At 35.5% G+C, this 60,948-nt stretch overlaps 1 long non-coding RNA gene across 1 annotated transcript; it reads left to right on the forward strand.

Moving 5' to 3' along the window:
* Window positions 1-3,129: 3,129 nt before the first annotated feature.
* Window positions 3,130-39,381, forward strand: LOC147584305 (uncharacterized). Its single transcript, XR_015255327.1, has 3 exons — window positions 3,130-3,232; window positions 38,562-38,623; window positions 39,258-39,381. It is a non-coding gene; the product is annotated as an uncharacterized LOC147584305 (long non-coding RNA).
* The last annotated feature ends 21,567 nt before the right edge of the window (window positions 39,382-60,948 follow it).

A 60,948-nucleotide genomic window follows, 5' to 3' on the forward strand; every position in this document is an offset into this window, starting at 1 on the left:
ATAGGGATGATCGGGTTATTAGTGTCCTCAAATATAAACTCTAAGTTAACTGTGATTAACATGTCTAAGAAAATAGAAGGCAAGAATAATTTTGCCAGAGGACAGTAAATTATGAAAACAATCAATGGGAAATTCTCTTTCTAACCAATACAATAACTGAAATTAGGAAATCAACGTATGGTATTAACTAAATTGGACAGACAAGAAGAGAGGATTTATGGACTAGAAGATAGATTATTAGAAAATATTCAGGCTGAATTGCCTAGATAAAAGCCGGGCAAATGCAGAAGGGAAGAGATGAAAAGGAAATGAGGGCAAAAACAACATCAAAGAGTTAATGGCTCAGAATTTCCTTTTTAATGACAAAAGCACATCAATTTATATATTCAGAAAGCATTAAGGAACCATATCAGGATAAATGCGTGGAAAAGCACATCTACACATATTGTGGAAAAGTGATAAAAAACAAATAAAGAGGAAAAATATCACAGTCAGACAAAAAAAAAAGACAACTTTCAAAGGAGCAACAATAACATGGACAGCAGATCTCTCAGCAGAAACCGTTGGACCCAAAGGAGGAATAAAGCTAGATGCTTCCTGATAAATACTTTATAAAGCTACAGTAACTAACACTATGTAAACATGTAATAGTGAGTAAGTATACCAAGGAAACAGACTAGTTATAAAAGAAAGACCCATACACATATAATATCTTGAATTATGACAAAGGTATTCCTGTGCACTTGGGGAGAATAATCCTTCCAATAAATCACAGTCAGATATCCATATGGAAATTTGAAAGAATAAAAAAATTCCAGAGTAATTTCACATCAAAATGTGAAGCATGAAGCTAATAAAGCTTCTAGAGTAAAATGTGAGAGAATATCCTTATGAATTAGGATAGTAAAAAAATTTCTCTTAAAGACAGAAAATATAGAAAGTTGGCATATTGTACTATATTAATAACTTGGTTTATCAAACGACACTGCTATGAGTGAAAAGCAAGTCTCTGAGTTAGAGAAGATGATTGCAATATATGTACCCCCTGAAAAGGAACTTACATTCATAATTTAAGTCTAGAAGAAAAAAATAGACAAAAAAATTAATAAATCCTTCACACACACACACACACACATACACATGCAAACGTACACGAAAGGATATCTATATCTTTACTTCTATCTTTTTGTGACTTTGTTAGAGAAGTGCAAGTTAAAATTATGATGAAATACCATTGTCCACGCAAAAAGTGGCTGCTTTCTGTGAATGTTGTCCCTCCCATAACCTACCCCAAATTCATATGATGAAACCCTAGCCTTCAAATGTGATCTTAATAGGTAGGGACTTTGGGAGGTGACATGATCTTGGGAATGGAGATCTCATTAAATGGAATTTATACACTTATAAAAGACACCCCATGAAGCTCTCTAGCCAGTTCTACTAGGTAGAGACACTATGAGAAGAGTGCTGTCAGTGAAGTAGGAAAAGGGCCCTCACCATATCATCCTGGTGCCTGGTCTCAGTCTGCCCAGTCTCTAGAATTGTGAGCAGCAACATTTTGTTGTTTTTAGGTTACCTAGTCTGTGGTATTTTGTTCTAGTAGCCCAAATGGAGTAAGACAATAGCTAAAATGAAAAACAAACAAACAAAATTATTGCCTAAGATATAGAGAAACTGATTCTATTATACACTGTTTTAGGAAAGTTAGATTGGTATAATTACATTAGAAAATAGTTGTCACCATCAACCAAAGGTGAATGAGCTGATATCCTATTACCTAGCAATTCAACTTACAGCATATACCTAACAGAAATGCGCATATAGAAATGTTGGTAGTAGCGTTATTCATTATAGTCCTAAAGTTAATATAACCAAAATATCTATCAATGTTAGGATAACAGAAAGATTCATTCAGTGAATTGCCTTTCAACACTGACAATGAACATTGCGTTCTGCACATCACAGCATAGATGGAATCCCAAACATGATTATAAGTGTAAGAAGCCAGATATAAGAGAGTGAGTTTCCTATATCCTGTTTATATACATTTCAAAAAATTAATTGGCACAAGAAACCTATGGTTACTGAGCTCAGGATAGTAGTTACTTTTGATGAAGCATAGTGAGTAATAACAGGTACGAGGGGAGCTTCTGGTGATATTCTATCCTACCAAGTACCGGTTTCATCACTGTTAATTTTGTAAAAAAAAATCACTTATTACTTTTTTGCACTTATTATTTTTGCATAAATTTTACACATTAAATACATCGGCATAAAGTTTCCCTTTTTTATATTTAAAATTTTTAACTAAAAATAAAAATGCCATCCTGCGCCATAAGAAACTCTGATACTCGGCTTAGAGAGGTTTTTTTTTTTTAAGATTATTTATTTTGAGAGAGTGAGAACAAGCGCAGGGGATGGGCAGAGAGAGAGGGAGAGAGAGAGTTCCAAGCAGGCTCTGCACTGTCAGTACGGAGCCCCTACGTGGGGCTCCATCTCATGAAATGTGAGATCATGACCTGAGCTGAAATCGAGAGTTGGATGCCTAACTGACTGAGCCACCCAGGTGCCCTGAGAGGTATTTTTTAATTATATATTAATGAGCATTGTTGACAATAGACCATAACAACAATTTGGGAAAGCAAAGTCTATTTCAATGATTACCGTGAAATAAATATATTAAAGTTAATTTTGCCTGGAACCTTAAAATATTTTAAGAATAAAATTACTCTTTATTTTTCTTAAAATTAAAAAAAAAAGGTGAAATGCTGTTACTTGTAATGCAATGGCTAGGAAAGTTCTTACAGATAGACTCTAAGGGCAAATATAAATTAAAAATGAGAAGCTTGATTCTCCTTGCTGGAAATAAGGGAAGAGATGTCTCCCTTTTCTTTCTCCCTTTTCTTAGAGTACTTACTTAAGATAACTTGTAACTTCTTTTCCTGTGTCCTGGAAATGTATGTAGTTTCTCTTAAAAGCTAAATAAGACTTATTGTGTCTGTGTTGCAACTCAGGAATGCCTTTCTCAAGAGCCTGGGAACCATCTCATTGAAATGTAATCATTTCATGTCATGTCATGTCATGTCATGTCATGTCATGTCATGTCATTTCAGACGGCACCCCCTATCACCAGTTTCCATGGGAGGATGGAAGCCTAACTTCAGCAAGCCACCTGGCTCTAAGACTGCCTCCTGTCATAAATATGTGAGAAGTTTATTTTTACTTTTTTAAGGTAAGCGAATTAAACATGGGTGACTACCTCAGTGAATTTAGGATGAGCTCTGTGTGACAGTGTTGTCAAGTTCTCTTATTATCTTGAGAACATATATGCAATGAGTTCTATCTGGTTACATGGATAAAAGTGTCAGATTTGTCTCTGTCTTGGCAATCTCTTAGCAGATTGCCTGTGATGCACATCACATTCTGGTTTAATTCTAATTCAGTAACAAAATTGGTTTCTTTTATGCCTTTGTGGAGAAGTTTTCTGAGTTGGTAGAAGATTTTGTTTTTAATTATATTTTTCCACCAGTGCACATATATGATATAACTGCATATAGATGTGAATATACATCCAAATATATTAGAAAAAACATATGTATAAGAGTTGTTATACTCCAGCCTTTTTTTTAGCAGCCTGTATATCATACCCATTGTAATATCTTCTTTTCTACTCTATTCATTAAATATTATTTTAAAATTTTTATATTTATGAAATACTTTATTTAAATAAGGAATGAAAACAATTTTGAGTGCAAAAGGGTTCTTTATGAGAAAAATGTCCATACTGAAATTTTATTTGTTAATTTTAATTATGGAATATATGGCTTCAGAGTCATCATTGATGAAGGATTCATTATATAGGGAACAGAAATTTGTCACATAACAAATGAGAGAAAAGAGGTAGAGTATATTTTAATTAATTTTTAAAACAATAAAAAAGATTAATTCAAGAAAATTAAAGTTAATGTTGACATCTGAGAGGACAAAATGAGCCAAGTTGGTTTTAGGAGATACTAATGGTATGTGTTTTACTATTAAATCTATTCATGGCAAGTGACTTGGAGACCCAGACATTCCTGGACATCTTCTCAACATATTCATCTCTGATTACTAAAGAAGTGGAGAATAACTATGATTAATGATAATAAGTCCATTAAGCCTTCTGTCACTGTGCTACAGTAATACAGTTTTTGGCCAAAGCGCATTGTGGAGAAGGTAGATAGCTAAAATAATTTGTGAACAGTGCTAATGACCACAGTACTATTACTAAACTTCATCTTCCTAAAGAAGAAAATACAGCTGAGCCAAAAATTGTTGGACCTCTGATGGTTGGACCTTGAGAGTACAGAAGCCATTGAATGAAGCAGTTTTAAAAGCAGTCTTATTTTCACATATTAAAGTGTACCACCTAAATCTCATGTTAAATTTGAAACTCTCATTAAATTCAAAATGTTAGCCTCCCTCTTTCTCCACAACCCCACCTCCATGAATCCTGGCCAGTGCTCTCATACCTCATTGTTTTCTCGCTGAGAGCAGTAGGAAAGTGAACACATGATCTATTTCACTCAAGTCTTACAAGCTCCAGGACCTTACCCTCATCTATTGATTTTAGCTCCTCCAAGATGGAGCAGTGTGGAGAAATTTCAGCATCAAGATAAGGATCCATTAATTTAGCCTTTTTAAATTTGTATTTCTCTCTTGGTTGAGTCATATACTTTTTTTTTCAAATGCTGGCTCTTTTAAGTAGTATATAGATGATTCTTTCAAAGACAATTAATGGAGATTCCTCTGGACTTTTTAACCACTTTCTAACACATCCATTGTATTCTCCAACTGACCTTTGTCATATTCCTTTAGTTTTGATACAGTGGTGATCTCCCTCCTCCTGCTAATATCACCTTATCCAGAAGATAGTTTTGTTGAGTAACCCAAATTCAGTTGCCTTTCATGGAGCTGGAGTATGGAAATTCAACCCTTTGCCTACTACCTCAGAATGCAAATGGTCTTTTTTCTAATTTCCTTTCCACTTAGGGATATTCAAGTCAGCCTCTGCGTTCAGACTTTATCAGCCAGGTGCCAATCTCTATGATTCTCCCTCAAATATCAGAGGGTTCTTGGTAATTCTCCCAAGAATATCTCTGAGTCCTCTATTCCAGTACCTGTGTGGCCTATACATCTCTGTCATTCATTGAGCATTCAGGTAGACAGTGAGATATTTCTCCTCTTATAAACCATCAAAATCTCTATTACCACTTCTTTTGACTACCCTTTTAGTTGGCTTGAATTATAGGAGATGCAGTCTTCTTCTATCTTCATAATTAAGAGAGAGAGTAAAAAAACATTAGACTGGTTATGGGTTTCGAAATTCTTTTTCAAGAAGCTCCTCCCCTGTTGAATAACCAGTCTTCTCTCATATAGGCTCTTGAGGCTGATGATCACTGGACCAGTTAGCTACCTTTTAATGAGACCTTTGAGTATGTGACTAAGTTTCCTTTTAGAAAGTGGGGACATATACCATTAATCATCTCTGAATTTGAGCTTTTAATTGACATTCTTGGAGATAGGAAGAGTCTAATTTTACATTCCATTCCATTTGAAAGGAACATAGCAAAGACAAGATGTGTCAGTTACACTCAACACGTCCATATCCAGGGAGAAGAAGAGTCCATGAAAATGTCCTATCTTGCAACAGGAAGTAGGATATAGGAGAAGGTGGACTTTGATGCTACTGTGTCGCTTTCTTTTGCCTGTCTATGTGTGTATGTGCGTGAATGTTAGATAATCTCTTAAAATGCCGGTAACGTAAGCATCAAAACTCAATTTATTAATACATATAAATTATTTGCACTCAAACAACATTGATTCAGTTTTCAGGAGCTTCTCTATTTCTGAACAATGCTAGAAGTAAAATGAAAATTTTTCTAACACCACACTTCACATTAAGCTGTTGAGTTCAAGAAGAATGAGATCATTCTCATAAAACAAACACTAATTTTCTTTGCCACTTAAAGTAGTAATGATAAAGAATGTAATAACACTGATGTGGCCTGCCATCATAAAATGATTATCATTTTCAATTTTTTATGTGTCTTCTCATAGGATTGTCAGATCTCAGAAAATGGGCAATAGAGATATTATAAATCAAAATGGAAATTGTTTTCAGTTTTATGTAGAAGATAATCATGAGATTATAAATTCTGACCCCAGCCTTAACCAGTGACAACTCAGCCCTTTTGACCTCAGTTTCTTGGTCTACATATACTTCCTCTATTATGCTGTTTCAGAGAATTCAGACTGCATGTATGTCCATGATTTGAATACCGATGAATGCTATAGCAGTGAGAGATTTGAATATGTGAGACAGAATTTATTTTATCATACTATGTTTCACAAGTAGCTTTTACTTTCTCATGGGGTTATCATATACTTTATATATTTTTATAACCGTAGTGTGCTCTTTATTCCTAACTCACTAACTAAAGTTTCCAAATGTTTTATATACAGTAGACAAAAATGGGAATTTAGCCCAGCCTCTTTATTAAAGTATTTGTTTTCCCTGTCATCTTCAAAAAAATGTCATATATATATATATATATATATATATATATACACACACACACACACACACACACACACACATTCCCCTTTGCTACTAATATATAGTTGATAGATATAGATATATCAGTTGAGACTTCTATTTACTGAGGAGAAAGAATCAGTAGCTCTAATTAGCAATTTACTAAAGGAAAGGAGAGAATTGCTTGAATTTAATCTATGTGTGTGTATATATATATATATATATATATATATATATATATATATATATACATACATACATATATATATGATATTTATATGCTAATAGAATCTCATATAACTATCCAAATTCTTGATATGTATGAAATTCAGTAATAGTAAGTTGGATACATAACTTTAACTTTTTCTGAGGAATTCCTTACTTTTTCTACATTTTCATGTTTTAAAGAGCATGCACTTAAGTGCCTATTAGTATTTCTATTCTCCCCACTTGTTTTAGTACATTCATATTACATCTACTTTGTTAAATTTCATTTCACACTAAGTTTGAGTTTTTTATATAGGAATTTGGCTCATAACTATTATATTTCAATTTGGTTGTAGTAAACCCTAAATGTTAAAAAGAACAGCTGAGTCTTTATTTTATGGTTCCATGCTCCTAATTTGTGCTCTTAGAACTTGTGAGCTGCTTAGATTTCACAGGTCGTTAACAGCATCATGAGAGCCCCTGCCACTGGCTATATCAGAGAGACATTTAATTAGTCAGAGATACTGAGGCTTTACAAGTTTGTATTGCACACGTCTATGACTACTTGGAATAAATCTTTTTTTTCAATATATGAAATTTATTGTCAAATTGGTTTCCATACAACACCCAGTGCTCATCCCAAAAGGTGCCCTCCTCAATACCCATCACCCACCCTCCCCCCCTCTGACCCCCCATCAACCCTCAGTTTGTTCTCAGTTTTTAAGAATCACTTATGCTTTGGTTCTCTCCCTCTCTAACCTCTTTTTTTTTTTTTTTTCCTTCCCCTCCCCCATGGGTTTCTGTTAAGTTTCTCAGGATCCACATAAGACTGAAAACATATGGTATCTGTCTTTCTCTGTATGGCTTATTTCACTTAGCATCACAATCTCCAGTTCTATCCACGTTGCTACAAAGGGCCATATTTCGTTCTTTCTCATTGCCCTGTAGTACTCCATTGTGTATATAAACCACAATTTCTTTATCCATTCATCAGTTGATGGACATTTAGGCTTTTTCCATAATTTGGCTATTGTTGAGAGTGCTGCTATAAACATTGGGGTACAAGTGTCCCTATGCATCAGCACTCCTGTATCCCTTGGGTAAATTCCTAGCAGTGCTATTGCTGGGTCATAGCGTAGGACTATTTTTAATTTTCTCAGGAACCTCCACACTGTTTTCCAGAGTGGCTGCACCAATTTGCATTCCCACCAACAGTGCAAGAGGGTTCCCGTTTCTCCACATCCTCTCCAGCATCTATAGTCTCCTGATTTATTCATTTTGGCCACTCTGACTGGCATGAGGTGATATCTGATTGTGGTTTTGATTTGTATTTCCCTGATGAGGAGCGACGTTGAGCATCTCTTCATGTGCCTGTTAGCCATCTGGATGTCTTCTTTAGAGAAGTGTCTATTCATGTTTTCTGCCCATTTTTTCACCGGGTTATTTGTTTTTCGGGTGTGGAGTTTGGTGAGCTCTTTATAGATTTTGGATACTAGCCCTTTGTCCAATATGTCATTTGCAAATATCTTTTCCCATTCCGTTGGTTGCCTTTTAGTTTTGTTGGCTATTTCCTTTGCTGTGCAGAAGCTTTTTATCTTCATAAGGTCCCAGTAATTCCCTTTTGCTTTTAATTCCCTTGCCTTTGGGGATGTGTCGAGTAAGAAATTGCTACGGCTAAGGTCAGAGAGGTCTTTTCCTGATTTCTCCTCTAGGGTTTTGATGGTTTCCTGTCTCACATTCAGGTCCTTTATCCATTTTGAGTTTATTTTTGTGAATGGTGTGAGAAAGTGGTCTAGTTTCAACCTTCTGCATGTTGCTGTCCAGTTCTCCCAGCACCATTTGTTAAAGAGACTGTCTTTTTTCCATTGGATGTTCTTTCCTGCTTTGTCAAAGATGAGTTGGCCATACGTTTGTGGGTCTAGTTCTGGGGTTTCTATTCTATTCCATTGGTGTATGTGTCTGTTTTTGTGGCAGTACCATGCTGTCTTGATGATGACAGCTTTGTAGTAGAGGCTAAAGTCTGGGATTGTGATGCCTCCTGCTTTGGTCTTCTTCTTCAAAATTCCTTTGGCTATTCGGGGCCTTTTGTGGTTCCATATGAATTTTAGGATTGCTTGTTCTAGCTTCGAGAAGAATGCTAGTGCAATTTTGATTGGGATTGCATTGAATGTGTAGATAGCTTTGGGTAGTATTGACATTTTGACAATATTTATTCTTCCAATCCATGAGCAGGGAATGTCTTTCCATTTCTTTAAATCTTCTTCAATTACCTTCATAAGCTTTCTATAGTTTTCAGCATACAGATCTTTTACATCTTTGGTTAGATTTATTCCTAGGTATTTTATACTTCTTGGTGCAATTGTGAATGGGATCAGTTTCTTTATTTGTCTTTCTGTTGCTTCATTGTTAGTGTATAAGAATGCAACTGATTTCTGTACATTGATTTTGTATCCTGCAACTTTGCTGAATTCATGTATCAGTTCTAACAGACTTTTGGTGGAGTCTATCGGATTTTCATGTATAATATCATGTCATCGCAAAAAGCGAAAGCTTGACTTCATCTTTGCCAATTTTGACGTCTTTGATTTCCTTTTGTTGTCTGCTTGCTGATGCTAGAACTTCCAACACTATGTTAAACAACAGCGGTGAGAGTGGGCATCCCTGTCGTGTTCCTGATCTCAGGGAAAAAGCTCTCAGTTTTTCCCCATTGAGGATGATGTTAGCTGTGGGCTGTCCATAAATGGCTTTTATGATGTTTAAGTATGTTCCTTCTATCCCGACTTTCTCAAGGGTTTTTATTAAGAAAGGGTGCTGAATTTTGTCAAAGGCCTTTTCTGCATCGATTGACAGGATCATATGGTTTTTCTCTTTTTTTTTGTTAATGTGATGTACAACGTTGATTGATTTGCGAATGTTGAACCAGCCCTGCAGCCCAGGAATGAATCCCACTTGATCATGGTGAATAATTCTTTTTATATGCCGTTGAATTCGATTTGCTAGTATCTTATTGAGAATTTTTGCATCCATATTCATCAGGGATATTGGCCTGTAGTTCTCTTTTTTTACTAGGTTTCTGTCTGGTTTAGGAATCAAAGTAATACTGGCTTCATAGAATGAGTCTGGAAGTTTTCCTTCCCTTTCTATTTCTTGGAATAGCTTGAGAAGGATAGGTATTATCTCTGCTTTAAACGTCTGGTAGAACTCCCCTGGGAAGCCATCTGGTCCTGGACTCTTATTTGTTGGGAGATTTTTGTAACCGATTCAATTTCTTCGCTGGTGATGGGTCTGTTCAAGCTTTCTATTTCCTCCTGATTGAGTTTTGGAAGCGTGTGGGTGTTTAGGAATTTGTCCATTTGTTCCAGGTTGTCCAATTTGTTGGCATATAATTTTTCATAGTATTGCCTGATAATTGTTTGTATCTCTGAGGGATTGGTTGTAATCATTCCATTTTCATTCATGATTTTATCTATTTGGGTCATCTCCCTTTTCTTTTTGAGAAGCCTGGCTAGAGGTTTGTCAATTTTGTTTATTTTTTCAAAAAACCAACTCTTGGTTTCGTTGATCTGCTCTACAGTTTTTTTAGATTCTATATTGTTTATTTCTGCTCTGATCTTTATTATTTCTCTTCTTCTGCTGGGTTTAGGCTGCCTTTGCTGTTCTGCTTCTATTTCCTTTAGGTGTGCTGTTAGATTTTGTATTTGGGATTTTTCTTGTTTCTTGAGATAGGCCTGGATTGCAATGTATTTTCCTCTCAGGACTGCCTTCGCTGCATCCCAAAGCGTTTGGATTGTTGTATTTTCATTTTCGTTTGTTTCCATATATTGTTTAATTTCTTCTCTAATTGCCTGGTTGACCCACTCATTCGTTAGTAGGGTGTTCTTTAACCTCCATGCTTTTGGAGGTTTTCCAGACTTTTTCCTGTGGTTGATTTCAAGCTTCATAGCATTGTGGTCTGAAAGTATGCATGGTATGATTTCAATTCTTGTATACTTATGAAGGGCTGTTTTGTGACCCAGTATATGATCTATCTTGGAGAATGTTCCATGTGCACTCGAGAAGAAAGTATATTCTGTTGCTTTGGGATGCAGAGTTCTAAATATATCTGTCAAGTCCATCTGATCCAATGTCTCATTCAGGGCCCTTGTTTCTTTATTGACCGTGTGTCTAGATGATCTATCCATTTCTGTAAGTGGAGTGTTAAAGTCCCCTGCAATTACCACATTCTTCTCAATAAGGTTGCTTATGTTTGTGAGTAATTGTTTTATATATTTGGGGGCTCCCGTATTCGGCGAATAGACATTTATAACTGTTAGCTCTTCCTGATGGATAGACCCTGTAATGAGTATATAATGCCCTTCTTCATCTCTTGTTACAGCCCTTAATTTAAATTCTAGTTTGTCTGATATAAGTATGGCTACTCCAGCTTTCTTTGGCTTCTAGTAGCATGATAAATAGTTCTCCATCCCTTCACTCTCAATCTAAAGGTGTCCTCAGGTCTAAAATGAGTCTCTTGTAGACAGCAAATAGATGGGTCTTGTTTTTTTTATCCATTCTGATACCCTATGTCTTTTGGTTGGCACATTTAGTCCATTTACATTCAGTGTTATTATAGAAAGATACGGGTTTAGAGTCATTGTGATGTCTGTATGTTTTTTGCTTGTAGCGATGTCTCTGGTACTTTGTCTCACAGGATTCTCCTTAGGAAATTTTGTAGGGCTGGTTTAGTGGTGACGAATTCCTTCAGTTTTTGTTTGTTTGGGAAGGCCTTTATCTCTCCTTCTATTCTAAATGACAGACTTGCTGGATAAAGGATTCTCGGCTGCATAGTCTTTTTCTGTTCCTCACATTGAAGATATCGTGCCAATCCTTTCTGGCCTGCCAAGTTTCAAAAGAGAGATCAGTCACGAGTCTTATAGGTCTCCCTTTATATGTGAGGGCATGTTTATCCCTAGCTGCTTTCAGAATTTTCTCTTTATCCTTGTATTTTGCCAGTTTCACTATGATATGTCGTGCAGAAGATCGATTCAAGTTACGTCTGAAGGGAGTTCTCTGTGCCTCTTGGATTTCAATGCCTTTTTCCTTCCCCAGTTCAGGGAAGTTCTCAGCTATTATTTCTTCAAGTACCCCTTCAGCACCTTTCCCTCTCTCTTCCTCCTCTGGGATACCAATTATGCGTATATTATTTCTTTTTAGTGTATCACTTAGTTCTCCAATTTTCCCCTAATACTCCTGGATTTTTTTATTTCTCTTTTTGTCAGCTTCCTCTTTTTCCATAATTCTATCTTCTAGTTCACCTATTCTCTCCTCTGCCTCTTCAATCCGAGCCGTGGTCATTTCCATTTTATTTTGCATGTCGTTTAAAGCGCTTTTCAGCTCCTCATGACTGTTCCTTAGTCCCTTGATCTCTGTAGCAAGAGATTCTCTGCTGTCCTGTATACTGTTTTCAAGCCCAGCAATTAATTTTATGACTATTTTTCTAAATTCACTTTCTGTTATATTATTTAAATCCTTTTTGATCAGCTCATTAGCTGTTGTTATTTCCTGGAGATTCTTTTGAAGGGAATTCTTCCATTTGGTCATTTTGGATAGACCCTGGAGTGGTGCGGTCCTGTAGGGTACTTCCCCTGTGCTGTGGTGTATAACTGGAGTTGGTGTGTGGGCCGCAGTCAGACCTGATGTCTGCCCCAGCCCACCGCTGGGGCCACAGTCAGACTGGTGCCTGCCTTCTCTTCCCCTCTCCTAGGGGCAGGATTCACTGTGGGGTGGCGTGGCCCCTCTGGGCTACTTGCACACTGCCAGGCTTGTGTGCTGGGGATCTGGCATATTAGCTGGGGTAGGTAGGCAAGGTGCACGGGGCAGGAGGGGCAGGCTTAGCTCGCTTGTCCTTAGGTGATCCACTTCAGGAGGGGCCCTGTGGCAGCCGGAGGGAGTCAGACCCGCTGCTGGAGGGTTGGCTCTACAGAAACACAGTGTTGGGTATTTGTGAGGAGCAAGCAAGTTCCCTGGCAGGAACTGGTTCCCTTTGGGATTTTGGCTGGGGGATGGGCGAGGGAGATGGCACTGGGAGCGCCTTTGTTCCCCACCAAACTGAGCTCTGTCATCCTGGGGCTCAGCAACTCTCCCTCCGTTGTCCTCCAGCCTTCCCGCTCTCTGAGCAGAGCTGTTAACTTATGACCTCCCAGATGCTAAGTCCCGCTTGCCGTGGGAACACACTCCATCTGGCCCCTCCGGTTTTGCAAGCCAGACTCGGGGGCTCTGCTTGGCCGGCAGGCTGCCCCTCCGCCCCGGCTCCCTCCATGTAGTCCATGCAGCTCCAGTCCATGCAGCGGGCACTGCCTCTCCGCCCTTCCTACCCTCTTCTGTGGGCCTCTCATCTGCGCTTGGCTCCGGAGACTCTGTTCTGCTAATCCTCTGGCGGTTTTCTGGGTTATTTAGGCAGGTGTAGGTGGAATCTAAGTGATCAGCAGGACGTGTGATGAGCCCAGCGTCCTCCTATGCTGCCATCTTCCCCCCAATCTCCTGGAATACATTTTTATAGGAGGAATTTTTTCTGTAGATGAATGGAACAAATATGGACACAAAATTCATTGTTCAAATAGAGAATATGTCATGGAAATTGATTATTGTTTTCATAGAAATCCAGTGTCATACATCACATTGAGTTTTCTTTATCATTGTGAATTTTATATTTGCTGGTTGGAAGATTATCAATTTTAGCAATCCATTGTTTGCACATTTTGAAATAATCTTATCATTTCCATGTGTACTAGAATCAGGTTAGAGTGTGTTCTCAATCCACACTTTTCAGACTTTTAACAAAACTCTCTGCTCTATGAACAGATTTGCACTCTAGCAGTTATTTTTTACAATGAGACTTGCCCCCTGTCTCACTTGATTTCTCCAGATGCCTAGTTGAAATCAGACCAATCCTAAACTCTTTTCTAGAATTTGGAATTGGGACAGAGCAATTTCACTCAGTGTCTGTAAATGCACTTAAACTGGTAATGTGACAAAACTTGGCTGTAATAACTTATTTGGCTGTGAGCATGCTAAGCCGATCTGTGTACCCAAGGAAAAGAATGAAGCACATATGTGGAGAAATACAGACCAAGGGGACCATGTAGCTCAGAATTAAAAGAGGGCAATCTCATTTTCTCATTTAAGAGCTCCTTATTCCTGTCACTAGTGAGATACAACTGCTTTCTGCTACTGGATTTCCTGTGGATAAGATACTGACAATACATTTTCTCTTCTTCATCCACTCTTTCTTTAAGCTAATTAGAATAAATTTCTAATGTTTTCATTCAAAATAGCTTTGAATACACCTTCATAGCTCAGCAAGGAGTGGTCAGTTTATTAATCAGTGTCATTGTCAGAGAGAACAGAGTACTTATAATAACAAGGTCAGGGGTTACTTAGAAATACAGAATATTAGAGATAAAATGGACTCAGATCATCTAATGAAGTTATCATTTTTCATTTCCTCACACACAAGCAAGAAGGTAAACCACAGACGTACTAAATTCATTTTTTTCTTTCTTTGTGCAATTATTTTTTTCTTTTACTTTGGCTATAGATTAGTATATAATAATTTTCATACAATAAGATAAAATATTTACCTTCTTTGAGTACTAATACAAATCATCTCTTTCATCTTGGCTACATAGTTAATTTACAATTTTTTTATTTATGTTATTTACCTTTTTTGAATAACCACAGTCTTGTTTATAAAAAGTGTTAATACCATTTCACAAATTGAGGGTGGGGCTGTGGTGAAGACAGTGAGTATTGCTTATCAAGGGGTAATGTATAATATGATTACATAGATATGACCAATGGAGTGATGGTGGGCAAGTAGAAATAAGAATTATTGAATCATTGCAGCAATCCAAGGAAGGAAGGCAAAAGATAATAAGAGCTCAGTCTGAATGCAAGTTAGGTCAAATTTGACTGAAATAAATGTGAATATACCACATGTACAAGGAAGGTAATAAATACCAGTCTAGAAAAATCTGTAGAGGTTTGAATATATATGTACATATAAATATATTCAAGGGCACCTGGGTGGCTCAGTCGGTTAAGCATCTGACTTTAGCTCAGGTCATGATCTCGCAGTCTGTGAGTTTGAGACCTGCATCGGGCTCTATGCTGACAGCTCAGAGCCTGGAGCCTGCTTCAGATTCTGTGTCTCCCTCTCTCTCTGCTCCTCCCCTGCTCATGCTCTCTGTTTCTCTGTCTCAAAAATAAACAAAAACATTAAAAAATAAATATATTCATATATTTCTATAAAATTCTATATAAAATATATCTTATGTATGTAATTTGATTTCCCCATATGCTACCTTGAATCTCTGAATTCTGGCACCCTTTGATTCAACAGAGTTCATGTAAGAGTTGCTGTTTTTCTTTTTTTTTTTTTTTTTTTAATTTTTTTTTCAACGTTTATTTATTTTTTGGGACAGAGAGAGACAGAGCATGAACGGGGGAGGGGCAGAGAGAGAGGGAGACACAGAATCGGAAACAGGCTCCAGGCTCTGAGCCATCAGCCCAGAGCCCGACGCGGGGCTCGAACTCACGGACCGCGAAATCGTGACCTGGCTGAAGTCGGACGCTTAACGACTGCACCACCTAGGCGCCCCGTTGCTGTTTTTCTTAAATGAGAATAAAGAAATACAATGAATGTTAACACCACATGAAATAAAAAGGAAAACAAAATTTGAAAGAAGGATGGTAAAAAAGTTGCTATGAATATTTCTTTTTTTGTCTTCCATAAGGGAAAAGGAGGAGAGATAAAAGAGAACAAAATGACCTACACCTGATATTTCTCACCTGCCATTTCAAATCTTTAGTTTGTTACCCCATATCCCAGACAGTTCTCTGTTCACTATGACTGAATTCACATAGGTGCAATCTGATATTCACAGTTCTTGTTGACTGCCTTTGATCCTTTTTGAGATCTTAGTATGGGGTGTCTGAGGAACCATTTCTTTCTCAAGCGTGAGCAGTCCAGTTAGAGAATAAATGCTACCTGTGAAAAGACTACTTTTTACAATTTTTTTTAATGTTTATTTATATTTGAGAGAGGGAGAAAGAGATAGTATGTGAGTAGGGGAGGGGCAAAGAGAGATGGAGACAGAATCTGAAGAAGGCTCCAGGCTCTGAGCTTTTAGCACAGAGCCTGATGGTGGAGCTTGAACTCATGAGCCATGAGATCATGACCTGAACTCCAAAGTCCAAAGCTTAGCTGGCTGAGCCTCCCAGGTGCCCTTAAAAGACTACTCTTGACAAAAGTGGGATTGGAGTAAAAGGGTGAACATTTCTTTTGTTCCCCTGGTAGATAGTTCTGATAGCCATTGCATAAGACTGTTAAACAAGATCCCAGGGGATTGAGCCCCAGTAATAGATAGCAATGGCCAATTTAATAATGTACTCCTTTATTGGCTTTCCTTCCTTCTCTGTATTATTGCCTTTATGCCTTACTTGAGCATATGGGATAACTTCCAAATAAAGTATTTTCAATATGTGGCAATTTCAGGCTCAACTTTCAGGGAAACCCAGAGTGAGAAAGTCAGTACCTAGGAGTAGGCCTAGAAAGCACATAGTCACAGTGGAATTGTGGGACTGGGTCATTTGTCTACTAGATGAAAATCCTGACCTCAATGCTACCTATAATAAATACAATCTTTAGTAAATAGTACCATCACAATTACAAAGAATCTCATCTGGTGGTTTGAGGTAATATATAGATAGAAAATGAAGTGTAGGTTATGAGGTTGCTATAGCACTTGAGCAATGTGAAGAAATACTAATAGTAAGAATTGTTTAATTAGAATACTTTTGTTAATTGCGTAATAAGTTTTGGAAAAGAAAATGGTAAGTTCTGATCAACCAATTATCAACTCAAGGCATGCTGTAAAACCCACAGGGTCTCCATGGAGGCATTTAAGGAGACCAGCAGGGAAAATCAGGGCCAGAGTCTAATTGTCAAGGCAAGAAGACATGAAAAGTGCTGGAATTACAGCTTTGGCATGTAACTTATATTAGACTTAGGATTGTGATATTTAAAAAATGGAACACTAAGGACTGGGATGAGGCAAAGAGCTTTGTGGATGTCTACATTTTCACCACCTACCACTAGAAAGAGAGCATACTGTGCGATGTTTAAAGCTGGGAGGCAGCGGGGCGCCTGGGTGGCGCAGTCGGTTAAGCGTCCGACTTCAGCCAGGTCACGATCTCGCGGTCTGTGAGTTCGAGCCCCGCGTCAGGCTCTGGGCTGATGGCTCAGAGCCTGGAGCCTGTTTCCGATTCTGTGTCTCCCTCTCTCTCTGCCCCTCCCCCGTTGATGCTCTGTCTCTCTCTGTCCCAAAAATAAAAAAAATAAAAATAAAGCTGGGAGGCAGCATATCCCACACTTCGAATACTACTCTGATCCATTAGAGGATTCCGTAGGCTGCAAGTATTGATTTGAACTAAGATTATAAGAGGATTTGGAATAATTCCGGGTTTATGGTACAAGCTTCTGGACATCTCAGCCATACGATCCAGCACATCTGATGAGACTAAAGTAAAAGTGGCAAATAAGAATGTGGTATGGGGTCTCTGATAACGCAGGAGGAAATTCTCAGCCCAGTTTCCTAAGGTTTTGGAGTAGGGCCATCATGGTGCCAAATATTATTTTTCTGTATGAAAAAATATAACATGTTGCTTAGTGCCTCAACAAAGAATACATAACTGTTTATCATGAACTTGTTTATGAAGTCTGTTGAGTCATAAGTTCAGGCAGGCGCAATAGCTAACCATTCCACAGTAGAAATTCATATTAAGGTACAGGAAAGAACAGAATCAGAAGGCACGTGTAAATTACATGAAATTATAAGACTTTCATGACATCTTCTTCTGTGGGACCTCTGTTTCTCATGAATATCAGATCTACTTGTAATGTAAGGTATCTTTCCTAATAGCACCATAAAATTCCCTAAATACCATCTCAGACACATTTACTTTGCTCTAAAAATTTCACTTCTGAGTTCTAGACTAAGGAAAAAATTTCAAATGTGAAAAATTGTCTCAAAGTTATTTGAAATCCTGGAACGTTTAAACATTCACACATATGTGATACGATGATAGATAAGTAATTTAAAACTTCATGATTAAAATGTATTTAAGCATATTTGTAATCAAAGAATTACAAGATTAAAACTGAGTTAAAAATAAGCTCTGCTAAGAAAACTTGGAAACTGCTGAAATATTAATTATACTTGTGTGAGGGTGATATGACTGAGTTGTGTTTTTCATATTTCTGTTTTTTGTTGCTTTCCAAACTGTGTAGATATCGTATTTATGATAAAAAATAACTACTCAAAAATGCAGTTAATAAATTTGTCCCTGGAAAAGGAGAAATAGGCATAATCAAGACAAACTTTTTTATTCTTTTTGTTTTGGGTTTTGTAATTTGCTTGTTTTTTCTTAAATATTTAGAATATGATGACTATTATATTGCTAAGTATTTCATGTAGAAAAGATTTAAGGAAACAGAGACGAAAAGACCTACCAAAGGAACTTGGTAAAGGAGACTCTAGCGTGGAGATAAATAATCTATTTCATTAAGCTAAAAATGAAAATATTTTCCAGATGAACATCCAAGCACAATAGTTATATAACCTGGGGTTAATAGTAGTGTTGACTTTATAGTTAGTTGAGGGAATTATTAATAACTAAGGTTGTTCTGAGAGCAGGTATAAAGAGAGGTTTCTTGACCTCATGAGAGAATGTAAAGAACAGCATTTAGACTTCTGCCACAGTTCATGCAGACAAGTTTGTAAACTGCTAAAGAGGAGGAAAAAGAAGGCTGTGGAGTATTTTATGAAGACTTTAAAGAAGTAAGCAAACATCTTAACTAAAAACTACTAGTTGTTCAAGGCCTACCTGACTGTTAGTGGAAACAGATCTGTGATATTAATTAAGCTGTAGTCCATGAGATGCCAGCCTTTCTTTTCTGGCCTAAATATGAAAAGTTGTTTAATTTACTCCTTTGAGAATCTGTTTTTATAAAGAATTCTGCTGAGTTGCCATCTGAGTTTAGAAGAGAAGCCCTGAACTGCCTGAATTCCAATTGATTTGGTTTGTTTGATAGTCCTGAAAGGCAAAAGCAGTAGGTCATCAGTAATTGAAGATGTGAAAGAAATTATAACATTAATATGAGCACAAAACAAGAGATTTAAGAAATAAGAAGCAAGTTCATACGTCAAGAGAATCAAGAACTAGAGCACCATCAAAGATAGAAAGACCGGGATTTGGGACACCATAAATGACTTAAGGAGATAATACAACAAATTGGTTAAGAGTACAGGCTCTTGTGTGAAATGCCCTGGGTTCAACTCTAACACGTCCTATGGGTACACAGGAAAGCTTCTTAACTCTTTTGAGTCTTGGTCTTCTAATTTACAAAATGATGGTTAAGAATAGTACTTAGCTCAAGAAGCCATTTTAAAGATTAAAAAAAAAAAAACTGTGCCAATACCTGACATAGTTAATAGTCAATAAAGAATAGCTGCTTTTAAAGATTTGTTTGGACAGTACATCCAACTTTGATAAATCCTGCTACCTGAAAACCTCAGACCTGACTATGAATTACTCTTGATGGATAGAGGTACAAGGTTAAAGACTATTAGTTTCCCTCTTAGGTTAGAATCTCAGTAAGTTTGGACACTGATCCCCCAAAACCAAAGTGTGACTTGTATTCAAACATCCTTTGTATATACTTATAATGAATTAAGCTGTGTTTTAGGAAACATTTCTACCAAAAAAAAAAAAAAAAAAAAAAAGCTAATTTGATTGTTTAAATAAAAGAATGTAGTTAAACAAAGGTGAATTTTCAATTATTTTGTTAAATTTCAGTTTCAGTAATAAGGTCATAGGAAAAAGGAGAGTGGGTAGTCAGTATTAATGTTTGGTAAATTATTGGGTAGGTGAATGAATGAATGAATGAATGGTTAAATGAATTGAATGGATAGGGGAAAAAGCAATGCAATGTAAATGCATCCTAACATGTTAGAATAAGAGAAGAGTGGTGATTAATCTCTTGTTACAAATATATGATTTATTAGCTTTTATTAAAAAAGAAAGTACTAACCATAGATACAGCTTGTAATACTTATGAATTAGTCTCAGAAAATTCAAGTTCTAAGTGGAGCAAAGATAAAGCAAATGTACATTGAGTCTTTGCTACTACAGGAGGTTTGCAGAACCTCAAAGGCTTCCTGCCCTCAAAGCAACAAAAGGTTTCCTCCCATAACCCAACATGCCTAACCTGGTGATGAGGTCATGAGCCTCATCTACTGAGCCTCAAAATCTGGAGGAGAAAATCCTTAACAGTGATGTTTTCATTGTCCTTTTGAGTCAATGGCTGCTATAATATACTATGTGAAATGTCACATTGTTGATACCATCTATTTATTTTGTCATCTCTCAAATATTAGTTGACTTATGGTCACACTGGATTAACCCAGATGAGAAGAAAGGGTGTTTTCCCCCCTTTACTTTAAATTTTTTTTTTCAACGTTTATTTATTTTGGGGACAGAGAGAGACAGAGCATGAACGGGGGAGGGGCAGAGAGAGAGGGAGACACAGAATCGGAAACAGGCTCCAGGCTCCGAGCCATCAGCCCAGAGCCTGACGCGGGGCTCGAACTCACGGAGCGCGAGATCGTGACCTGGCTGAAGTAGGACGCTTAACCGACTGCGCCACCCAGGCGCCCCATCCCCCCTTTACTTTAAAGCATAGTATATTGTTTGTAATTGAATGGATAACTTTACAGCAGTTTTGAGCTAGAAGTTCTCATATGGAACTTCTTGGAGCCCCTTTTCAAGGCACCTCTCCATTTTCTACTCTAATTTTCCTGTTGGGGAAGGAAAAGTGTGATGTTTCCTTTTTCTATTAGATTTACATGCTTCCTCTGAAATAAAACTTTAATAAGATATTATATTCAGTGTATGTTCTAACCACTGGCTGGGACAAATTTTATAAGTACCCAACTAATTTGTGCTTTACCAATGTAAAAGCTTAGGCAGTCTCTTCTGGGTCAAATTGATTTTCCTTGTCCTTTTGTTACTAGAACAGCCTTGGAGCCTAGATGAGCTCTTCTCAGATCCTTTGGTCCCTTGCAAAGCCAGACTTTTCTCCCAGAATTATCTGACTCAGCATTAGGGTAAACTCAGATTGGGACTTTTGTTCTTGGCAAAAATGAGGAATAGGGACTGGATATCTCCTTCGATGTAACACAACAAGAAACTTAAAAAAATGAAAATGCAAAACAGAAACAAAAACAAACCAAAAAACAAAAAACAGACAAGGAACTTGAAAAAATATGCAAGTGGACACCATACAATAAATCTAAATGCGGGGTGCCTGGGTGACTAAGTCGGTTAAGTGTCCATCTTCAGCCTGAGTCATGATCTAATGGTTTATGGGTTTCAGTCCCACATCTTGGGCTCTGTGCTGACAGCTCAGGGCCTGGAGCCTGCAAAGGATTCTGTGTCTCCCTCTCTCTCTGCCCCTCTCCCACTCATGCTCTGTCTCTCTCTGTCTGAAAAATAAATGAAAAAAAATCATTTAAAGATTAATAAATAAAGGTAAATGGCCTGTAAGAATTAGGGAACAAAATACATAAACCCTACTATTGTCACAGCTTCCTACCAGGAGAGAGTTTCCAGGATGTAATAAGTATTGGGAAACCTGAAAGAGCCTGGCAGATACCTTGAGTTGAACAGACAGAGCTGAGGATCTGGGGAGACTGAAACTAGAGTTCTTAAGGTAGAGTATCAGGAAGGAGAGAGCTGCATGGAAAGTATTTCCAGAGATCTGCAGAGAGGCTGCTGAGTATTCTTACGGGTATACCAGTACATCTATTTAAGGAAAACTACTTGAGGCTAGAGAAGGAACTACCTGGAAGGATTACAAGTGACAGCAAAGGGATTTTACACCAGGCTTGAAATAAATTATCATCATACAAGCGAAAGTAGAAAATTCTGGAATTCACTAGACATGCAGCATAAGGTTTTAACTTACTAGTGAGACAAAACTAACCCTAGATTGAATGTTATTCTGGCCCTGTCTAACAGAGCTTGAAAGAACCAAATAATCCAACTGTTTAAAAGTAACTTAAATACTTCCCAAACTAAGTTGAGGAGATATGCATAGTAATGAAAACTATCTAGCGCATTAAAACATGTAATTTACAATGTTTGACATCAAATTTAAAAAAAAATCAATTGCCATGGAGACAGGAAACAGCTTATAATGAAGAGTCAATTAAAATTGATTCAAATAACACAAATGATAGAATTAGTTGACTAGGACATTAAAGCGGTTATAACTATTACACATGTGCAAACAGAGGAAATTATTATAAGCAGGGATATGGAAGATATTTAAAATATATATATCAAATTCTCAGGAAAGTGTAGTATCTGATATGATAAATGCCATAGATGACATTAACAGAAAATTTGACATTGCAGAAGAATGGAATAGTGAGAATGAAGATATGAAAATGAAAATTAGGAGTAGAAGTAGTAAGCAGATAAGGAAAGGGCTGTTTCTCAGAATTAAGAGAGGATATATTTTAAGGGGTGTTAGAATAACAGCTACTAAAACCTCAAATAATATGAAGGAAAAGAGGTGGATAGTGGCTATGGCTACAAAGAGATTGTCAAAGACCATGATGTAGCAGTGTTTTGATGAAGAAGTTGAGAATGGGATTGAGATTCATTTAGATTCTAAAGTGAACAGACACTGAGAAAGTATAAACATCAGTTGTAGAACTTGTTCAAAATTTTCTCATGGATATTAAATCTCTCTCTTCATCCCCCTCTCTTTCTTTATATATATATAAATCTCAAAACAGATCGATAGCCTATTGGAGCACTGGATCTTGAATTGTGGGTGTTTCTATAGTATGTTTATATTCCTGATGAGTACAGTCTAGGAGAGAGGGAGATATTGGTGATAGAAAGGGAAAAAGATAAGTGACTGTTATATCTAAGTCTAAAAAGTCAAAATGGAGTAAGATTCCAACTGTGAGTTATAGGTTTGACTTTTGATTGACTCAGGAACATTTATTCTGTTGTACCTAGGGAACAAAGAATACGGGTAGCAATGTAGGTAGTTTGTAAACACTCATGAATGTATATGAAACACTCGTGAATGTACATGAAATTTAGATTAGGTGACAAAATAAGAAGCACAATACTGCATACTTTTAGTGTTATATACAATTAAGACCCCAAGAACTGTGAACAACACTTGAGATCTTTTTCATTGAAAGTGACATCTATTGATTTGCTCACATTTTATTTACATTTACCACGTCTGCTCCAGTATATATCAGGTTGGTACAAACATTGTTTTGTTGATTTTTATCAAGGTGCACAGTGATTACTTAGTATCTTTCTATAGATCTTAGTTTGTGGATCCTCCGTTAAAAAAATAAATAAACACCTGTTTGAAAGCTTATGGCATATCTACATTGTACAGAGCACATGCCTTTACTATATCCAGAAAGGAAAACAAAGCCTTAATGTTTGCACTTTGGGGCACAATTTAACAGAGAGGGTGTAAAAAAAGAAAAAAAGAATGATACTGAAGCTAATTAATACTGTGAGTAAAATGTTGCCTTTGTTTTGTGGAGGATTCAGAGAATGTGTCCTTTGGCCTAGTTAACAGTTTTTAAAAGATAACGATTCTTTGTTATTGTAAAAAAATTAATAGTCATCAAATTTCTGAAAATCCTATATTTTTCCGGTACGTATTTAGTGTTTGTTACTTACCAAATATTTTTGTGTAAAGTGTATTTTTTTTTCGTTTCTCCAAATCTCCTTTGTATAAAAGAACTGGGTTTCTGTTAATAAGTTTAACAAACTTTTATTATTTTATATGCCTTTGAACTGTGTGACTAAGTATTTTAATTCTTGATACTTTCTTTTAATATGTAATTGATACAGTGATGATGAGTATTAATGTTCACACAGTCATATACTTACCATGTCTGGGAATATGTGGTTATAGTTTTATGGAAGAAATACTTCATCAGTGTTACCAGTTTATAATAGCTTAATGTGAAAACAAAAAAATATAAAGCAATAATGAAGAGCCAGGAAAAAACTGCAAAATGGAAGGATCATACTTGAGAATTGATACATAAGTTGTAGTGTATTTATATAAGGAATGCTATACTTCAAGATGAAAGAAATAAATAATGCTACAAACAAAAATATCAATGATTCTCACAAGCAAAATACTAAACAAACATTCAATAACAGAGAAGGGAGTATGTATCATTCCATGTGTGTCAAGTTTAAAAACAAGCAGAATTTTTTTAAGCTTTTATAACTGGTGATTGAAGAATAGAATTTATTTAGCCCAGTTGTGATTTTATAAACACACACACACACACACACACACACACACACACGCACACACAATCTCTTTTCACTTACATATGCATGTATACACATTCATGCACGTGTATATATACATATTAGATTGATTTAAGAGATAACTTTGATATTTGGAGAATATTTTTATTTGATTCAGCAGTGTTTAATGATTAAGCTATAGTGTTGAAAATATAAATCTTTAAAATAATTTTCACTTAAAAAATTTTATGTCTTCAGATATGAAGTCAGATAACTACATTGACCTTGATTTTCCAATTTCTTCAACCTCAGAAATATATTCAAAATAATAAAACATTATTATAGCCTGTTTTATGCAAATTTTAATGTTCACTACTTTATAACCAGAGAAGAAAGTTATCAGGATTTATATTCTTTTACTATAAAAGCTGTAAGAATTATGTACTGAGTGATCAGAAATAAATTTACAAGGAATTAAAAATAAGTAACAAATTTGTTTTATTGAAATACAGTTTTGTGGATTATTGATATTGTTTGATATGTAGCATATCTCCCACACATTGGGAGTGTGTTCATGTGTATATGGTGTGTGAGTGTGTGAGGATATGTGAAAGCACAATGAATAGAATCCAGTATGATGGTTAGTATAACTTTATAGTTATTGTAAAGTTTGATATAAGTTTTTTATTAAAAACTAAGAGAATATATAAACATTTAAAAATAATTTTAAAGTATCAAGAATACAACGTCCTATAACCATTTTGGAGTTGTCTGATGAAACAATATATTTATACAGAGAAAGAAAAGCTAATATTTTTGAGAGAACTTGATAGGTATAAATAAAATTTATTTCTTTTAAGGTAAATATTTTAGGGGCACCTGGGTGGCTCAGTCGGTTAAGCATCTGACTTTGGCTCAGGTCATGATCTCACAGCTTTTGAGTTCAAGCCCCGCATCAGGCACTGTGCTGAGAGCTCGGAGCCTGGAACCTGCTTCAGATTCTGTGTCTCCCTCTCTCTCTGCTTGTGCACTGTCTCTCTCTCTCTGTCACTCAAAAATAAACATTAAAAATTTTTTGAAGGTAAAAATTTTAATAGCATAACCTACATATAGAAAATCTTTATGTATTTTTCCCTGAATTTTCATAAAGGGAAAGCATTGCATAATCAGTACTTAAACTAAAGACAAAGAACAGAATAAGTAAAAACAGAATCTCAGAAATTTCCTTCATGACCCCTCCTGTTCACTGTTCATCTAAGAATAATCACTCACCTGGTTTCTAATAAGAGGGTCTTGCCTATTTGCAAGTTGATACACATGGATTCTTGTCTTTTGTGAGTAGCTTTGTTTGCTTCATATTTCATTTGTGAGAGTCATCCAAGGTTTTATGTGTGGGGAAAATTGATTTAGTCTTATTGATGAATAGTACTTTTTTGATAGAATGTACCACAATAACTGTATGACAAATTGCCAATTCTATGATTGATAAATATGTTGATGTTGGGTAATTTGATTGTTCCCTTTTTTATCTATTAAAAACATATACATTTCTTTTGGTGGGCATTAGTGTACATTTCCATTGGATATATAACTAGGAGTGTAATGGCTAGGTTATAAGGCATCTATATATTTAGCAGTAACATAAACTAGCAAGATAGTTTTCCAAAGAGTTTGTTCCATTTTACATATGAAGAGTGTATGAGTTCCAGATGCTCCATATCCTTACCAGAATTTGGTATTATCTTTTTCATATTATGCATTTCATGGATCAGTAGTAGTATAATATTTTGATTTTAATTAGAATTTCCCTTATGTCTAATAAAGTCAGATACCCTATCCATGGCCCTCTGAGACATTTGGATAGCCACATTTGTGAAGTGCTACTCAAGTTTTGCCTTCAAAAAAATTCTCTGGCGAATTTGTGTGAGCTTATTGTTTGTCTTTTTTGTTTCTGGTTTGTTTTTTTTTCCCTCCTCTCTTAAATATTTGGAAAAATACTTTTTGAAGCCAATTAATCCTGCTTTTGGGGATGTTAGTAACTGAATTTAGTTAAGATACATAAGAGTATTCAGATTTATTTGGCTTTGTATCAGTGCTCTCTATTTCATAACACTAGAAAAGAAAATACTTAGCCCCAACACTGGTTATTGTTGCCATGTATTTAAATTAAAAAAAAAAGACCATAGTCAAAATGTATTTATGTTTTCACTTGGCGCTTTATTTCTGCCTGGATTCTCATGGGTTTATTCATGAATATTTTTCCTTTATCTGTAGTTCTATTGACAACATATCTCTAGTTTTTATTTGATTTTTTAATTTTAATTTCATTCAGATTTTAAAAATATTTAATGTTTTAGAATTGTGGCTATTTGCTTCCAGTTTCTAAGCATGCCAGCATGCTTGACTTTTGGTTTTCATCATTTCTGTTAAAAAGTCAGTTATCAGTCTTGATGTTCTTCCTATGAAGGTAATATCCCTTTTGTTCTCTGCATTTAGGATTTTTCTCTGTCTGTGCCTTCACATCTATCATCATTTTTGGAAATTTCTCAGACATGTTCTGTTTTTTCTTCTTTTGAAGTTCTTTATTTGATACAAAGGTGGTAATTTACATATAGCGAATTCCAAAAAAGTTATATGCACATTTGGGTCAATTTTGAGAAACTTTTTCAACTTTCTAAAGACATCTCAGTCAAAGTATAGAATGTTTTCATCAATTCAAGCAACTTCCTTACGTTCCTTTCCAGTTCAGTCCTCCATCCAAAGTGCAATCACTATTCTTACTGGGCTTATTTCTATATCCATAGAATAATTTTGCTTGTGTGTGTGTATGCTAGCAATATATAGAAATCTATCAGTATGTTAACTTTTTTCCTGGCTTTTTTCATTTAACATGTTGACATATTTACATTATTGTTACATGAGTAGTCCATTCCTTTTATTGAACTATGGTATTCAATTCTATGAATATAACACAATTTGATTTTTTATTCTTTTGCCTACTATTGGAGTTGTTTTTGATTATTGGCTAATATGAGTAATTTTCTACAAAGCTTTTAGAGATATGATTTTATTTCTCTCAGATGAACCCCCATGAATATGACTTTTGGTCGTGAGAATAGTTGGATGTTTGACTACATACTAAGTGAAAGTAGCTATTCCATTTTCTGAAAGACAAACATATAGTGAAGGAGGACAAATCAGCAGTTACTAGGGTTATGGATGGAGAGAGGATGTTGTTGTGACTAGCACAAAGTTTTGCGAGTGATACCATGAACCAATGTGTATCTTAATTGTGAAAGTGGTTAAATGAATGTATTCATGTATTAAAATTCATAAAACTGTACACCAAAATTGCCAATTTTAGAATATGTTATTTTAATAAGTAAAATAAAAAATGAAAATTTAAGGATAGGAATATTAATGTTCATGTATTCTTACTTGAGTGAATATGACTCTGGAAAGCTAAAATGTAAATTTTTAAGGATGTAAAAAAGAAAAGGAAGGGTGGAAGGGATGGAGAAACCAAACTTCACTATGAATATGTTGTTTTATGTTGTAACCTTCTGAACATTTTACATAAAACAAAGTACATAAAATCAAAATGGAAAAAAAATCCCAAAAGGAGAAAGAAAAAAATTGAAGTTAACTATAGTAGTTTTTTATTGCCACCATAATAAATGACCATTAAATTAGTGGCTTAAAACAATTCAGATTTATTATCTTAACAGTTCTGTAGGTTAGAAGTCCAGTATGTGTGTCACTGGACTAAAACCAGGTTGCCCAAGGGGAGAATCTATTTTCTTGCTCATCGAACTTTATGGCAAAATTTAGTTTCTGCTGCTTGCGTGATTGAAGTCCTTGTTTTCTTGATGACTGTAAACTTAGGTTTGTTCATATATTCTACAGACTTCTGCATGCCCTGACTCATGTCCTCCTTCTTCTCTCTTCAAAGATAACAGTAGCAGATCAAGTCCTTGTCATGTGTCATTCCTCTGTCTTCTATTTCATCAATCTGACCCAACTAAAAATGTTCTATTGTTAAGGCACCATATGGTCCATCTGAATGATCCAGAATATTGTCTTCTGCAGCATCTCTTTTGTCATGGAAGGTAACATGGTCACAGACAAGTTTTTATAGAACAGAGCACAGACATCTTTGGAGTCCATTTTTCTATATGCCCATGAAATTTTAATTTAACCTTACACACACACACACACACACACACACACACACACACACACACAAAGTATTACAAGTGATTTTATTTTATTTTTTTATTTATATATGAAATTTATTGTCAAATTGGTTTCCATACAACACCCAGTGCTCATCCCAAAAGGTGCCCTCCTCAATACCCATCACCCACCCTCTCCTCCCTCCCACCCCCCATCAACCATTAGTGTGTTCTCAGTTCTCAACAGTCTCTTATGCTTTGGCTCTCTCCCACTCTAACCTCTTTTTTTTTTTTTTTTCCTTCCCCTCCCCCATGGGTTCGTGTTAAGTTTCTCAGGATCCACATAAGAGTGAAACCATATGGTATCTGTCTTTCTCTGTATGGCTTATTTCACTTAGCATCACACTCTCCAGTTCCATCCACGTTGCTACAAAAGGCCATATTTCATTTTTTCTCATTGCCACGTAGTATTCCATTGTGTATATAAACCACAATTTCTTTATCCATTCATCAGTTGATGGACATTTAGGCTCTTTCCATAATTTGGCTATTGTTGAGAGTGCTGCTATGAACATTGGGGTACAAGTGCCCCTATGCATCAGTACTCCTGTGTCCCTTGGATAAATTCCAGCAGTGCTACTGCTGGGTCATAGGGTAGGTCTATTTTTAATTTTCTGAGGAACCTCCACACTGCTTTCCAGAGCGGCTGCACCAATTTGCATTCCCACCAACAGTGCAGGAGGGTTCCCGTTTCTCCACATCCTCTCCAGCATCTATAGTCTCCTGATTTGTTCATTTTGGCCACTCTGACTGGCGTGAGGTGATACCTGAGTGTGGTTTTGATTTGTATTTCCCTGATAAGGAGCGACGCTGAACATCTTTTCATGTGCCTGTTGGCCATCCGGATGTCTTCTTTAGAGAAGTGTCTATTCATGTTTTCTGCCCATTTCTTCACTGGGTTATTTGCTTTTCGGGTGTGGAGTTTGGTGAGCTCTTTATAGATTTTGGATACTAGCCCTTTGTCCGATATGTCATTTGCAAATATCTTTTCCCATTCCGTTGGTTGCCTTTTAGTTGTGTTGGTTGTTTCCTTTGCTGTGCAGAAGCTTTTTATCTTCATAAGGTCCCAGGAATTCACTTTTGCTTTTAATTCCCTTGCCTTTGGGGATGTGTCGAGTAAGAGATTGCTACGGCTGAGGTCAGAGAGGTCTTTTCCTGCTTTCTCCTCTAAGGTTTTGATGGTTTCCTGTCTCACATTCAGGTCCTTTATCCATTTGGAGTTTATTTTTGTGAATGGTGTGAGAAAGTGGTCTAGTTTCAACCTTCTGCATGTTGCTGTCCAGTTCTCCCAGCACCATTTGTTAAAGAGACTGTCTTTTTTCCATTGGATGTTCTTTCCTGCTTTGTCAAAGATGAGTTGGCCATACGTTTGTGGGTCTAGTTCTGGGGTTTCTATTCTATTCCATTGGTGTATGTGTCTGTTTTTGTGCCAATACCATGCTGTCTTGATGATGACAGCTTTGTATAGAGGCTAAAGTCTGGGATTGTTGATGCCTCCTGCTTTGGTCTTCTTCTTCAAAATTCCTTTGGCTATTCGGGGCCTTTTGTGGTTCTATATGAATTTTAGGATTGCTTGTTCTAGTTTCGAGAAGAATGCTAGTGCAATTTTGCTTGGGATTGCATTGAATGTGTAGATAGCTTTGGGTAGTATTGACATTTTGACAATATTTATTCTTCCAATCCATGAGCAGGGAATGTCTTTCCATTTCTTTAAATCTTCTTCAATTACCTTCATAAGCTTTCTATAGTTTTCAGCATACAGATCCTTTACATCTTTGGTTAGATTTATTCCTAGGTATTTTATGCTTCTTGGTGCAATTGTGAATGGGATCAGTTTCTTTACTTGTCTTTCTGTTGCTTCATTGTTAATGTATAAGAATGCAACTGATTTCTGTACATTGATTTTGTATCCTGCAACTTTGCTGAATTCATGTATCAGTTCTAGCAGACTTTTGGTGGAGTCTATCGGATTTTCCATGTATAATATCATGTCATCTGCAAAAAGCGAAAGCTTGACTCCATCTTTGCCAATTTTGATGCCTTTGGTTTCCTTTTGTTGTCTGATTGCTGATGCTAGAACTTCCAGCACTATGTTAAACAACAGCAGTGAGAGTGGGCATCCCTGTCGTGTTCCTGATCTCAGGGAAAAAGCTCTCAGTTTTTCCCCGTTGAGGATGATGTTATCTGTGGGCTTTTCATAAATGGCTTTTATGATGTTTAAGTATGTTCCTTCTATCCCGACTTTCTCAAGGGCTTTTATTAAGAAAGGGTGCTGGATTTTGTCAAAGGCCTTTTCTGCATCGATTGACAGGATCATATGGTTTCTCTCTTTTTTTTGGTTAATGTGATGTATCACGTTGATTGATTTGCGAATGTTGAACCAGCCCTGCAGCCCAGGAATGAATCCCACTTGATCATGGTGAATAATTCTTTTTATATGCCGTTGAATTCGATTTGCTAGTATCTTATTGAGAATTTTAGCATCCATATTCATCAGGGATATTGGCCTGTATTCTCTTTTTTTACTGGGTCTCTGTCTGGTTTAGGAATCAAAGTAATACTGGCTTCATAGAATGAGTCTGGAAGTTTTCCTTCCCTTTCTATTTCTTGGAATAGCTTGAGAAGGATAGGTATTATCTCTGCTTTAAACGTCTGGTAGAACTCCCCTGGGAAGCCATCTGGTCCTGGACTCTTATTTGTTAGGAGATTTTTGATAACCGATTCAATTTCTTCCCTGGTGATGGGTCTGTTCAAGCTTTCTATTTCCTCCTGATTGAGTTTTGGAAGAGTGTGGGTGTTCAGGAATTTGTCCATTTGTTCCAGGTTGTCCAATTTGTTGGCATATAATTTTTCATAGTATTGCCTGATAATTGTTTGTATCTCTGAGGGATTGGTTGTAATAATTCCATTTTCATTCATGATTTTATCTATTTGGGTCATCTCCCTTTTCTTTTTGAGAAGCCTGGCTAGAGGTTTGTCAATTTTGTTTATTTTTTCAAAAAACCAACTCTTGGTTTCGTTGATCTGCTCTACAGTTTTTTTAGATTCTATATTGTTTATTTCTGCTCTGATCTTTATTATTTCTCTTCTTCTGCTGGGTTTAGGCTGCCTTTGCTGTTCTGCTTTTAGTTCCTTTAGGTGTGCTGTTAGATTTTGTATTTGGGATTTTTCTTGTTTCTTGAGATAGGCCTGGATTGCAATGTATTTTCCTCTCAGGACTGCCTTTGCTGCGTCCCAAAGCGTTTGGATTGTTGTATTTTCATTTTCGTTTGTTTCCATATATTTTTTAATTTCTTCTCTAATTGCCTGGTTGACCCACTCATTCGTTAGTAGGGTGTTCTTTAACCTCCATGCTTTTGGAGGTTTTCCAGACTTTTTTCTGTGGTTGATTTCAAGCTTCATAGCATTGTGGTCTGAAAGTATGCATGGTATGATTTCAATTCTTGTATACTTATGAAGGGCTGTTTTGTGACCCAGTATATGATCTATCTTGGAGAATGTTCCATGTGCACTCGAGAAGAAAGTATATTCTGTTGCTTTGGGATGCAGAGTTCTAAATATATCTGTCAAGTCCATCTGATCCAATGTCTCATTCAGGGCCCTTGTTTCTTTATTGACCGTGTGTCTAGATGATCTATCCATTTCTGTAAGTGGAGTGTTAAAGTCCCCTGCAATTACCACATTCTTCTCAATAAGGTTGCTTATGTTTATGAGTAATTGTTTTATATATTTGGGCGCTCCGGTATTCGGCGCATAGACATTTATAATTGTTAGCTCTTCCTGATGGATAGACCCTGTCACTATTATATAATGTCCTTCTTCATCTCTTGTTACAGCCTTTAATTTAAAGTCTAGTTTGTCTGATATAAGGATGGCTACTCCAGCTTTCTTTTGGCTTCCAGTAGCACGATAAATAATTCTCCATCCCCTCACTCTCAATCTAAAGGTGTCCTCAGGTCTAAAATGAGTCTCTTGTAGACAGCAAATAGATGGGTCTTGATTTTTTTATCCATTCTGATACCCTATGTCTTTTGGTTGGCGCATTTAATCCATTTACATTCAGTGTTATTATAGAAAGATATGGGTTTAGAGTCATTGTGATGTCTGTATGTTTTATGCTTGTAGCGATGTCTCTGGTACTTTGTCTCACAGGGTCCCCCTTAGGATCTCTTGGAGGGCTGGTTTAGTGGTGACAAATTCCTTCAGTTTTTGTTTGTTTGGGAAGACCTTTATCTCTCCTTCTATTCTAAATCACAGACTTGCTGGATAAAGGATTCTCGGCTGCATATTTTTTCTGTCTAGCACACTGAAAATATCGTGCCAATTCTTTCTGGCCCGCCAAGTTTCAAAAGAGAGATCAGTCAGGAGTCTTATTGGTCTCCCTTTATATGTGAGGGCACGTTTACCCCTTGCTGCTTTCAGAATTTTCTCTTTATCCTTGTATTTTGCCAGTTTCACTATGATATGTCGTGCAGAAGATCGATTCAAGTTACGTCTGAAGGGAGTTCTCTGTGCCTCTTGGATTTCAATGCCTTTTTCCTTCCCCAGTTCAGGGAAGTTCTCAGCTATTATTTCTTCAAGTACCCCTTCAGCACCTTTCCCTCTCTCTTCCTCCTCTGGGATACCAATTATGCGTATATTATTTCTTTTTAGTGTATCACTTAGTTCTCTAATTTTCCCCTCATACTCCTGGATTTTTTTATCTCTCTTTTTCTCAGCTTCCTCTTTTTCCATAACTTTATCTTCTAGTTCACCTATTCTCTCCTCTGCCTCTTCAATCCGAGCCGTGGTGGTTTCCATTTTGTTATGCATTTCGTTTAAAGCGTTTTTCAGCTCCTCGTGACTGTTCCTTAGTCCCTTGACCTCTGTAGCAAGAGATTCTCTGCTGTCAGCTATACTGTTTTCAAGCCCAGCGATTAATTTTATGACTATTATTCTAAATTCACTTTCTGTTATATTATTTAAATCCTTTTTGATCAGCTCATTAGCTGTTGTTATTTCCTGGAGATTCTTCTGAGGGGAATTCTTCCGCTTGGTCATTTTGGATAGTCCCTGGCATGGTGAGGACCTGCAGGGCACTTCCCCTGTGCTGTGGTGTATAACTGGAGTTGGTGGGCGGGGCCGCAGTCAGACCTGATGTCTGCCCCCAGCCCACCGCTGGGGCCACAGTCAGACTGGTGTGTGCCTTCTCTTCCCCTCTCCTAGGGGCGGGATTCACTGTGGGGTGGGGTGGCCTGTCTGGGCTACTTGCACACTACCAGGCTTGTGATGCTGGGGATCTGGCGTCTTAGCTGGGGTGGGTAGGCAAGGTGCACAGGGGCAGGAGGGGCAGGCTTAGCTTGCTTCTCCTTAGGTGATCCACTTCAGGAGGGGCCCTGTGGCAGCAGGAGGGAGTCAGATCCGCTGCCGGAGGTTTGGCTCCGCAGAAGCGCAGAGTTGGGTGTTTGTGCGGAAGGAGCAAGTTCCCTGGCAGGAACCGGTTCTCTTTGGGATTTTGGCTGGGGGATGGGCGGGGGAGATGGCGCTGGCGAGCGCCTTTGTTCCCCACCAAACTGAGCTCTGTCGTCAGGGGGCTCAGCAGCTCTCCTTCCCTTTGTCCTCCAGCCTTCCCGCTTTCTGAGCAGAGCTGTTCACTTATGACCTCCCAGCCGCTAAGTCACGCTTGCTGTGGGAACACAGTCCGTCAGGCCCCTCCGCTTTTTGCAAGCCAGACTCGGGGGCTCTGCTTGGCCGGCGAGCCGCCCCTCCGCCCTGGCTCCCTCCCGCCAGTCCGTGGAGCGCGCACCGCCTCGCTGCCCTTCCTACCCTCTTCTGTGGGCCTCTCGTCTGCGCTTGGCTCCGGCGACTCCGTTCTGCTAATCCTCTGGCGATTTTCTGGGTTATTTAGGCAGGTAGGTGTAGGTGGAATCTAAGTGATCAGCAGGACACGCGGTGAGCCCAGTGTCTTCCTACGCCACCATCTTGCAAGTGATTTTATATTAGGATAATGCAATTATGTTAGTGTTGACAATACCCAAAATTGTCAACATAACAAAAAAACCCTGAATGTAAATGAAATAACTGAAATGTAAATTTGTTTTGGAAATGTCACGATGAGCCCATAATGTATTTTCTCTTACCAAAAAAAAAAAAATAATGGACTAATAATTCTCATTTCTACTCAACAAACAGACCTAGAAACAATGACTAAAGCCTTTACGATGAGTACTTTTAGCATCAGGTGTAACCTATAACTAAAAGGAAACAGGGCTTTTTGACGGGGGATGTTTTTTATCCCAAAATTGGAACAAGAGTTTTATAGGGTGAGCCTGTAATACCTTGTCATGCAGAAAACAGTCGAGATTACAAAGACTACTAAGGTCATGTCAGACTGACCTAAACATCAATAAAAGTAATAATTTCAGTGATTTGAAGTATATCAAATATGTCAGAATTCATTAATAGTTCCTCTTTGTAAGATGCTAGGGAAGATAGGAAATGGTGATATTTTCAGTCTTGTAGGCCTAGAGAAAAATAAAGTGGAATGCAGGTCTCCTAAGTTGGCAAGAACTTGAGAATTTAATACCTTACTATTTTGAAAAGTAGCAAATAATAATGATACTCTTTTTTTAACCTCCAGTTCCTACTTGAACAACATCTCATGAAAATCAAATAATTGATGAAGGAAAGTTTAAGTTTCTCTAAAGAAGTGTTCCAAATAAAAGTGAAGGATAAATGATTCTGAACATCATATTTTGCCAACATCTAATAGAATAATGATTTTAGGCAATGCTTATCAAGTCCATCAATATATAAAAAGGAAGATATGTAGATGTTATGTGCCACCTTGTGGAAATACATGACTGTACCAATGAGATGTTCTTGTTAAAATGAACCCTAAGCAATATCAAGATGCAGGTTGATTCCCAAATGGCCAATAAACAGATGATAAATTTCTTAATCTAAAGAGCCGTAGAAAAATTTTAAATAAACCTAAATATGATAGTAGTAGAAACATTCAGTCCTGGGTCAAAGTAAAAAGGCTAATAATCTGATAATATGATTTTTAGGCAAGAATGAGAATTAATTGGACTGCTCAATAAAGTGTTGGTGGGAATAAAAATTGGTGTAACTACTTTGAAAAATGTTTGGAGATCACCACTAAAGCTGAAAACTCACTCTATGACCTAGCACTTTGACTCCTAGGAATATAGCCAACATAAATATGGAAATGTTTGAAATAAAAGATATGTTTTAATTTTTTCAATGTTTATTTATTTTTGAGAGGGAGAGAAAGAGCATGAGCAATGGAGGGGCAGAGAGAAGGAAACACAGATCTCAAGCAGGCTCCAGGCTCTGAGCTGTCAGTACAGAGCCCAATGCAAATTCATGAACCAAGAGATCATGACCTGAGCTGAAGTCAGACACTTAACCGAATGAGTCACCCAGGCACCCCTGAAACAAAAGATATATTAATGTATTTTCTTAGTAGGAATATTTATAATAGTGAAGTCTTGGAAACAGCAAAAGGCCTATCAATATTAGACTAATAGATAAATGGATAAATTATAATATGTGTTTTTCAGTGGAATACTATTTCAAAATGAAACTAAACAAGACCTGTGCACAACAAAATGTATAAATCACATGAACCTGGTTTGGGGTGAAATAAACAGATACAGAAAAGTATCTACTGTGTGATGCCATGAAGATAAATTTAAAATTAAAAACAGGGGGTGCACATCCATGGCATTAGAGGTCAGGAAGGTGGTTACCTTTGGAGATGAGAAGAGCTGTCACTAAGAGAGCTGTGAGGGGGCTTCTAGGGATGGGGAAATGTGTTTCTTGATCAAAATAGTGGTTTCATAGGTGTGTTCAATTTGCAAAAAAAAAAAAAAAGTAAGCAACGTATGCTCTTCAGATGTGAATGCTTTTCTGAATTAATTTTATATTATAATAAAATTTATTTAAAAATTTTATTTTAAAACTCCTTCACATCAGCCCAAGTCTTGTGGAATTCTGAGAGGTTTCAAGACCCTTTGTCTGATTGTAAAAGCTTGGGGATAGGGCCAAATATAAAATAAGTAACAAGACACATACTTAAATTCAATGTTTATTCCTTATTTTGACTCTGATTCAAATAAGAATTGTTTTCATTAAAAGCTAAGAAATTTTTAATTTTGTACAGTAATTGTACTATAGTATACATTAAGAAGTTTTCAGCTTTGTATGTATGATAATTATACTATGGTATACATTAATAAATGAGTTCTTATGTTTTAGAGGTTTATTTATATTGACATATTATGAATAAACTTATATAATGTATGGAATTTGCTTCAGAATAATCCAGTGTATATGTCCACAAGAGGAGGAGAAGGCTATGTGGTTATAGGTAAAAGAAGTTTGGCCATGAGCTGATAATTGTTGAATCTGTGGGTTCATTATACTCATAATAGTACGTTTTAAGATGTAATTGAATATAACTGTAGTTTTCAGTTAAAAGCTTCTTTAATAACCTGTAAAATATTAAGGCATAATAGGAGAATATTACATAAAATTAATGGAAATAGCCTTATAAAGTCTGAATACAATATAAATAATTTCTTTGTTTAAAATAGACCACTTGAAGGTATTAATAAGTTTTTTTCCCCAAATGTACCTGTATTTTCTTCCAGAAAATTGACACTTCAAAATAGCTTATTTTTTGATTATCTACCTTATTTCTAACTTCAAATATTCAAAAATATTGAAGATTTTGGACACTAACAATATACTGTCTCTTAAGGACAAATTAGTTACTCAAGCAGGCTTTTTAGTTTATGTTAACTCCTTTTACATGTATATTCTCCTGGATGTTCTCATATATTAACTGAGAGATATCAGCATTCTGAAGACTAAAACTTTTATGAGGTTTTTAATTTAATGTTACTGAAAGCTCAGTAGTCACTGGTCATGCATTGAAGTAAAATAGAAAGATATCAGTAACCTTTCAATGACAGCTTCATGGAAGGATATGAAGACAGCTGTAGGTTATTTTCTTGCATAAAAGAGCTTCCTCATTTAATATGAATTCATAAAGGATTAGCAGCAAAATTTCAATAAAACATTTAATGTCAAACTTTTTAGAGTAACACCAGTGTTTTATAACTTTTCATTGCATTTTGCCACTGAAGTTCTTGAAGCTTTATTCAGATTTTTGTAAAGTAACCTAAAATCCTTTATGTTAGATTAACACATTTATAATCATTCTATTGTTTTACAAGTGAAGCAAGGCTATAAAACTTGCTCCAAAAGGCAGAAGATTGTCAGAAGACAGTAATGTGACATTTAACAACCATATTTTCTAGTCATCAACTTCTTATTTGATAGAGTCCATAGCACAGTTTTAAATTTCCCATCAGTTCAAATACCACTTAAAAGTTGGAGGGGGGGGGCGCCTGGGTGGCGCAGTCGGTTGAGCGTCCGACTTCAGCCAGGTCACGATCTCGCGGTCCGTGAGTTCGAGCCCCGCGTCAGGCTCTGGGCTGACGGCTCAGAGCCTGGAGCCTGTTTCCGATTCTGTGTCTCCCTCTCTCTCTGCCCCTCCCCCGTTCATGCTCTGTCTCTCTCTGTCCCAAAAATAAATAAAAACGTTGAAAAGAAAAAAAAAAAATTAAAAAAAAAAAAAAAAAAAAAAAAAAAGTTGGAGGGGGAAAAAAAAATACCTGCTGTTGCAAAGAAGTTTATTCTTTTTTCCTTGTGAATAATTCTCTGAAAGATATAAGGTGATAGTTGCACCATTTCATGTTAAAGTTGGCTAATATGAATTAACTGGTTGTCTAACCAGTTAACTTGAGATCCAGTATACTTTCTTTTGCATTTTTTTCCTGAAAAACACCTTGGTTTTCTGTTAACTGAAGTTAAATACGGTGAACATGCATGTTGGTTACATGGATAGATCCTCCTGCTAAAAAAGTAAAATTACCAGTTTTATTATAAACATTCAAGTACTAGTTTAAATACTATATGTCTCTGACAGTGAGACTCAAATATATACCTTTAAAACCATATAATTTCAGTTATCTCATGTTTAATAGTTTGAAAGAGGCCAGAAAATTCAGTAGTATATCTCTGCTTATTAGTAATTTGTAACCCTGGTACCCTAGGATTGTTCTGCCTATCCTAAAAGGAAGAAAGGAGTTGAAAATCATGCAGACAGACTCTAAAAGTAAGTACTAGACCTCAAGTTTGTAGACATTGCTTCTGCTTACATTCCACATAAAAATATAGTCATATATAACTGCAGCAGAGGCTGAAAATTTTAGTCCAGCTGGGTAGCACTGTGGGCAGCTGTATATCTATTATTAAGATAAAGAGAACCAAACTTTTTTGTTGTTGAGAACTCCCCGAAAGTTACTAACTAAAAACAAAGGTTCAGTATATTTGAATAAGAGAAATGATGAAGTAGGAGAAAGCCAAAGAAACAGTTACCTGTTGTTGCCTGGTTTACTGGGGATACCTGGGCCCTCAGGACTTGACCTGACCCATCTAAAAGAGTCTGCAGAAGTCCCTTGGTGCCTCACAAGAATGAATTCAAGGACAGACTAGACATAGCAGATGAGTGGTACAAGCAGAAAGTTTATTTATGTGAATGTACATTCTTAGAAGAAGACCAGACAGACTTGAGGGAACAATTGCCTGAAATTCCTTGTTTCCAAGCTTTTATTGTATTTTGAATAATTAGGAGAGAAGTATTCATTGAGTAGGTGGGATCTTTTTTGGTAATGGCATGCCTTTTCCAGGAATTCAGGTACAACCCCTTTCCTTATTTGGATTAATCAGAATTGTCATGTTGATTTTAGAGGCAGAGATCCTCCAAAACTGCAATGTAAATGATATGATAATGGGGGAAGGATCATTTGAGGATACACATGACCTTAGTCACCTGTTGGCCCCAGAGATTTCCCAACCTCACCAGTTTGCCTCACTCTCCTTTGATAAGTAATAGGTATATTCCGGTTCCATCACTGCTCATTACTATTTAACTGCCTACTCTAACACTATGAGAATACCTTTTTACATACATAGGGCTTTTAGTTCAAGTCCCTGATACTAATAATGAATGGCATTGGTTAAATTACACTTTCCAAAAACAACTCCTAACTATAAAGGATAACTTGTTAACTTTGTCCATAGTAAAATTATAAATCTCCCTTTATCAAAAGACAGAGTAAAAATAAGGCATAGATAACCAACATATATAACCAATACACATAATCAGAAAGGACTAGTGTTCTAGATCATTCAGTATAGATCAATGGATTGATAGATGGACAAAATTTTAATAAGAAAAAAGATGTATTAATCAAACTGAAAATGAATAAAAAACTTGTATCATCTTGGAAGGAAATCTTTTACAATCATTAGTTAGCAAATGGTTTCTCATTACTGGAATCCACTTTGCCTGACACCAGAATGCTTCCTCTTTTCCCTCTATGATTTCCAACGGGCCAATAAACCAATGCAAAGGAGCCAACACTATAAAAAATTAAGTAAATGCAATATAAAACCAAAGTAGGTTGTAATTACATATCAACCAGATTGGCAAAGATTTAAAATTTTGACCACACCTAATGTTGACAAAGATATAAACCAATAAAATGCTTTCTACAATGCTGTTGGGAGTATATTTGAAAAACAGTTTGGGTTTATCTAGAAAAGTTTTGTATTATATATGAGTTACTTATATACCCTAGAGAAATCCTTGCACATTTACATTGAATGATAAATACAAATGTTTATGATGGTATTACACTACATAGTCAAAAATAGGAAGCTTTGCAAAAGTTTTTAATATAGCCTATTTCTATGAAAGACCTTAATAAACATATCAACTGTCCTTATAAATATAATTTTGGCTGGAACAGTACTAAAAATAAAAGAGCAATTGAGAGTTGAAAAAATTAATTTCCTTTATGAGTTAGATGATTTGAAATCACTAAAACATTATCAATTAAAAAGAAGGAAAGTGAAATATACTACTTCTGGATGCAAAATCTATTACATAGTCCTAGTGTAGTCTTGACTTATAGGTACCTACATAATATGAAAAAAAGTCCTAAGTTTTGGTGGACTACAAGTGTAATATATGCTAACGTACTATGATTTCCAGTAAGACCTAAGTAATAAAATTTAAGACTCTTTTAGTACAAGCAAACATTCTCAAATCAAGGAAGATAACAGCCCTGGTTTTCTCTCCACTGGTTAGTCCGTAGTTGGAATAGGCTTCATAGGCTAGAGAAGTAATCTGCTTTCTTGAGGTAGACTAAGTAACACAAATACATGAAGTGACTAAAGTTATTAAAACTTACACGTTCTATATCAAGAAAGCAGATTTTTTTTTTTTTTTTTTTTTTGGTCAGTAAGAGAGATTGAACACTTAGAATATGCTACTGATAAAAGCACAGGTGGGTTTTTTTTTCATTTTGTTTTGTTGCTTGTTTTTTGTTTTTTTTTTAACCCCTGGAAGAAATATTTCAGTGAGTGTGAGATGATCAGCTCTGATGCAGGTTTCAGCACTGGGGAGAAGGTTTGATTGACTTTTGTATGAATTATCTTTGCCTTTAAAATTTTATCATTTGATCTTCCAAGAAACAAAGTTTTATAAAAATCTTCTTTTTAGGTATAATGTCATCTTTTAAAAAATGTATATGATTGTTGTGTTCAAAAGAAATGGTATTTTTAAAAAGAAAAAGAACTTTACTCTCATATATTAATTAGCATTATAGTTCCCATATTAGATAGATGAAAAATTGACGTTTTTAAGCTCTTAAATTCATTCCAAGTTTCTAGATAAAATCTTTACACATGTGTATTCATTTCTTCTCTATACTATGGACTTTTGGAAAACAATTTATTCTGCTTGTATTTAAGTGTAAAGTACAAAACTAGTCATCTAAATTTTGATTTTTAGATTTCACTTGCTATTTTGCCTGTGGGTAAGCCAATTGCTAAGGCTTTATCCCAAGTGATTCAAATTGTATACTAGTGATAATTGTGCCTAAGTGCGCTTAATTTAAGTGGAATCTTTAGATGCTTTCCTTCTATACCAAATATAATTGTGATTTAATGTTAATGAGTTGAAATTTAGGATCATGGCCTTAAGAATGTTGTTGTGGTCATTTCATTTCTACATTTTGAAGTACTAATTTTAATTTATGTGTAAGGGTTATTTTCCTAATGGAGATGTAGACTTTATGTCATTTGTAAATTGAAACAATTGTATGAAAACAAATCGCACAAAGCATGATCACATAGACTTTTTCAACCCTCAACCCTTGTTTCCTGTTTATTCTTAAAATTTATAATAATTTTTAATATAAAATAGCCCAGTGAACACTTACAGTTGCAGGCATGCATGTATCTAAGAAATTTACATGTCTTGCCTCAGTTAAACCTTCTAAAAATCATGGGAAGAATAAATAGATTTTTCTGTTCTAGGACTTTATTGCACCAAGCTTTGTTTGGATTATAGATCCAGGTTGGCTTGTTTGTTTGTTTATTCTGGTAACAAAAACCAATGTGAAGTTTCAGGTTTCGAGTGGAGTTAGACAATGTTATAATGTTATAATACCATAAAAGCTTCTCAATTTACGGCGCATGGAGGGGTGGGTGTAGTAGGATAGAAATAATGCATTTACTATTGTTAAAATGCTTGTAGTTCTGCATGATGCATTCTTTGGGGCTACACTCCCTTGGAGGGCCACATGAATGAAGAAGAAACATTTAGGCTCATCGTAGCTTTATAAATAGGGGAGTCTCCTGCTACTGTAGTGCCTCTAGTATGCTAGGCACAGGTAATGTAAACATGCTCTAAACAGGTTGCCCTTCATTATAGGACAGATTCATACCCTAAAAAGAAGGTGAATAAATTCTGGACTGCAAAGGTGAGTAGAGGGCAAGAAAGCATGAAAATGTAGAGATTTAAGGGCCTGAATAATGTCCAAGAATGCAACTGCAAGTGAATTAATTTACAGTTTGTCAAAATAAGAGTGAAAGGTCAGTTTACAATCCCAATTTTTCTGTAAAATAAAAAGTTGGATGTATTTTAAGAAAATGTTCTAACTTAAGGCAATTTCCTCTCAGAGTTGTTTTTAGTAAATCCTACTGCCTATTAACCAGAGATTTACAGGTACTCTGTGAAGGGGAATTTGTACTGCCACACATTAACAGAAGGTGGAGAGTAAAGCATAGTCAAAGTCCTAACTTCTTGCCTTTATGGTATTGAAAGTCTTTTAAAGCCATTTTAAATTTGCTTCATTTAATTCTCCTGTTAATTTAAAAGAACATAAAACCTAGTAGTTTTATTGTCATACTTTATTTTGCCCTCTGGGGACCTCCATTTTAATTCATTTCATGGTAGTTTTAGGCAGGCAAACCTAGGTTCCTCACACTGCACCTCAATGATCCTACCAATCACTATGTCACTAACTAACATAGGGATACCTTGTCTTCCCTTATTTTACGTGTGCTCTCTCTTCTTTAGATGCACAATGAATACAAAATAAAGTTCTTTTCAAGATGAGATACAAAATGCAGTGTGTAAGAGTTCTTCCTTTTTTAGGCCTATTGTGAATTATCTATAGTGGGAAGGGCTGGATTTGGGGAGAGGACTGATGGAGGAAAGGATAAGTCATATGGTCCTTAATTGCTTCTCTGCGTTCCAAGTGGGATGGAAGCTATATGAGACTTACAGTTAATTTCCAAGGAGAATTTTTTTGCTAATAAATGGGTGGCTGCTGTGGAACCTGGCCATTTGTAAGCAGTATCCTGAGTGCTTCAAGTCATACTGTGAAGACCTGAAACTCTGGAACCCATTCTTTATGCTGGAATCCTGATTGCTGAGAATCAGTCTGGTACAATTGGTTACTTCCTTTTCTAACAATGATTCTTAAAAGTTATTTTTTGAAAGTGCCAATACTTCTTCTTAATCTAGGAAATTTATAGTCCTCCAATAGAAAATATGTATCAGAGGTTTCATAGTATTCACAGTTCTTATAAATTGTGTAATGAGACACTCAGGAAATTTATGGGTATTTTCTTATTGATTACTCACAGTAAAGGTATTATTTTTCCATTTCACAGAATAAGAAAATAGCATGGGAATTTGGGGCTGTCAGAGGTCTTCCTAAGTAATCCCTAGCAACATGTGATCTATCCTACAAATAAACCCAAGACTACACTGTTACCTGCTCCAACAGTGATCTTACAGGGGAGGCTACCCCTGAGTTAAACTGGAACTACCTGTTTCCTCATGCAGTTTCTAATCTTCTGAAATTTTGTCTGCTATACTTTGCACAGACAGCATTTAAATCTGATAAAATATAATGAAATATTTTAGTGAAGTTTACCACAGATAAAAGTTTTGTAATTATGCTGATTGATTTCTGCACTTGGTCCATCCCTACAGTTTACACATAGATAAATGGACTCAGCTACAAATGTAATCAGGTCATAAGCTTATTTAAGGAAAAAACATAATTAATTACCAATGAAAAACAGTAAATGCCTGATAACCCTGCATTTTTTCTTTTACATTGTTTGCCTTATTGAAATTTTAAAAATATTTCACCCTTATTAGCATATTTTGAATTGTTCATTTCTAGGTAACATGCTACAGATTTTTAAAGAAATGTACTTGTAGAAATTTGAAGTTATGGGTTACATTCATTGTTTACAATATAATCAGTACTCAAAATGAATATAATATCCAGTAACAGTCTATGGTACGACTAAATATGGGCAATAAGTGAAAAATCTAAATCTGAAATATTACATGCAACATGACACATATCTTACAAAGTAAAAGAATCATTATTATATATACTCTTTAGGAGATAAATGAATATAAAAGAAGGTAGGGTAATAATGATCATTGAGTTCAGAGTGTTGGTTACTTCAAGGGCAGAAAGAGGAGGGTACAAGATGGGGATAGATGACACAGAGATATTTTTGCAGTCTTAGATTCTGTTTTTGTTGGGTTTCTGTGTTCTTATGTTATAATACATATAAATTGATTATATACAAATTTTTACTTATATAAAATAAATAAAAAGAGCATTTTATACAGACCAATCACTAGTGTATCATGAGGCAATATTTATGATTAACCTATTTGTACCTGGCAGCTTAACTGAAAATAAGTACACAAATGTAGATATGATATTAATTTCTAACTCTGCCATTTGCTACCTAGGTGTTTGTTGCAAGTTACTTAATATTTCTGACCCTAATTTACTTCATCCATAAATATTTGTGTTGATTAATAATACCTATGTCTCCAGGTGTGGATTAAATGATGCAGTTGCTCTACTTCCTGGTTAGAGTGTAGAGGTTATTTTATTGTCATTTTAAAGAATAAGATATAGATATAGATATAGATATAGATATAGATATAGATATAGATAGATAATCTATAGATATATCTACATGCATATATATATACGCATATATATGTATATATAATATATATATATATTCCATTATGTAATATATATATCTATATGCATATATACGTGTATATGCATGTAGATATATATATTACATAATAGAATATTATTTGGCGATCAAGAAGAATGAAATCTTGCCATTTGCAACAACGTGGATGCAACTAGAGTATATTATGCTAAGCAAAATACGTCAGAGAAAGACAAATACATGATTTCAATCATGTGGAATTTAAGAAACAAAACAGATGAACATAAGGGAAGCAAAAATAATATAAAAACAGAGAGGGAGACAAACCATAAGAGACTTAAATACAGAGAACAAACAGAGTTGCTGGCGGGTGCTGGGGGGGGTGGGTGGGCTAAATGGGTGAGGGGCATTAAGGAGGAAATTTGCTGGGTATTATATGCAAGTGATGAATCACTAAATACTATTCCTGAAATCATTATTACACTATATGTTAACTAACTTGGACTTAAATTAAGATAATAATAATAATAATAATAATAATAATAATAATAATAATAATTAATAGAATTTATTTCACTCAATTCTGAGCTGAAATTACCTGAGATATATAAGGCTAACCTTTAAAAGTATTAAAAATTCTCCCATATTTTTACCTACTATATGTCTATGTATTACTTGTATAGTGTGTTCTCTGCATAAATAGATTATAAAGGGAGAATATAAAAGTAATGTATTACATAAAATAATAGATGAAAATCATAATTCAATGAAAGTCTGATTCTGTATGCTAAGAAGTTAAAGTAAATCACTTGCCATTCTTTGTTTTGGTAAACCTTAGTCCTTTAAAATATCTTTTATGCTACCCCTATAACTAATTAGCTCAATTACATTGATTTCAAGGTATGCCTAGTCTGCCTGGGAAGATTTCAATATTCTGGAAATATCCTTTTGATTAAATATTTTTGAAAGTCTCTAAGGGGAATTCATTGACCTTGGTACTTGAGCTTCCTTCAGTGTAGTCCCCAACCTTGAGGGTGGACTATGTAGCTTTGGAGAGAAAACCTATATGTCAAATATATAATATCTAAGTATGATATAATTTATTCCATACCTGGTTCAAGCTTTTTAAAAGTGTTTTATGGAGTATCACATTTAATATTTTTAAAGTCTATTAAATAGTTGCATTATTTTTATTCTTGTATCACAGATGATGTAATTGAAGCACAGAGAGTTTAAATAATTTGCCAAGGTCACAAAGGTTGACAGTAGCTAGGATTTGACTCTAGCTGCTGTCTCCAGTCCTTTGATATTAGACTCTATGCTGTCTGCTTATTTCTGTTTTTCCAATGCTACATACTGTCATGTGATACATGGAAAATGGTAAGTAATTACTTCTCACAGAATTCTAAAATTCCATTAGATGGAGGTGACAATACTATTGGCCAGTTAAGATATGGCTGTACTGAGAAGATTTGATTTGAAGCCAAAGTAAGATGTATATAAGTTGCCAGAGCAGTAACAGTACGATAAAATTACTCATAAGAAACTAGTGCTGAGTGACCAGCTACCATTCATTTACTTATTTATTTATTCATTTAAAAAAGCATTAGTGGATATTTACCATGTGAAAATCAGCATATGGTTCCAGAGCTACCAAACTGATTAATGTAAGACCAGTGGTCCAGTTAAGTTAATATATAGTAGGGAAGAAAGCTATATGAAGCATAAATTATACAAATTACACATCTAAAAAGTAGCAGAGGATATCCAACTTCAAATAGATATGATGGCTTATAAAATAAGATGGTGAGGAAGATATTATTAGTAAGACATTACTAGTATTTAACCAGAGTCTACTTTTTTTCTCCTTCTTGGTTACAGGAATGACAATTTCCCCAGTACCCTTGTAGTTAGATGTGGTAATAAGATTAATTCTGTCTTTTGGACTATAATCAAAAATGATGCCAACACCAAAAGCGAAGCATAGAAGGGCAGGTGTGAACTCTTTATGCTCCTTCTCCCGCAGTCATGGTGATGGAGACTCACAGGGAGATGGTAGAGCCCAGAAGACCAAAGGAGGTGTGATAGAAGCTGGAGGGCAGCTGCCCAAGCAAGTTACCTAAACCTATCAGGATTGTTGCCTGAGAATAAATTGGCTATATTAAATCACTAGGTTTGTCTTTGAGGGTTGTCTTTTACTGCAGCATAGTTTAGTCAAACTAGACTAATGCAAATGATTACCCTTATCTTGAAAAAAATATGCCAGAGGAAAAGTAGAATGTTGTAAAAATATTGTAGGACTGACCAGAAGAATTTATCGGTCCTAGTATTTACTTCACAATAATGGTTTGCGTGTCTTTGGGTAAATCTTTTTGATTTAAGTGGTCATCTCTAAAATTAAAAAAAATAATAAACGTTTACAGGCTCTTTCAGCTCTAATAATTCATGACTGCATAAGATATAATCTTTGAAAATATTGCAATGGTAGCTCTATGCTTTTGAGAGAAGGTACATGACCTTTTCTCTTCAAGATAGTAAAGGACGTAAAAGAAAATGATCTGACTTTGATTGCTTTGTGCTTTGGTAAAGGGAGGTAGGTTAAATGACTTCTAGTATGTAGTGTGTCCCTACTCTTTGGTTCAAATGCAATATTAATATTCAGTTGGTGTACAAATATTCTTTCTTTAAGGTATGGAGACTATTTCCCCTTAAGATAAATTAAATACACTAAATTGCTTGCTATTCAAGGTATTTGGTAATAGCTTACATTCACTTCCTAAATGTATGCATAATAGCTTATCATGATCTTCCATCAAACCTTCTTACAACATGCTTTATAATTTACTTCATAATTTATTAGGACGAATAGCTACATTCATGAAATTTTGTTACATCATGAATAGAATTTTATGGATGATACTATACTAAGAGTCACCAAAATATTTTACATATTTTAATTCCACAAATATCTGCTCAATAATAACTATTATCTATTTCATAGGTGTAATTGAATATATAAATGTCAATTAAAATATTTATCCTTAAATGAATCAGCCAAACTCTCTCCCCTCTTGGGAAAAGAGAAGACTCATATTTTTCTAGTTAAGGAAAAGGCACATTATTCTGTCTTCTATTTTCTCTATTTAAAAAGATACGAGTGCAGTGGTCATTGGGGCACAGAATTGCAGGTTGACATGACTGAGCCCAAGAAAGTGGACACAGAGAAAGAAAAATGCACTTAACTGTGATCTCTTTCCACCTGCTGGCAGCAATCACCACAAAGCCCCCATTCCCATTTACTTTCCTTCTGCATGAAATGTCTCCAGATCACATCTGTAAAGAAATAAATGCACTGAATTTATTAGCTTTCTTTATTGTAAGATGTAACAGAAAATATTGCTAGACATTTCCATATGTAGCCTTGAAACAATTTAGCTCCTTTTCAAAGATACCAAGGTTAGCCAGAAATTTTCCTGTCAAATCTGTAAATGAGTCCCTGCTGTTTGTAATATTTTTTCAAAGGCTTATAACAGAAAAGGAAATACTTTGTTTATTACCTAGAAATGTCAGTAAATATTATTGCCAAATCACGTTTTAAATTTTATATTTGACCATAAATGACAAAGAGTTAAGAACTGCATTGCTGTGTTCTCACTATGAGACCTTCAAAGTTCATATTTGAAGATTTTTTTTATCCAGTTCTTCAAGTTGAAAAAAAATGCTGCAGATGATGAGAAATTCTCCATCTCTGTCTCTTGTCATTGAAATAGGCATCTGTCTTCATTCCTCTGAAGTTGAGTCATTGCACATAGTGATGGTGGTGGTGGTGGGTGTGTATATGCGCACGTTAGAGGTGGGCCTGAACCAATACAGCTAAATGAGTTTTCTGTGTTGCTTTCACACAGGGAAAGGAACTGATACTTTACTCATTTTATATTCCCAAACAGAGGGATAAGCCCTAGAGAAGATAGCAACCCTAATACTGTTCACTCTTCCCATTCTCACAGAGCTAAGTGACAAGCCTTCCATAAAACCAGCTCAATAACAGATTAACACGTCATGCCAGTCTAACCAGTAAATGCTGTTTAAGTTTCAAATGAATTTAAGCCAAAGTGCCTCTTCTCTCCTGACTTAGAAAGCTTACTTAAGACAAACCTCATAAGTAGAATTTGAATAACTGAATGCTGTTGCTCTAAATATTATGGATTTGTCAATATAATAACTTGAGCAACTTACCTAAAACAGTACATTATGTAAATAAATAAAGGCCTGTAGTGAAGGCAAAGGACTTGAATATATTCAGCAAGTTTAAAGATTATTGTTAAGCCTCCACATGGCTAGTTATGTTTGTACACTTTACCATAGTTGCTATGGAAGTTGTAAGGAAAGCTAATGAAGTCACATGTAAGAACTGATGCTTTACAAGTGTTAGCTATTTTATCTTGTTAACATTTTCCTGGTAATATTTAGGTTCAGTTTCTGTATTTGAGGAACATGAAAATGATGATAAATGTTACATCATCATGATAGACTTCAAAATGTTAAAATATTATTCTGTTCACCGTCTTACTAAAATTTAACTTAGATTTAGATCTACCAAATGTAAACAACAAAATTGTTAATGCTTTTATTGTTGTTTATCAAATTGGCAGCATTTTCAATATAACCAAATTGTGTGTTTTGAATTGCAATAAGCCTTCAAGAAAATTGACAGAAATGCTGACTCCTAAATACTTTGCAAATTGATTTATTCATATTCTAATTCCCTCATCTGTGAATTGGTGGTCACTTCTGTATTTGAGAGGAACATCTGTTGCAAGCAGAGAATTAATGAGGGTTGGGGAAAAGGTATGTAGTTGTTGACTCAGTATCTTGGTGTTAAGTATAAATTCAAAGTAAAACTGGGCAGTGTAGTACAAGTATGAAATAGAAGGAGGTCAAAGACTTCATTCACACCATTATAATTTCCAAGTCAGAGAAGTTAAAATATTTTTTCCAGTTAACATAAGTTAGGATATTTTAAAGAGGAAAAACATGTTGCTTCTTTGCCTTGTTTTCCTCCCTTTCCTTGTAAGTGTACTAAATTTTTAATAAAGAGTGACCAAATGGTATCACCGCATGGATCCCTTGTCTTGTCCCCACAACTTGGTAGTAGGAATGATGTATTTGGCCCCTCCAACTAAAAGAACACCTCAAATTAGGCCTGACACTGAAGAACACAAAGAGAAGGCTGCTAGGGCTCCAAAGGGTGATGCATGAAGTACTTTCCGAAGGTACTGTTCAGAGCAGATTGCCAGAAGGTAGTACAATGGAGAAAATCAGGGGATTTTAAAAGTTATGTTTGAAAATATTTAGCTTTGTAGAGTGGAGAATTTCCTTCTCTTAATCTTTTTTTTTTCCTCGTATAACACTTAGAACAGTAGAAACCTCCTGAGAACTAGAGAACATTAACTGATAATATTTGGTATATGTTTTGAAATAGCTTTTGAACCAGTCCTATAGTATGAAATAAGCTTCATATTTAGAAAAAGAGAATACATGATGCATATGTTCAGATTACTGCTATATAATTTGACTTTTAATATGACCTCATTTTCAGAAATAGGGCACTTGGAGGAATGAAAGTTATATATGATATGGATTTTTCTCCTTTTTAAGCAAAAGTTGTTCTAGTGTATACCAAGGGCTAATCACACTTCTCAGTGCTGGGAATATATATTTTTCATGATGACCAAGAATTTCCAGGTAATATAAAGAACCCTCTTTAAAGACATCTATCACCACATTATCCAAAAGACATGTGTATTTAGTTGGGTCCTTGTCTTAGGGTCTTTAGCAGACTGATTGAAGTGTATGTAACTAGAACTAAGATTCTCATTTGTCATTCAAGGTCCTCTTTGAAGATCACTGATTGTTGGCAGAATATATCTTCTTCCCCCAGCCTTTGATTAAAGCTTTACTCTTCTCTGATAATGGAGCCTGCCCTTATCCAGCAATGCAAATCAGCAGATCTGGGTTCCTCTCTGCTATATCCTCTAAGTAGAACAAATACTCTGATATTTAATTCATTCTGTTTCAAAACATCCTCACTCTAAAACTTATTTCCCTTGTATCTCCTAACTTGCCAAGAAGGTGGGAGAAAGATAGCAAAAAAGTCTAAGTCTTTATTTTCTTAGTTGTTCCCCTTAAATTTTACTTTCTTTGATTCATTTCATTACTCCATAGACTCTGTGATTTCTTTCTTTATCCAGTTAACACTCTTTCCTTTTTTTTGTTTTGTTTTACAGTAGTCAACAAATCAGAAAATGTGTCATTTGGCACAATTAATCTGCAGAGTAATAGTAGCTTAAATGAAATCAAAGTTAATTTTTTTTTCCTCTCACAGGGGAAAAAAAAAATGTCTGGAGATTGGTGATTCCACTGAGAGTGTAGATCTCCACACCATAAAGAGCCAGACTCCTTTGACCTTTCTCCTTTGCTATTCCTAGCGCACACCTCATTATCTTAGAGTCATAGGAGTAAACACAGACTCCAAGAGAGATCCTACAGACTTCATAGCAAGTCTTCAGCAACCCCTTTGTGAATGAATGACCACATGAATGAATGAACATAAAGATAAAAAAGCTAGTAGTTTTCTTGAAGTATTTAACCAAAATTAGCATCAATCAGATGGCATTGGAACTGGCAGGTATCTGATTTGAAAATTAAATTAGCCTTAATATATTAATAAATATATTTAAAGTGTAAAGCTGTCATGCTTTGCAGACTAAAAAAGAAAATATTATTCTTTTTTGTTCAATTTGTAGTTATAGTTCCAAGGTAATTATTATTCCCTTAATTTGCATTTTATTGCAAAATTCTGATGAATATATCAGTATCAGATAAAAGTATTCTCATTAGAAGTAGATGAGAGAATGTAAATTATGCATGCCTTATTTTTAGCTATTGTCCTTTGTAGTCCCAATTTATACTTACTGCCATTTTTCATCATACCAATGATATATATGTAAGTAAAATAGTTACAGCTAGTAGACATTGATTTTTAAAATGTTCCTTTATTTTCTAGTTTGAATTTTTTATATTAGCACCTTACATTTTGTAAACCAAAGATAATTTTATTGATAGGCTTTAGTTTAATATAATCATTTTAAGGAAATTAAGGAAAAAAACACCTTCAGATCAGATATCTTTCATGTCAATTTAAATTTATGTATATTTATGCAATTCATGTTGATGTTTTAATTTTTCAAGGTAATATATTAAAACTCCTCCAGTTTCATCTGATATTGCATAATGCTAACAAAATGAAAAAAAATCAGGCCTGAATGTTTTACATTTCAAACTGTAATACCATTTGGAAAATATTTGTAGGAAAGATTTTAAAAATCCTGCATCTTTTCTAGAAATCTTATAAGTTCTATAGGGTACCAATAAATATTAGGGTAAATACTTATTCTGTTGCTCCAAGTATTTCGGTTCACTTAGTGTTTTGTTGCACCACGTATACCTTCAGAATCTGTGCTTAGAATGTTTATATTAGATTTTTATCTTTCTGTCTTCCTAATCTGAGAATCAGAAGTAAAATAATCAGGGAAAAATGGAGATGAGAGAAAAGACATACTGCTTGGTAAAATAATTCTTTTTTCTATGAAAAACTAAGAGTATACATAAGATGCCTATTTTCTATATTGTTTATATGAAAACTTTTCTAGCTTTATAAAGGATTTATGTGATTGGAAACATTTCTTTATTCCAACAGAACAACTCAATGCACTAAAAATGAGACATTGTTTTACTAATAAATGTATTTTCTTTCATTACTCCTCCCCAATACCCTGATAAAGGTATGCAGGAACTCAAAAATTACAAGTACAGTGCATCACTAGCCTATGGGTATAATTTGAGAGAAATTTTGATAACTTGAGGTTTCAAAAAAATTACTAAAACTAAATTCACTGTGTATGTTAAGCAAATTTTTACAAAGCAAAATTCTAAATTTTCAAAGTTATATAGTACACACTAAAAGATAGAGATAACTTTCATTTCAGAATACACTTTTAGGCATATTCCATAAAATAAAACATTGTCCTAAACTTATGGAAAACTAAAATAGATTATAACAAATTAAGTCTCAAGAAGATAACAGTTTTTAAATAGAAAATTTTTGGAAAAAGGCAAGCACTTTAAAGTGCTAAAAAGTAATTGAAATCACCATAGTTACATACTAAGAATGACATGACAAACTCGTGTTTATGTCAAATAAAGCCCTCAAGGGGCTTATTTTCTGCAATCTGCTTTGTATTCTTTAGCTGCCAGAATTTTATTTCAACAGCCAATTGGTTCTAATTGAAAGATGTCCTTAGCTTTCCATTCTAGTCTATGGGTTAATTTAGTTTGTGATGAATCTATACAGAGCTGTTCTATTCATAATGCTTTATATTCAGAACTTTGATTTGTGATTTGAATTAGAATGTGAAATGGTAAAGGCTTCCAAACATATTCAGCACTTGAATGCCATAGGAACAGCTCAGTCAGAAAGTAGCACTTGCACTTGTCATCAAAATGCCAATTATTCGATCCAATAAACAACAAGCAGAGACCAGAAAAATATTCATATGAGAAGCAAGTCTGAGGAAAATCAGTTTACAAAATACAACAATAGAAAATCTGCATTTGACATTTATACAAATTCCTCAGATTAATATATTCTGTAGTTCATACAAATAAGAAGTTTTAAACATTCAAAGATCCTTGGACAACACAACCATTAAAGCCTTTTGAAAGTTTTTATTCTTTTCTTTGGCTTTAAGACTCTTTCTCATCCACCCAGTTATTTTCATTTTGCATCATGTACTCTTTTATATGATTACCTTTTTGAATGCCTTCTGTAATACTCACTTCCTCTTTTCTACTGCCATCTCTTATCATTTACCACATTTATGCATACCATTCTTCATGTATTTCCATACATGTACCACAGCACAAAGCATGCAAAAGTCTGTTAATAAATAATTATAAAGGAAATGAATGTCCCTTTAGCACTTTAGCACTATAAAAGTTTGGTCAGAAGCCATTTTTGTTGTTGTTGTTGTTGTTGTTGTTGTTGTTGGAAGACACCCATAAAACTTTAATAACTTTTATTTTCCAACCAAATATATTCTCAGGTCTCTCTCTTTCTCTCTCTCTCTCTCTGCCTCTAAATGCAGAGATTTTATAATCAATAAAAATATGCAGATTGTTTTTAGTAATAAAGTGTATTTTTGTAGTTCCAGTCCCCTCCAGAGAATTCACTGGAACTTCTGTCTATCTTTAAAGCCGCACTATCCTTCATCCTCAAATATTTCAGGGATTTACCAGGAACTGTCTAATAGGTACAGGAACTGTCTAATGAGTAAGCAGGTTCTCTTAACTACCATTGATGTGGCAATTTCCTTTTCTGCTTACCTCTGAGTGTTTTGATAGTCACAGAAAGTTACCTTCAGTGCTGCTAGTGCCTGTATGTCTCTTTGCTTTCAAAGCCACCGGTTTTGTTTGTCACTTTTGGTATCAATTTGAGCCAGATTTCAACTAAACCACTTAGATCAAAAGTCACTCACTGAAACTGTGACTCCTACCAAAATGTACCAGCTGAAACTGCAGGCATTGCTGTGCCAGATTATCAGAGTTTGTGGCCACTGCTTCTAGAACCAATGTGGACATTAATACCACTAGCTGTCTCTAGCTTTCATTGATTCAGAGTAAATTGTAGTATGCTAACACCAGGCACACTTATTCCTGTTTGATGAAGAAAGAACAAGCCTTAAATTTCACCTTCGTTTTATAGCTTTGTTGCAGTTAGGATTCATATTTGTAATAACTGAGGCCTAACAGGGTGATTTAGCAGATAAAGAATTTACAAGGATATGAGGGCAACTCAGATTTTTTGAGGCTTGGAGAACAAGGCTCAAGACTACATGTCCAAAAAACTTCCAAAGCAACATTAGAAATTGATCTTTGGGAAAAAATATTGCATCTTCTGCTTAATAGAGCTAGATGCTAGAGGTTTCCATTGCCTCCACTTATATAAAAGCAACCAAACTTCGCAGCTATTGTGGCTACAGAGGGAGAGCAAGAGGTAGATAACTCCATCTCTCCTACCATGTCAGTAGTTAATTGGATGTTATTAACTGAGCTGAGGTCATGTGTCTGTCTTTGGTAAAAGGAAGTTCGGAAAGTGATTTCACAGAATTTCTTTTAACTTCTGGGTGTGGAAATGTTTATTTCTCCCTCACCAAGACTCATCAATTTGAACTTTCCCAAACATAAAACAGCATTAAAAAACGGTATGGTCAAAAGAAATAATAAGTAATATGTACAAATATACATAAAATATCTTTTCTTTTGGTCTCTTTGTGTTTCAATGCTTTTCAAGATAGTACATTTCTGAAAAGAGGTATTGAGCAAAGTTCCCTGTCCATAGGAGGAGAGGATAATCTGAGTTATAGGTTCAATATTTTGCTCATAATTACTCATTCCATGTCATGCTAAATCATTCTTTTTAGACCCAGTCACGTGACCCATGTTCTTTTTAATTGTAGTGTGTCCTTTCTCCAGATACTACAGACTTTTTTTTTAAATTCAGTTTTCTGGTATGTTCCTGGCTCATTCGGGTTTTATATATACATGACTAATACAATGAGTGAGCTGAAGTTCATATGTGCCCTGCTGCATATGATATTATGATTTGATGATTACTTAGGTATCCTCCATGACTAAAATATGCATTAAATTGTGGGCAGGGTAACTTATTGACATATAATTTTGTGTTTTTTTTTCTTTATTTATATTCTGTCATTCCTTCTAGGAATGTGGTATAGAAGGAACAAAATTTGTATGTATATATGTGGTGTGTGTGTATAGAAAATTGTTATATGAATTTAAAAATATTTATTTATTTTGAGAGAGAATGATAGCAAGTTGGGGAGGGGCAGAGAGAGAGAGAGACAGAGAATCACAAGCAGGCTCTGTGCTGTCAGTACACAGCCTGACATAGGACTTGAACTCACGAAGAACTGTGAGATTGTGACTGAAGCCAAAACCAAGAGTTGGATGCTCAACCGTTTGAGCCACATAGGCATTCCAGGAATTTTTAATATTAGCTTATTGTAATCAGCTGCTAAGATACAGAAAGCTCAACTGTTTGCACTCTGTTTGCACCCCCCACCAGAGACATTAGTGAGTATATAGAGATAATACTCACAAATTTGATTATTAACAACCAACTCAGTTTATCAGTTATATTCTATGAAATGTAGGAGTTGCTGTGGTGAAACAACTTGACATTTCAGAATTCTTTTCTTCTTTGTGTTGGAAATGAGGAAGCATAGGATGAGAATCTCCAACTTAGGATAAAGAAAAGAGCTTAGTCACTATATTTAATCTTATTGAAGGTCATTTTCTCAGACACACTCCTTAGTTAGCAGGGATCTTTACTTAGCTTACTTGGTTGTAAATATCCCTTGTCTGTCTTAGTCTTGTACTGCAAAGAACAACAATTTTTTAAACACAGTTTTAGAACTAAAAGAGCTTCATGATACTATTTCCTCTTTCTTTGGCATTTCTTGCTTGTCCCAAATTTTAATCAGAGTGGTGTCTTTTCTCAAAACGAGACATATATTCAACAACTGCTAAGCTTTTGCCCATCATCGCAGGTTAAGGGTAGAAATAGTAAGATCAAGTTACAGCAAGACTAAAAATTAGGGATGACTTAAATCTAAAATAGTCTGTCTTACATGTGAAAGGATTCTGATTGAAGAAGGAATTTGAATCCCAAAGTAATGTTACAGAAAACTTAAACACAAATAAATCTTTCAGAGAGTCACTTAAGAGTGCAGGTCAGCAGAAGTTCTATACGTTCTTCCAAGAGACTAGCTTACCACTCCTGAAGAGTGTATTTATATTTACCTACACATCATTTAGGAAGCCCTTGTACTATGAGGTGTGTTGCATGAGAGATAATTCCAGCCTCTGTGTACCTCCTTCAAGGAACATCCAAATGAGTAGTCTTTTTTTTTTTTTTTTTCCTCTGCAGATGCGTAGATTATCTGGGATATCTACATATCTGAATTTTATGATGGGCCTAGAATAAGGGTACAAATTGAAGTCCATAAGCCATAAGTCTAAGTATTTAAAAGTCATAAGCCAAACTAATAAAATTTTAATGTATTTTCTCTCCTATTTTGAAAAAGTATAATTCTACAAAGATCTCTAAATCTAAATTATAATTAGAAATTCTTGTACCATTGTAAGTTCCAGAACATTCATTAGGGAGTGCCTGTATCTCTTCTTTTCTCACTCCTGACTCTATCCTGCTCCTGCTATAGGCATGTCTGTCCACCCAGGCAAGTCCCTATTTCGGCAGGGAATGCTGGGTTCCCAGATACCTGGAACATGTAAGTGGGGACTTCCAAAGTTAGGGGCCCAAGATAGGGGCTTCTCTTCCTGAGTATAAGGACCATGTTACTGAAGATGAGATCACTCTTGGATAGACATGATGAAGATATGATTTAACTGAAGGAAGATCACTATTTGGTTTATACTGTAAAAAAGATGATGAGAGCATAATATCTGTGAAGTTAAAACAAAAAGAACAAGAAGTAAAGTGAGTTTACCACATACCATTCTGTAATAAGATGATTGCCAAATGAGAGATTGTAACAGAAGCACTGAACAGCATATTGATATTAGAGAGAATAACATTAGTTCAGTAGGGAAAACCTGAAAAATTATACTAGAATTTTGAAGAAAGAAAATCAAAAGATGAATGAAAATGTGAGACACATGGGAAACTAAGAGATGCTTGAGAATATTAAATATGTGTAGATATGAAGAAGTATGTAGAGTATCCAAATGGTCAGTATTTTACTTTTTATAGAACATTGGGTAAATAAAGGTAATAATATCATTAATTCTCCCAACAAGCCTTTATTTTAATTATATATAATTATATCTACTTCACAAATCCTCAGTCATGATGCAAGCCACGATGTTAGAAGTACAATGGCAGCACATACTTTAGAAAAAGGTGAGAGTGGTGCCTTCAACAATGTTTTACAGGATATGGCAGGTTATTTTTTTCATGCTATATCTACCATACTTCAGCCTCATCTTCTTGAGACAACTTGGACACCTAGCTTAGTTTTTTATTTTTTATTTTTTATTTTTTGTTAAGTTTGACAGTCATATAAGAGTAGAAAAAAAATCTACCCTGAATATATAAAATCAACCTTTCAGAAACTATTCATTATTTTCTTAGATCCCCCCCCCCCTTTTTTAACCTAATGGACACTACTACTCAAAGCTATTTTAGGATGTGCTCAGGGAATAAAAATATTTCAATATTTTCTAAACCAAATATTATTTAGTTGGCAACTTTAGAGCAGAAAATTTTGTTTTCTAAAGACAAAATAGGATGTTTTTGGCTTTTCTATGCTATTTGTATTTATAACATTTTTACTTTGCACGCACTTCTTTTTGAGAATTAAATGTTTTGTAAATGAAAAAACTTTTATAGGTATGTCAACAAATCAATAAGCAAAATTCACCAGTTGAGACACAAAAAACAAATAGTTATATGTGGTCCCCATGAATAGAAAACAGAACCAAGAAAAAATTACTCATGTCTAAAGTCAGGGAAAATAATTTTTAATTTGAGAACTTGATATTAAAATCATGGAAATAGAAAAAGGAAAATACATATCTAGATATAGATTTAATGATATATAGATTTTGTATTGATGGATAAACTACTGTAGATACACTCAATAATGGAGATGATAAAGTACAATTTCATTTTAACGTAAAATAAATATTAAATTATTCATCTTTTAAATGTAGACTACTTTCTCTGAATCCAGGAATTTTCATGGTCACCATAGTGTATTATATCTTTCTAACATATTAGAAAAGCAAACATTCATATCACCATTATCCTTTAATCTCTGATGCTGTTTTCACATTTTCAAATTAGAATTTTCAATAATGAAAAAGCAATTTTATGTTTTAAAAACTTGAAGAAATGCTATCTTATAGAAAATCGAATACCTAATGTGAAAGAAACCAAGTACAATATCAATGATGTCCCAGTAGTATTTGTATGCAGAGTATTTTTTTTTTTTTTGAGTGACATTCTTAAGAGGGAGCTCTTCGTGATCAACAACAAACAAGAAAAAAAAAATCAAGTGTTAAATTTCTTTTAAAAATGTAAGTTATGTCAATACAATCCTCTTACTTTCTGGGAGAAGAAAAATGTTTTGGCAGATCCTAAAACTAGGTTTTCTGAATATATAATCCATTCCATTTCTAATTCTGCATGCATTGTACTGTCACTTTACAGTCATTTTCCCTTTACAAGATATTAGTTTGTGTGACATCACTCTGCCACAGCAGCAAATTCTGGAAACTTCGTAGAGCTGTTAAAACAGTATCCCAGGGTTCCTGAAGTATATTTGACGTGAGTGAATGTAGCAGTATATGAATTAGGTGGCAGTTTAAATATGTTAACTAACGTTGTTCAATGTTGAATTGTAAGAGCCAGTTCTTAGTAGGATATTATATATCTTTGTATGTGTGTGTATGGGGGAGGGGTCACCATTATTCAGCATGGTTAAAGAGCATAATAGATCTTTATTAAAAATTAGCATTTAATTGTATACACACCCATTACATTTGAAAAAGCACCAAGCAGTGTTGCAAAAAGCAATATACATTTTATTTCCTGAATTTTAGTCTTCAGGAACAATATAGATCATATTTTGAGCTTTTCTTTTTTACTATCTTACTCAGTTTCCACCATAAAATTCAAATATTTCATGTGTTGTGTCAATAACCATGAGTATTAATTAGCTTTAGCAAACCAGATTAATGGGGAACACGGGATGGCAACCAAGCCTAATAGTTCCTAGTACCACAAAATTCCAGCACAGCATTTCCAGCTGCCACCTTGGGATATCAAGATAGGTAGCATCCTTGCCTCACCTTCATAATGAAAATTACTTTTTTAAAATCCCACTGGATCACTGAAGTTGCACAGCAATGAACTGACCAAAAATGTATTGAGAGATGGTACTGTCAGAGAGAGATGTGAGAAGTGCTTGCTTAAGGGTAGACCCAACTACGTAGCAGTATGAAAAGTTGAGCTACAATAATTGATGAATGATCCAAGACCAAGTATGCGTTAGTAGGGCATTATGAAATCTTTATGAGTCTAATAAACTGTGGGAGTCTGTATTATCTTGGAGGTTCTTTCTCCACAGACTCCACTAACCACTCACAGAGAAGTTCTAAAAGAACCTTAAGAAATAAGCATTTCCTGGGGCACGTGAGTGGCTCAGTTGGTTAAGAGTGGACTTTGGCTTAGTTCATGACCTCAAGCTTCTTGAGTCTGAGCCCCGCCTGAGTCAGTCTCTGTGCTTACAGCTCAGAGCCTGGAGCCTGTTGCAGATTCTGTGTCTCTCTTTCTCTCTCTGCCCCTCCCCCACTCGTGCTTTGTCTCTCCTTCTCTCTCAAAAATAAAATAAACATTTAAAAAAATGTTAAAATTTTTCAGGAAGATGGCGGCATAGGAGGACGCTGGGCTCACCGCGTCCTGCTGATCACTTATATTCCACCCACACCTGCCTAAATAACCCAGAAAACCACCAGAAGACTAGCAGAATGGATTCTCTGGAGCCAAGCTTAGAGGAGAGGCCCACGGAAGAGGGTAGGAAGGGCAGAGAGGCGGTGCGAGCTACACAGACTGGCGGGAGGGAGCCGGGGCGGAGGGGTGGCCCGCCGGCAAAGCAGAACCCCCGAGTCTGGCTGGCAAAAGCTGAGGGACCGGACAGAGTGTGTTGGGACAGCGAGCGGTACTTAACATCTGGAAGGTTATAAGCTAACAGCTCTGCTCCGAGAGCAGGAGGGCTAGAGGACAACGGGAGGGAGAGTTGTTGAGCTCTGGACGATAGAGCTCAGCTCAGCATGGCGGGGAACAAAGGTGCTCGCCAGTGCCATCTCCCTCGCCCATCCCCTGGCCAAAACCCCAAAGGGAACCAGTTCCCG

The sequence above is a fragment of the Puma concolor genome, chromosome A1 (assembly GCF_028749965.1).
Source record: "Puma concolor isolate L17-30 chromosome A1, mPumCon1.1.hap2, whole genome shotgun sequence".
Lineage (NCBI taxonomy): Eukaryota > Metazoa > Chordata > Mammalia > Carnivora > Felidae > Puma > Puma concolor.